Source organism: Physcomitrium patens, chromosome 18, assembly GCF_059467195.1.
Source record: "Physcomitrium patens ecotype Gransden chromosome 18, ASM5946719v1, whole genome shotgun sequence".
Lineage (NCBI taxonomy): Eukaryota > Viridiplantae > Streptophyta > Bryopsida > Funariales > Funariaceae > Physcomitrium > Physcomitrium patens.
In genome coordinates, this window is record NC_143427.1 from 13,729,736 (window position 1) to 13,801,824 (window position 72,089).

The window sequence follows — 72,089 nt, forward strand, 5'->3', positions numbered from 1 at the left end:
AAAGAAAGGAACCTGCTTGTTATTGCGATATTTCACTGTTGAGCCGCACGGTTCCTATTGTGGTTGGACATCCTCGTTTTCCTGAACAAACGCGCCCTTAGTCCTGACAGTGTGTTGATTTTGCTTCTGGGGGCAGTTTCCAACTTTGTGGCCTTCTTCACCGTAATACAAGCATAGACCTTCCTCCATACATCGCTTTTTTTTTTTTTCTAGAGTAAAAGATTTGACACGTACTGCATCAATTTACATGTCTTCTACCTCTGAATGTGAATTCACGCTGCTTGCTGACATAGTTGAGACATGGCGAATCATATGTTGTCTTGAACGTTGGTCTTGGCGGCGTTGGAATAGGCGGTTATCGCACTTTACAGCGTGGCTAATAGCTTCATTGAGCGTTTGCGGATCAGAAAGAATTAATAGCAAATCCTTCACATCGTCTCTTAAATCTCAATAGAATTGACTCATCAACGCTTCTTCATCCCAATTGATGTCACATGCTAATTGCCTGAAATCCGATGCATAGATTGATGTAGAGTGCATCCCTTGTCGTAGTAACTAGATCTTTGTTATAGCCCATCGAACCTTGTCGTGTTCAAGAAATGCTTCCACAATCGCCTCCAAAAAGGTTTCAAAGTTGTTTAGTATGGACGATCGTTTTTCAAACAAAGGAACAAATCATGATAGAGCTTGTTCTGTAAGTAAGGTTCCAACAAGCTCAATATGTAACTCCTCCGTTGGATAGCATTCGGGCTGTAAAATTGTTATCAACCTAATTTAGTGTATGAATCCTGGAAACTTGGAATGGGTACCATTGAACTTATCCGGAAGGCTAACTCAGGGCTCTTTATGTAGTAGAACCAGCGGTGCTTATCGAACATGAGGCAAAGTTGCTTCTCCAAGTGCAAAAGTTTGAGGTTGGTGCAACCTAGATTGTGCCATCCCAGATGCTCCATCATTATGAAGCCTTGCCACGACTCCTTCAATCTCTGCAGTTCTTTGCAATAATGTTGTCATGTTGTAACACGTTTATATGATGAAAATATAAATGAAGAAGATTTATTAATATTTAGTCACCTTGGGTGTTAGAAGCGGTGGCCAATTCCAATGCAAATACTGAGAGGCCAGGTTCAGTCACCCCGTTACAGCCAGCCGAGGCATACTAAAATACTCCATTTGATTCCAATAACGGGAGTCAGCAGAAAGGAAAAGGACCAATTCAACGACGGGTGAGCATGGTTCGAAGAGCCAATTGGATCCAATTTCAGAAGACCTCTAATCCAAGTCCTATTATGGGCCTGTTACCCAATATGAGACCTAACTTGGTCGGGCAACCCAATGTGGTCTAATTATGGGGCTCCGATTCTGTTTCAGGCTGTTCTGTTCTTTGTGCCGTTCCGGGAACATCCTTTCGGTAAAAGGATCTCTTAAAGATAAAAATGGGGGAGAAAGCTCCGTCGACTATTCCAATTCGGGGAGTCCAAGGCGAAAGAATAGGATCTTCTCAGGGTAAAAGGAGAGGATAGGTTAAAAAATGAAAAGGGGCGAGAATTGGGATTTTAAGGGTGGGAGAGCTAACTTCATGCTTTCGAGGGAAAAGACAGAGAGTTGAGGGGTTTTTTTTCTTCATAGGGTTTTGGGAAGAATGAGGCAATCATTGCTAAAAGTTAGTGTTGTATTAGTGAACTGGATTTTTCCGTAAGAGAGGAAAGGCTGGTACTCTTGATTGTTCATGAAATGGGAGATACTTCTGTAGTTGAAATTCAGAGTTGTCGAAAAGGTTGAGTATGTTGAATGCATGCGTGGTTGTGTTAATCTGATTGTATGGATAGAGGATATCTGCCAACAGTTTAAAGAGGTTTTGGGAGTTGGCAAATTTGGGTTTGTTTAAGGTTTCTATGATAACTGGGGACCTACCGACAGGGATAAGAGGAATATCGGCGAGTGGCAAAGAGACATCGATGCGGATTACAGCATAGCTTCACAATTTGTAAGCGGAGTTGAACTGAAACTTCTTGAACATTCAAAAGGGCTTGCAGAGACACTAGCGATAGATGTTTGACAATAAGTCGGAAGGACAGATTGAGGATCACAGCTTGCCATAGTTCACGGTCTAGGATTAAGATAATTAACAATAAAGATAAAATAAAAAACATAAATAAAATAAAATAAAATAAAAATAACAAAAGAGATTGAAATTATATAGGATCTCTAGATGTTTTATATTGGAATTAAGCTTTTACATTGCAATCCGATATAGATTGTATTTGGGTAGTCAAGAACACGATAGATTGCTTGAGTACTAACAAAACACAATACTACCTCCTACAGCCAAACGCCCGATGCATTCTCAAGCAAGATAGCATGTAATACGACAATTTAGCAAGGATATTCATGATAGCATCCAACTTGCACTCCAAACTTTCCGTCATATTAATGTCTTGGCCTTCGGCCATTCTAAGAGAAGGACAGAAATGACTCTAACAAGAAGATAATATTGGTTTAGAGGAGGGTACTCCGCAACCTCTAAAATGCCTTAAGAGCTTCAAGAAAAGGGGTAATCCACTCTCTCTAAGAAGAATAAGACTCCAATATTGTAACAAAAGAAGTATCAATTTAGAGGAGGGTAATCCGCAACCTCTAAAATGCTAGTACACTTCCAAGCAGAGGGATAATCCACACTCTAACGAGGAAGAAACTAGCTATGATATCTGAAGTGAGTGAAGTCTCGACAAACTGACATGGACACAGAAATAGAGGCTTGAGATCTAATAAGAAGTTCAAGAAGAACTGGCAAGAAATAGATTAATCAGATGAATACAAGAACAATATCAGAGAGGTGAGTTAGAGCTCCAAGAGATGTGTTTTCGAGACTGAAGAACTCTTCAGCCTCGATTCCAATACATACTCCTATTTAAGAAGCTTTTCAAGCAACTTCTACCAACCAGGAAGCTTCAAGAAGGTTCCGGAGACTTGCTTCTAAAAGGTTCTAGAAACTTGTCTCTAGAAGGTTCTAAGGACTATGTTCCTAGCAAAGATTCTAGAAGATTCTAGAGAAGCTTTGTAGTTTGTAGAAGCTATTTGAGAAGTTTTCAACCTTGTGAAAGCTGCTTGAGAAGCTTTTTAACTCATAAAAGTTGCTTGAGAAGCTTCTTAACTCATAAAAGTTGCTTGAGAAGCTTCTTAACTCATAAAAGTTGCTTGAGAAGCTTCTTAACTTGTAGCATATATAGTAGCCGAGACTGTGGAAATCCTCAGTCTTGACAACACACCTCTTGGAGCTCTAGCTCACCTCTCTAATGTTATTCTTATACTCATCTGATTAAACTAGTTGTTGTTGATTCTTGTTGAGCTTCTTGTTTAGATTTACAGTCAGTATTCTAAATTCGTGACAGTTTGTTGAGACTACACTCACCTTTCATATTAGAGCTAGTTCCTTCTTGTTAGAGTGTGGATTATCCCTCTACTTGAAGAAGCTAGCATTTTAGAGGTTGTGGATATCCTTCCTCTAATCTGATATTTCTTCTATTATAACATTGGAGTCTTATCTTTCTTGAAGAGAGTGGATTATCCCTCTTCTTGAAGGTTTTAAGGCGTTTTAGAGGTTGCGGAGTACCCTCCTCTAAATCAATACTGCCTTCTTGTAGAGTCATTTCTTTCCTTCTCTTAGAATGGTCGGAAGTCAAGGTATTAGTATGATTGAAAGTTCGGAGTCCAAGTTGGATGCCATTATGAGTGCTCTTGCTATGTTATCATAAAGAATTATAGAGATTGATGGAATCATTGCAAGATTTCATAATGATGGATTATCCGGGATGGCACAATTGAGGATTCACCAACCTCAAGCTTCACTACTAAGAGAAGCAACTTTGCCTCTAATTCAACAAGGATCATGGGTCTTACAACGAAAAGATTCCCAAATTAGCCTTCCAAACAAGTTTGATGGTACGCGTTCCAAGTTTGACGTTTTGTCAATCAAATTAGATTGATAACAACTTTATAGCACGAATGCTATCCAACGAAGGAGTCACGTTGTCGTACTGTAATTACTTACAGTATGTAAAAATTAGTGAAAACATATAATATGTTTATAAGTCTTAATGTGAGTTAGAATAGTTAGTATGTTAATTTAAAATGAATTGAAATAAGAAAAATTATTTGGAAGTTAATCTAGTTTGATCATAGAGTTTATATTATATAGGATTTAGATAGTTAGTATAAAGATTAAGGGAAGGGAGGAGTTAAAAGATGAAAATATAACTAGAAGGAGGCTTATTGGGAAGGATGAAAGTAAGGCATGGTTGGATGAAGGCAAGGGGTGAAGAACTTCATCCCTATTGGTCGAATACCATGCCCAATGGGCTTTGAGGAGGCTGCCCGAGGCCATATTAGGAATTAGGGTTCCTCTTTCGAGGCCATTCGAGCTTTTGAGGCTAGGGTCAGAAGGTTTAAGGTTTTGGGTATAATTTGGGTGAAGATTTTGTGTGATTTCGAGTTTTTATGGAAAAGATATGAATGATCAAAGAGAAGGTGTCAATTTCGTACCTACTGTCACTTCTTTCGGGCATCACATACGAATACGGAAAGCAACAGAAGATCGGCGACTGGATTTGGAGGGAGCAGTTTCTCGGCTACACATTCTATTTATTGTATAGTGAATTCTAAGATTGGGTGAAGGAGTTATGAGGCATTGAAGACAGCACTTGTAATTAGAAGGCAGTAAGTATATCGTTTTGTTGCTAGTTATGGGTGAAGCCATATCTTGAGTTTCTGGACGAATTTTTGGCTCAAAATTTCCACAAGTGTGTGTAATTGGGTTAAGAAGCTTTAGATCAAAGTTTCATAGTATTTGAATAATTATTTTGTGAGATATGAAGGAAGTTGTACACGGGTGTAAAAAAGCTAGGGTTTGAAGCTACAGTTAGGGTTTTTAAGATATCACAAGATCTAAGACGAATTTACCGTTGAATTTTGGTGTGGTAGTTGCTAAAGATATATGAGTACTCCATGTAACATTTGGAGTTGTTTAGACGGTTAGATCGTAAGTTATGAGCTGTTGAACTTCGGAAAAAATTCCTCATAAGGATATATAAGTTTTTTATAACACCTTATCAAGTATTTTGGTGTTCTTTGGATTTTAAGGCTTGTATATTGATGTAATTGCTTCAAAGGGGAGGAGTTTATATATATAAAATTTTTACCCTTATATTTCAAACTTGATTGAGTATTTAGTGACAGCCAGAAGCACAGCGCTTTCTTGAGGCAAACTCTCTCTACCCCGACATATTTGGTGCTTCCACTGAGAGAGCCTTAAGGCACTAAAATTCTCAATAAGTTAGAATGGGGGATCAAGTTCCAGGGTTTGGATTACCAAGTGGAGTAGGTGCTCATGATTTATTCAGGGCATTTGCTCAATTTATGGAAAAAGGCAACAGGTACATGGGAAGGATAAGAATACCACCAAAGCTTTACAAGAAGTGGTGGATAAGGTTGGGAGGTTTGATGGAAGGAACATCACTAAATTCCTCAGGGTTTATACATGTGAAATGGAAGTGCATCAGGTTTCAGAAGTAAAGATGATTTCTACCTTTGATTTGGCAGTGGTACCAAAAATCAGAGAGAGGGTGCAAGAGTGTCACGGACACAAAATACAGACTTCAAATCTAACAAGAAGTTCAAGAAGAAGTGGCAGAACTAGATTAAACAGATGAGTACAAGAACAACACCAGAAAGGTGAGCTAGAACTCCAAGAGATGTGTTGTCAAGATTGAAGAACTCTTCAGCCTCGATCCCTATATATACTCCTACTTAGGAAGCTTCTCGAGCTACTTCTATTAACTAGGAAGCTTCTAAAAGGTTCCAGAGGCTTCTTTTCTAGAAGGTTCTAGAAACTTCTCGAGCTACTTCTATTAACTAAGAAGCTTCTAGAAAGTTCTAGGGGATTCCTTTCTAGAAGCTTCTAGAAACTTCTCTTCTAGAAGGTTCCAGAGACTTCCTTTCTAGAAGCTTCTAGAAACTTCTCTCCAAAAGGTTCCAGAGGCTTCTCTTCTAAAAGGTTCCAGAGGCTTGTTTTCTAGAAGGTTCTAGAAACTTCTCTCTAGAAAGTTCTAAGGAATATGTCCCTAACATCATCCCCTCCTTTAGCTTCGAGGTCTCTGAGAAGCAATGTTGTTGATCAGTACCAACGCAAGAAAATGAAGATCTGTCGCATAACTTCTGCTATGAACTTCAACTGTTGTTCACGAGGCAAGTGGTTCATCGACCCTTGAAGCCAACGGTAGTGGCCCACGCCTTCGACTTCTGACCAAGCATGAACTTCCGTGTCCTCATTGTGAAATTGTCCTGCAAATACGCCTTCTGGTTGACCATCGTAAGCAGGCTCGATCTCAAATACGATCACCAGTGATCGGTTACTCGGTATCCTCCGTCGTCATCGTGGTACATGTAGTTCTTTATCTCGGGGTCGCCTTCGTGAGCTACTCGGTTGCGATACTCTGACTGGCATAGTATCTATCTCTTGGCTATCCATATCAAAAGACCAAACTACGATCTATCTTGGAGAAAATAAGTACATCAACTATGAATTTTTCTGGTGCTCTCCCCTTTTCTTATATTTTTGGGAGAACAAGCTTCAAAAAGAAGCTATCATCGAATTGATTTAGGTTTATCGGGATGTCGTTGATGAAACTCCTGTACCTTTTCTGGCGCATTCGCAAGATTTTCAGCTGGCTCCCACGTTCGCTCATTAATGTCATAGCCGCACCAATGAATAAGATATTCTAACTTTCCCTACTTTCGTCGTGAATCCAATACCTTTTCAACCTCGTATTCTTCGTGGTTCTCGATTACAATACTAGGTGGCGGACATTGCACTCTTCCAGGAAAAGATGACTCTCGATAAGGTTCCAATAGAGAAACATGAAAGACTGGATGTACCTTCATAGAAGCCGGTAACTCCAGCTGGTATGCCACTGGATTAATTTGCTTCTGGATGATAAATGGTCCCAATCTTCGATAGTCCAACTTATCACATGATCGCTTGGTCTTGATATTTCGTCGAAGAAGTCAGGCTTTGTCTCCAACTTTGAAAGTAGGTGCTGGATTCTAAAATCTATCTTTAGACGTCTTATAGGATTCTTGAGCGGATTGTAATTGAAGCTTCAACATAGTTTGAAGCTCTGATAGTTGCTTCGCAAATCCTTCAGCTGCTGGATTGTTATTTGTTGACGGACTCAATAAATCAAGCTTCGGATGATATCCATAATTGGAAAAGAATGGTGTTTGTTGAGTCGACGCATGGAGGGTGTTGTTATATGTAAACTCGGCTAGCGGTAGATATGCAGTCCAATCGTCTTGCTGATAGTTGATGCTGCATCGTAAGTACTGTTCCAAGACTTGGTTCACCCGTTCCGTTTGGCCATCAGTTTGAGGATGAAAAGCTGAAGAAAGCTTGATATCCACCTTCAATATCCCAAAGAGAGATCTCCAAAACTTTGACACGAACTGGGTACCTCGATCTGATATGATATCATCTGGTAGTCCATGATATCGATACACATTATCGAGAAAGAGTCTTGCTGTGACTTCACTAGATGATGTCTTCTTACAAGGAACAAAGTGTGCCATCTTCGTAAGCCGATCTACCACGACAAAGATGCTGTCAAATGAGTTTGATGATGGCAAGTCCGTGATGAAGTCCATAGAAATTGAAGACCATGGTCGACGTGGAATTGGCAATGGCTGTAGAAATCCATAAGGGCGATGCCGAGGATTCTTAGATCTTGAACAGATGTCACAAGAGAGGACAAAATCTTTCACATCCTTCTACATTTGGGGCCACCAAAAATCTCAGGAAATAAGCTCCAAGGTCTTGTTGAATCCAAAATGTCCCGCAGCTGAAAAATCATGGCGAGATTGAAGAACTTGGAGTCGTGCTAGTCCTTTTGGAATGTACAATCGCTCTTCAAAGTATAAAAGATCTCCCTCCACCTTGAACTTGTCGTCATTGGTACATTACTTGATATCAATGGCTACTGAATCTTTAATGGTCATAGCACGTACCTGGTTTAGGAAGTCAGCATCAAATGATACAATAGTAGCACAAAGTTGAAATCTCTCTGACTTCAATAACGTTGTACATTGTTGATCAAACGCTGCTTTTCCAACCTTTGGTGCAAGATACGATCTCCTTGATAAAGCATCGGATAGTCCTTGCTGTCTTCCAGGTCGATAAGTGATAAAAAAATCGAATCTAGATAGCGACATATTCCACTGAGCTTGACGCCGATTTAAAACTCGAGCCGTCATAAAATACTCCAAATTCTTGTGATCCGTATATACGGTTACTAGATGTGCAGCTCCTTCAAGAAAGTGACGCCATTCTTCGAAAGAATCCACTATAGCAAGAAGTTCCTTATCGTGGATCTCATAATTGATTTCAGCAGCAGAGAACTTCCGAGAATAGAATGCAACTGGATAGAGCTTCTTATCTTCACTCATTTGTAAAAGCACAGCTCCCAAAGCAAAATCTGAAGCATCAGTTTCTAAATAAAAGGCCTTTGTAAAGTCTGGATGTACCAAAATTGGAGCTGTAGTAAATGCTATCTTCAAATCTTGAAACGCCTTCTCCGCCAAAGGTCCCCATTCCAACTTATCCTTGCATGTTAATCGAGTGAGAGGAGCAGCAACTTGAGAATAATTCTTGATGAAGATCCGATAGAAGTTAGCAAAACCAAGAAAGCATTGTACATCTCTAACCGTCTTCGGAACCTCCCAAGACATGATTGCTTCTACTTTCTTGGGGTCCATCTTCAAACCTTCTATAGTCGCAATGAATCCCAAAAATTCCATCTCCGTTTGGTGAAATAAACACTTTTCTAATTTGGCATATAGTCCTCGCTTGCGTAGTTTCTCCAAGACCAAACGAACATGCTCCTCATGCTCTTCCTCGTTTTTAGAGAATATTAGAATATCGTCCAAATAGATGACAACAAAATCGTCGAGGTGTTCTCGAAAGATGTCATTCATCATATGTTGGAAAACCACTGGAGCATTGGTAAGACCAAAAGGCATGACATTATATTCGAAATGACCATACCTTGTACGGAATGCTGTCTTCCACTCATCTCCTTCCTTGATTCGTACGAGATTATAAGCTCCCCTTAAATCAATTTTTGTAAAGATCTTCGCACGTCCAAGTTATTCTAAGAGACTAGAAATCAAGGGTAATGGGTAACGATTTTTCTTTGTTACCTTGTTGAGGCCTCGATAGTCCACACACATCCGTAATGATCCATCTTTCTTCTTCACAAATAAGATGGGTGCTCCAGCTGATGATTTTGAATGACGAATGAAGTTCTTGGCTAGATTCTCGTCGATGTACTTTCGCAACTCTGCCAAAGTTGTTTGCGATAGATTGTAGATTGGGCCAAAAGGTGGTTGTGCTCCTTCTTGCAAGTCTATGGCACAATCATATGGTCGGTGTTCCGGTAGTGTGTCGGCGTTCTTCTTTTGAAACACGTCTTCAAAATCCTTATATTGCTCTGGTATACTTGCTGTTGAGATCTTCTCCTCGGTAGTTGGAGCCGCATAAATGAAAAATGGAGTGCCTTCCTTAGATGATCTTATAAACGCTCTTGCTTCAATGAATAAGGATTTCTTTTTTCGAGGTTTTTTATTAGGTTTTTTCTTAAGTGGTTTTGTGAGAAAAGTCATCTTCCGCAACCTCCAATCTATCAATGGATTATGTTTTTTCAACCAAGAAAGACCAAGAATAATAGGATTTGATGGGGTTCTAATAATATTAAAAATAATATGACTACTATGGTCTTTAAACGTTACTTCTATAGGTTTTGATTCATGGGTGATGCTACCAGACAATAAAGGTCGCCCATCTATGACCTCAACATGAACAGGTTTTGATTTTTGTACTAAAGGGATCTTATGACGCTTTGCAAATTCTTCGTCTAAAAAACAAGCAGATGCTCCTGAGTCTAGTAGTGCTAAGGTTCTCAGTTTTTGAGGGCCGATAAACAGAGGGATTGTAAAACAAAGTGCAGGTTGGGCAGAAAGAAAGGAACCTGATTGTTGTTGGGATATTTCATTGTCCAGCCGCACGGTTCCTACTGTGGCTGGGCATCCTCGTTTTCCTGAACAAATACTCCCCTAGTCTTGACTATGCCTCGATTTTGCTTTTTGAGGCAGTTTCTGACTTTGTGGCCTTCTCCACCGCAATACAAGCATAAATTTTCCTCCATACGTCGCTTTTTTTCTTCTATAGTAAGAGATTTGATACGTACCGCATCAATTTGCATGTCTTCCACCTCTGAATGCGAATTCACACCGCTTGTCGACATAGTTGGAGCATGGCGAATTGTATGTTGTCTTGAGCGTTGGTCTTGGCGACGTTGGAATAGGCGATTATCGCACTTCACAGCTTGGCTAATGGCTTCATTGAGCGTTCGTGGATCAGGAAGAGTTAACAGCAAATCCTTCACATCATCTCTTAAACCCCAATAGAATTGATTCATCAACGCTTCTTCATCCCAATTGATGTCGCATACTAATTGCCTGAAATCCGAAGCATAGACTGATGTAGAACGCATCCCTTGTCGTAGCGACTGGATCTTTGTTGTAGCCCATCGAACCTTATCGTGTTCACCAAATGCTTCCGCAAATGCTTCCAAAAAGGTTTCGAAGTTGTTTAATATGGATGATCATTTCTAAAACAAAGGAGCAAACCATGATAGAGCTTGTCCCGTAAGTAAGGTTCCAACAAGCCCAACACGTGACTCCTCCGTTGGATATCATTCGGGTTGTAAAACTATTATCAACCTGATTTGATTAACGAATCCTCGAAACTTGGAACGTGTTCCATCAAACTTATCTGGAAGGCTAACTCGAGGCTCCTTATGTTGTAGAACTAGTGGTTCTTGTCGAACCTGAGGTAAAGTTGTTTCTCCAAGTGCCGAAATTTGAGGCTAGTGTAGTTTAGATTGTGCTATCCCAGATACTCCATTATTATGAAGCCTTGCCACCACTCCTTCAATCTCTGTAGTTCTTTGTAATAACGTAGCGAGGGCATTCATAATAGCATCTAAGTTAGACTCCGAACTTTCTGTCATACTAATGTCTTGACCTCCGGCCATTCTAAAAGAAAGACAAAAATGACCCAATAAGAGGCAATATTGGTTTGTAGGAGGATAATCCACAACCTATAAAATGCCTTAAGAATTTCAAGAAGAGGGGTAATCCACTCTCTCCAAGAAGAATAAGACTCCAATATTGTAACAGAAGAAGTATCAGTTTAGAGGAGGGTAATCCGCAACCTCTAAAAAATGCTAGTATACCTTCAAGTAGAGGGGTAATCCACACTCTACTAAGAAAGAACTAGCTCTGATATCTCAAGTTAGTGTAGTCTTGACAAACTGTCACAGACACAAAATACAGACTTGAAATCTAACAAGAAGTTCAAGAAGAAGTGGCAGAACTAGATTAAATAGATGAATACAAGAACAACACCAGAAAGGTGAGCTAGAACTCCAAGAGATGTGTTGTCAAGACTGAAGAACTCTTCATCCTCGATCCCTATATATACTCCTACTTAGGAAGCTTCTCGAGCTACTTCTATTAACTAGGAAGCTTCTAGAAGGTTCCAGAGGCTTCTTTTCTAGAAGTTTCTAGAAACTTCACGAGCTACTTCTATTAACTAGGAAGCTTCTAGAAAGTTCCAGGGGATTCCTTTCTAGAAGGTTCCAGAGACTTCCTTTCTAGAAGCTTCTAGAAACTTCTCTCTAAAAGGTTCCAGAGGCTTCTCTTCTAGAAGGTTCCAGAGACTTGTTTTCTAGAAGGTTCTAGAAACTTCTCTCTAGAAAGTTCTAAGGAATATGTCTCTAACAAAGAGTTGCATACTGAGACTATATCATGGAAGAAATTTGAAGAACTCTTGAAAGATGAGTTTTTTGAGGAGGATTCAGAAAGAATGACAAAACAAACTTTTTTGGATTGGATTGAGCAAAGGCCAGGGAATCAAATGGCTCCTAATGAATTAATCAGGGAATTTGAGGCTAAGTTTGGACAGTTACCACGACAAGAGAGGCAGCTTTTGGAAACAAAGAAGACTGGATTGTTTTTACAAGTAGCTGATGAACATTTGGAGGATAAGCTACTCTTTTATCTAGCAGACAAGACATGTGAGAGTGGTTTTACTAATGATTGGAAGCTAGTAAAAGAGACAGTGGGGCTTTTGGCTAGGCAACAAAAGATTAAGACTCGTGGATTATTACCAAGGTTGGAGCCAATACATGCATCTCAAAATCTAATGCCACGTCAAAACGGAATCAAGACTGTTAAGGATAGTACTCTTGAAGACCTAATTAAGGGCATATAGGACTTGAAGGTGGAAATGACTGAATTGAAGAAATCCCAGATGGCAAGCTCATCAAAGACAATTGAAGGCTCAAAGGAATTTATAGAAAGATGTATGTGGTGTGACAATCCAAACCATAAGCGTGGTGAGTGTGATAGCTATAAGGCTGCAATCAAGGATGGTATTGTGTATTTCAAAGAGGGCAGGATAAGACTCACAGGGTCAGATGAGCCTCTAAAGACTAATTTTGGGAAGGGTGGCATGAAAAAATTAGTAGAGGAGCAAACATCAAAGAATAGTGTCATAAAAGGGGAAGGAGCTGAGTCTTATTCTATTACAGTTGAACAAAAGGGAGTTAAGGCTGTTTCTTTGCCAACTAAAGGAGTCATGATGAGGGGAGCTGAAGCTATCAGAAAAAAAACTGGGTGGAATGATCCAGTTGATGCTATTAGCATTAAAGCATATTTGTGTGGAGACAAGCATGATGATGATATGCATGATACTATGGTTGAGGAAAAAAGAGGTAGAACTATTCATGAAGAGGATGTTATTGAGCCTGAAAACAAGAGGAGGTCTCCAAGAAATAAAGAAGCTTCTAAGGAGCAAAAAACTGAGAAGGTATCTTCTTCTACTCATCCTGGTAGTGCACCATTACCAAAAGAGTGGTGGGAGAAGGGCAAAGAAAAGGAGAAAGAAGATACAAGCAAACCTAAAGGAAAAACTCGTCCTTATAAACTTCAATCTGAGATTGAATCATCTACAGATATGAAGAGTATTTTAGAGGAGAAGATCTTGAATGCAAAGATTGAATTCACTCTAAGAGAGGCTCTAGGCATAGCCAAGAAGGATTTTCATGAATTAATCATCAATGTGATAAAGAGGAAGAGGCAAATGACAGCAGAAGCTATTATGATAGAGGCATTGGATACTCGGGTAATTGTGGATGAAGAAGAAGAGATAGGACAGGTATTTGCATAATTTGCAATGCCTGAAACTAGAAATAAGGTTGATATGGAAAACAAGGTTTCATTTAAACATGTTGAAGGTAAAAGAGAGCATCAAGTGGAATGCACACCTTTGGGATTTACAGGGATAAGGAAGGATGCACAAGAAGCAAGTGTTAATACTTGCTCCAAATGTGAAAATGAGGGAATAGAGAGTAGTAGTTATTCAGTTCCTTATTGGGCTAGAGCTACTACAGAAATATATGTGAGATTGGGGGACTTTAAAGATCTAATTTTGGCCCTGGTTGATCATGGATCTGAAATCAACATCATGTCAAGGAAGATATATGAGAAGAATAAGTGGCCAATTGATATCAACCATGGTTGGATAATCAGAGCTGCAAACAATCAACAAGGTGATTTACATGGAGCTTGTCCAGCTGTAAAGACTAGAATTGGAGATGTAGAAGTAGAGCAAAATTTCTTTGTGCAAAACTCTACTACATATCCGGTAATACTTGGTCAACCTTATATTACAGCTGCTAGAATGGAGACTAGAGTCTTGAATGATGGTTCACATTATGCCAGAATTCGGAGTTGGGATGGGAGAAAAGCTGTGCAATTTATTACTGTGAAACCTATCCATGAGAGACACAAAGAACAATTAAGAACGATGCCCTTGGAGCCAGGAAATAACTTTGTGGATTTTTAAAAAGCACCCTTGTAAGATGGGGGCACATGGGTACAAATGATTCATCTACAAACCCCAGTGTAGATAGTATGAGTTTTGAATTTTTGAACTTATCTAGTAATGGATTTGTGAGTGTTCAAAAGGTTAAAGATTTAGATTCTATAAATAAAAAAAGAGTAAAGAAACAAGAGAAGAACTTAAAAAGAGTGGGTTTAGTTTCAAGTGATGAAGCCATAGTTGGAGTAATAGAAGAAATAGGTTTGGAAGATGATTTGGTAAAGGTTTTGGAGAATCTGGTTATAAACATAGATAGAGATGCTATAGTAGAAATATATTCAAGAAGGACTTATGAAGGATTAGAAAGGATGGTAGCAAATAGTGGACTTGCTACAAACTATGGGTTGAAGCATGAGGCTAGAGTACAAACTAAATATAAAACTGTGGCAAGAAAGGTAAAGCCTGTAGCTACACAATTACCAGTTGATAATATGGAGCATATTAAACAAGCAGTTATGGAGCCAAGTCTAAGAGAGAGGCGTCAAATTAGACATCAATTTACACAAGAATCATTAGCTAAGTTGAAGATTGGAGGGGGTGACTTCTTAACATCAACGGAGGAAGATATGTTTCAAGAAATGCTTATTAGACATGGTAAGGTATTTGCCTTAACTCCTGATGAAATCGGATGTGTGGATCCTAGTATTATAGTACCTATGGTAATCTTTACAATGCCACATGTTCCATGGGATTTAAAGCCTATACTTGTGCCTAGAGCTTTACTTCCAAAATTGATAGAATTATTAAAAGAGAAGGTGAAGATGGGTATTTTGGAACCTTCAATTGCTCCCTATTCTAATAGATGGTTCACAATACCCAAGAAGTCAGGGGCATTAAGGTTTCTTCAGGATATGCAACCTGCAAACAGTGTGACTATTCGAAATATGGGATCAGGTCCCATAGTAGATGAAGTGGCTGAACAATTTGCAGGTCATGCCATTTATTCTATTGGAGACTTATATTCTGGATATGACCAATTTCAATTGGCTAAAGAGAATAGAGATTTAACTACCATGAAGACTCCTTTGGGTTTAATGAGGATGTGTACGCTACCTCAAGGTGCAACCAACTCAGTGGCTCATATGCAAAATGCTATGAACCAAATATTAAAAGAATTTGTGCCTGAGAAAATCATTCCATTTCTAGATGATATACCTATAAAAGGACATAAAGAAGAAGACAAGGATGAGACTATGGAGGTTGAAGGTTGTAGAAAGTTTGTGAAGAAACATATTGAAGATGTGGCTCAGATATTGGAGAGATTGGAGTCAGTTAATCTCACGTTATCTTTGGAGAAATCAAGCTTTGGAGTTGATGAGATTCTAGTGGTGGGGCACATGTGTGGCAGGTATGGTAGGAAACCAAACCTTGATAAGATTGATGCTATATCTAGAATTAAGGCTTGTAAAAATGTTACAGAAGCCAGAAGGTTTTTAGAAGCATGTGTATTCTATCACATTTGGGTGCCACACTTTGCCCATATCTCAGAGCCACTATATAAGTTATTAAGGAAGGGTAAGAAATTTTTATGGGAAGAAGAACAAGAAACAGCTATGGAAAATCTAAAAAAAATGTTGAGTTCACCACCTGTGCTTAAACAAGTGGATTATCAATGTGAAAGACCAGTAGTTGTAACAGTGGATACAAGCCCTATAGCAATTGGATGGGCTATTGGACAAAATGATGTAGAAGGAAGAAGATTTGCTATAAGGTTTGGAGCTAGGGTTCTTACAAAGAGACAAAGGGCTTATCCACAAGTTAAAAGAGAATTTTGGGGAGCGCTTACAGCATTTAAGGCTGAGAGGAATTATTTGATTGGAGCAAGTATGGTTTTGGAAACAGATTGTTTGCCATTACTTGGAATGATAATTAACTGTACTACTCCAGATATTTCCATGCTAAGATGGATAGCCTATATAAGGATATTAAACCCTGTTTTGGTACATATTACTGGTAAAGAGAACTTGGTAGCAGATATGTTGTCCAGAGCTAGATATACATTTGAAGAAGAGATGATGGCATATGAAAGAGGTGAAGATGAAGAAGAGAAGAATTATGGAAGTTCATTTGCTACTGGTGGAATGGATTTTGGTGACAAGGTTCAAAATTTCTATGAAGGTACGTATGAATGCAAGTTGAAGGATATTGGAATTTATTTAAGCACAATGAAAAAACAAGAAGGGTGGATGGACAAAACCTTCCAAGATATTAGACACCAATCCTATGGTTATATACTCAGGGATAGATTTCTATGGAAGAGGCCAAAAAGAGGTGACAAAATTCCATTGAGAGTTATAGGAGATCTTGAAACTAAAATTAAGGTTTTAAGAGAATATCATGATACACTTTGGGCAGGACATAGAGGAGTTTGGGCGACATATACTAAGATCAAAGAAAGGTATTGGTGGAAGGATTTATACAAAGATGTAGAAGACTTTGTGAGTTCATGCACAGAGTGCCAACTACAATCTAAGGTTAGGTATAGAGATGGATTACATCCTACTTATCCACCTTCTATACATTTTCAATGGGTAATTGATTTGGTAGCTATGCCTTCAGGATTATGGGGTATGAAATATTTGGTTTTAGCAAGAGAAGAGTTATCAAACTATGTTGAAGGAAGGGCTTTGAGAACCAAGACCACGGAAGCAATATGCAGGATTATATTAGAAGACATCTTCAACAGATATGGCTATATTAGGAGGATGAGAGCTGATAGAGGAGAATTGGATGCCATAGAAGCAAGAGATTTTTTCAAAAGGTACGGAGTTCAATTGAAGTTGATTACTTCTTATAATCCTGAAGCCAATGGAAAGAGTGAAAGAGGTCATCCTCCAATCATTTATGCATTGGTTAAGGCATGTAAGGATAAATCAATTCAAAGGCCTAAACTGCTTCCATTTGCTTTATGGGCTGATAGAACTACTCATAGTACTGTCACTGGTTATATGCCTATAGAATTAATGCTAGGACAAAAATCTATAATGTCTGCTGAAGCAACCTATCCTACATGGATGTTTTTGTCTGGGAAAGATAACATTAATAGAGAAAGGTTATTAGAGCTTCGAATCCAACAGTTAAGAAGATTACCTGAGGACCTACAAATTGTAGCTAAGAGGTTAAAGGAAGCAAGATTGAAAAATAAAGAGAGGTTTGATAAGACTCATAGGTTAAGGCCTAAACCTATAGAGATTGGAGATTGGATTCTAGTTTATGATAGCAGCCTTGAGCATCAACATAGTATTGTAAAGAAATTTGCAAAAAAATGGTTTGGACCATATGTGGTGGTTATAGTCCATGATAATGCCACATATACCTTACGTGAGTTAGATAGAGCTATCATTAGAATTCCAATAGCATGGAAGAGGGTGAAGGCTTTCAAAAGAAGAGATGGGCGGTTTCAAATAGAAGATCTTGAAGAATTCTTACCTCAATATTTGGACCAAGAACATGAAGAAGAAGACTCTATGAGTGATTCCAAGAAGTCTCAAGAGGATGAAGAAGAGTAGTATGTGGCACATACCGGAGGATGTGCAGGTTTGGAGGGGGTGGATGTCATACTGTAATTACTTACAGTATGTAAAAATTAGTGAAAACATGTAATATGTTTATAAGTCTTAATGTGAGTTAGAATAGTTAGTATGTTAATTTAAAATGAATTGAAATAAGAAAAATTATTTGGAAGTTAATCTAGTTTGATCATAGAGTTTATATTATATAGGATTTAGATAGTTAGTATAAAGATTAAGGGAAGGGAGGAATTAAAAGATGAAAATATAACTAGAAGGAGGCTTATTGGGAAGGATGAAAGTAAGGCATGGTTGGATGAAGGCAAGGGGTGAAGAACTTCATCCCTATTGGTCGAATACCATGCCCAATGGGCTTTGAGGAGGCTGCCCGAGGCCATATTAGGAATTAGGGTTCCTCTTTCGAGGCCATTCGAGCTTTTGAGGCTAGGGTCAGAAGGTTTAAGGTTTTGGGTATAATTTGGGTGAAGATTTTGTGTGATTTCGAGTTTTTATGGAAAAGATATGAATGATCAAAGAGAAGGTGTCAATTTCGTACCTACTGTCACTTCTTTCGGGCATCACATACGAATACGGAAAGCAACAGAAGATCGGCGACTGGATTTGGAGGGAGCAGTTTCTCGGCTACACATTCTATTTATTGAATAGTGAATTCTAAGATTGGGTGAAGGAGTTATGAGGCATTGAAGACAGCACTTATAATTAGAAGGCAGTAAGTATATCGTTTTGTTGCTAGTTATGGGTGAAGCCATATCTTGAGTTTCTGGACGAATTTTTGGCTCAAAATTTCCACAAGTGTGTGTAATTGGGTTAAGAAGCTTTAGATCAAAGTTTCATAGTATTTGAATAATTATTTTGTGAGATATGAAGGAAGTTGTACACGGGTGTAAAAAAGCTAGGGTTTGAAGCTACAATTAGGGTTTTCAAGATATCACAAGATCTAAGACGAATTTACCGTTGAATTTTGGTGTGGTAGTTGCTAAAGATATATGAGTACTCCATGTAACATTTGGAGTTGTTTAGACGGTTAGATCGTAAGTTATGAGCTGTTGAACTTCGGAAAAAATTCCTCATAAGGATATATAAGTTTTTTATAACACCTTATCAAGTATTTTGGTGTTCTTTGGATTTTAAGGCTTGTATATTGATGTAATTGCTTCAAAGGGGAGGAGTTTATATATATAAAAATTTTACCCTTATATTTCAAACTTGATTGAGTATTTAGTGACAGCCAGAAGCACAGCACTTTCTTGAGGCAAATCTCTCTACCCCGACAACGTATTATATTTGTTAGAACTTTGCTCACGAGGCAAGCTCTATCATGGTTTGCTCATTTGTTTGAGAAAAGATTGTCAATTTTGAACGACTTCGAAACTTTTTTAGATGCGTTTGTGGAAGCATTTGGCAAACATGACAAGGCACGATGGGCTACAACAAAGATCCAGTTAGTACGACAAGGGGCACGCTCCGCGTCAGTCTATGCATAAATTTCAGACAATTAGCATGCGACATCAATTGGGATGAAGAAGCATTGATGAATCAATTTTATTAGAGATTAAGGAAAGACGTGAAGGACTTATTATTATCTCTTTTTGATCCGCAAATGCTCAACAAAGCCATTAACTAAGCTCTGAAGTGAAATAACTGCTTGTTCCAACGTCACCAAGATCAATGTTCAAGACAACATACGGCTCATCACACTCCAATTGTGTCAGTAAGCACCCTGAATTCAAATTTAGAGATAAAAGACATCCAAATTGATGCAATACGTATCAAAACCTAATAATAGGAGAAAAAAATAGCATATGGAGGAAGGACTAGGTTTGTTTTGCGGTGAACTACAGAAGTGAGTTAGAGAGGCGAGTTAGAGCTCCAAGAGGTCTGTTGTCAAGACAAAGGATTCCCTCAGTCTCGGCTCCTACATATGCTATAAGCTAGGAAGCTTCTCAAGCAGCTTCCACGAGGTTGAAAACTTCTCAAATAGCTTCTACAAACTACAAAGCTTCTCTAGAACCTTCTACAATCTTCTACAACTTCCTAGTGTATGTTCTTTACAGTTATATGTTTCCAATTGTTATAATACCACTCTTAAAACAAATTCTATTGTCTCTATTTCTATAAAAAAATATATTGGAGAAGTTAACAAGATACAAGATTGGTACAAAAAAGAAAGTTGTTTTTAAAGTTTCAAAAGATTCTTTAGATTCTTTGTTCTATGTAAGATTGTCTTTATATGTAAAACATGTAAGAAGAGCCATAACTAGAGAATTTTTTTTAATGAAGATATAATATTAATAGATATTTTCTAAAAACATTGAACATCCATTACTATTTTGAAACAATTTCAATCTATAATAATTTGAACCTATTCAAAATAAATTATCAACAAATTATTAAAAATAATACATCCTAAGAATTTTTCTTGACACAACAAACATAAAGTTTATTTTCTTTTTAATTCTTAAATTAGACTAGAATATTCTCAAAATAATAGTAAACAATATTGTTCAAATTGCAAAAAAGCTCTTTCTTGAGGAACAATTTAATAATCACATAAACAAATATTTAGAACAATATTTGTGTTTACTTTCTGAAAAATATCTTAATAATCTTACTATAGACTCAAAAATGCCAGTTGTAGTCTTTTCAATCAAAAAGTATATAAAATCTTATAAATATTTATATTAGTTGTACATCTGTTTTTATTTTTTAAAATATAACATCCATGAAAACCAAAATAAAGAATCAAGCAAGTCCTTTCAATTAAAAAAACAAGATTTAGTATAAATTGCAATGTCTCTTTTATCTTTATTTGTGATTATTGTATATTTGTGGTGCCAAACAAAGAAAAAAAACAACAACCAAAAAATTTAATTCAAAATCTTGCATTTGCCAAATAACTTATGAGGCATTAAGCTTATTACAATAAAATCATATATATTGAATTTAAATATTTATTAGATATAATAAAAATTTACTTGTACAAATGTCTTCTAAAAGTTCATATAAATTTTTAATATTTTTAATTTTTATCACTAAGTAAGTTTCTTAAAATACAACAAAAAAATGGAGTGATATACTTACTTTTAAAACAAATTAAGAATAGTAAATTAACACTCTTATCAAATTTTCAAGGATATGAATCACAAAGAACCAAATGATCAATACATTCTTGTGTCACTTGAAGAGAGTAGATATTCACTCAAAGATGGTATAATATTAAAACTAAAATAACCATTGTTAAAGATAAGAAGACTAAAGACTCTTAAAACAAGAATAAGAACAAAAAATGTATTATTGAAGGTGAAGAAGGCCTTCTTCTTGCCTCCATATATACTATCAAACTAGAAGCTATGTGGCAACATTCTATAAGACCTCCAATACATGTCTAACTTGAAAAATAAGTTTCTTATATATGCATCATATGGCCAACTTGTACCACAAGTCATCAATATGTATGCAACATGTGGCCAACTTGGCCAAGTTTTCAATCTACTAATCACCTACAAATATGTAAAAAGTCGAATTTGTATCTATAAAGCTTTAAAAAGCTTTTTCACAATATATTATCTAATTTATTTACTTCTATTTATTTCTATTTATTTCTATTTAATTCATTTAATTTAGATAAATATGTATATTTGTGATAGTGAAACATGTAGATAGATGATATCTTTTTTGAGAAATATTGAGAAAGTTAATCAAACATAGATTAAATCTTTAGATTCTTATAAAAACTTTATGTGGCTATTCAAACTTATTCCATAAGTTTTTTACTTTTAGAAAGCCAAATCAGAAGCAACCTACAAATTGACACTTGTACAACAAGTCTTGTGGTCTTTAAGAAGCTTCTATAAGGCATTCTTTATAACTAGTATATATGAAGACAAGAATGAAGCTATTATCAATCTTATCAATACCTTTCTTATATTCTAATATTGATTTAAGCCTTTCTAGTTTCTTTGTAATTAATAACATTATTTCTAATTTTTATCTATCTTATATGTATCATTTTTTCTTCTTATTTTTTTGTTTCTTCAACAATACATGAATGCATTGTCTTTTGAGTTTTGTCTAGATTCATATCCTTGACAATTTGATAAGATTAATACTCATATTATCAAATCTTGATAATTTTTGATAAAAGATTGAAAGGAATATAAATCTTTAGATATCAAAATAGAAATGAATTGAAAACATGTTCATGGATTTTGACATAGAAAAAGAAATCTTAGTTAGTATTTGTTTTATAATTTATTTTAAATTATCTTCAACATAATATTTTATTTTTTTGTTTTTAATTTATAGAAAGTATGTCTAGTCATCTATAATAAGTGCCACAAATAATTTTATATATGCAATGGCATGTATTAGACTAAATATCTTATATGATGTAAATTTAATTAGAAAATACATGACAAATCTAAAAATAAAATATCAAAAGGTAGTGAAACACATACTTTGCTTTCTAATAGACATTATATATGCTTGCATCTTGTTTAATGTAAAATGTGAAAGTAAAAAAACCATCACATGATTTGCTCATATCTTGACAACGGTTGATAGACCCTAAAATACAAAGGTATCTAGTTGAGTTTACTATAGTTCATTTAACAACTACAGCACATTGGTCATGCATTCCGTATTCTATACCCTATCACAAAGTTTTCATAAGCAAAGACAAGAGAGGGGAGTCATCAGAAGGTGCGGGGGCAGGAGCCAGGTAACATGGAGCAGAGCAGCTTGGAACCGAAGTGGAGAGGAGAAAAGAAGAGTTTAATTTGGTCTCCATCATCTAACGGAGACGATGCGACGCAAAAATGCATTTGTCTAATCCCAGGTTCGAACTGGGGACCTCTAGTGTGTGAGACTAGCGTGATAACCGACTACACCAACCAGACCAGTATGCCAAACATCTCGAGCGACCCTTCTTGACAATCATTATGGAAGTTTATTACTTATTTAATATCCAAAAATATCTACTAGCAAACAATGACCTGCAGTGTTTCCCTGGAAGTAAGATTCTAGTTTCATAGTGTAACACAAAGTTATCGTCTAAACGCTGTTTATGCGTATGGCCACGCTACCTCCTGCTGGGGTCTTCATCAGCGGATCGATGTTCATTTTCTCAGCGCCTTACCTTTCCTATGACAGAATTCACATCAGTTTCGGCAGTGGCAATACGCCTTTGCTACAAGCAGAAGTGGTGGAGATGTGCTCTTTTTGCTTCAATTTTGTGTTTACGATACGTGATCAAGTGAGTTTCTGCTAGGTCACCTTGTTCTTGGAAGGGTGAAGTGCATTCCTTGTCGTGTGGACTTTCATCCTGCAAGCAGCTAAGGGCATGGATTGTGCTCATGCATGTAGTCTCATTTCGCCCGCAAAGTTTGGGGTCACTGTGCACCTTGTGGTTTGTTTAGTGGAGGGTCTGCTGTGGATTGCTGTAGAACAATGCTTTACGAGCATTCACTGTACCCACTGCGCTACCAGCAGCATTGATCCAAGAGTTAGAGTTGAGCGCCTTGGAGGAGGGGATGGGCCACCATCATGAACGTCAACAACAGATCCTGTTGATCTTGCAAATTTGTGCACTGCACCGATCATTCAAGCTTGGTCATCTGATCTAGCATGGCAGTTGCCTGTATTTGCCATGCACCATTCATCTGCCACGATGTCCACGAATGGTTTTAAAATGTGATTCCTCCGTCTCGTTTGAGTGCAGATTTCTCAACCCTCTGTTATCTTAACAATCACGGAGAGGGATTAACCGGAATACTTTAAGAACTTCGAGGCGCACCTTTCGAAGCACGGTGACGAGGAATTGGAAACCTTCATGCTTTACCCCTATTGGAGAGTAAATCTACTTCCAATCCGTACAAAACCTTTCAGTAGATCTCTCTCGGGAGCTAAATCATGCACAACCTTGAAAGTTCTTTCCCTTCTCTTACTTTCGAAACAAATGCGTCGCCCACAATGTATGGGGACCACGCGGTACATTTACCATTCGAAGGTGCGCCCTGTCAACAAACAAAGCGTTGGGCTCATTGGAGGTGAGATTGTGCACAGCTTTCAATGCAAGCTGTTACTACGCAGATGTGAATTCTTGCCCGTGAGTCAGCACTACAACGTACGTCATCGTAGTCCGATCGCACGCGGCCGATAGGCTGTGACGATTAGCCGTTTAGCAACACGATCCTCGATGCTGCGTCACCTTGTTTGGAATCTCATTTCAGGACGTCGGCATCGCAATGGCTAGAATAAGGCACCCTGAACACATTGCCGTCTACATTTCGGAACAGCACTGGGCGCTTGTCCAAACAGCGTTCACGCTGCTACCAGTGGTTCGAAAACCCTATAGACAAACTACCGAAGTAGCGTCTACTTCGTTGCTACCAGTGATCGCGTCAATGTGCTCAGGTCACTCCACACCTCACGGTTGGCGTATTGAAGCCTTCCTACTCACGATCGACACACTCCACCCTCCGAAACAGAGATTGCTTTACCACTTAGCCCCTTTTCCATTTCCACCCTGACACTCGATTGTCAAGACAAATTCGTTAATTCGTACGGCGCGTGAGACAATCGATCTGCCTGCAAGTGACTACTGCTTCAGGCCAACCAGGTCTGCCGGCACCGGGCTCTCAGAATTTCGGACACGTCACCGCTGAGATTACCCGCTTCCCAATTCTCACATGCAGTGCAGAACATTGGTGGGGTTTCAAAGTGCATACACCTACTGCACCGCATGTCATTGCGAATATCTTCGCTCACAAGTAACATCACAAACACACGTAGCGTTCACCCGGAACAGCGACCGGGGACCAGGACCTCCACCGCCATTCCCTTCTTGGCAGCAAGGGCTTCCAAGTACCACCACTGCGTCCAAGCCGCATTGGAGCGGGCAGCATTGGTTGCAACCTCTGACACATTTGCAGTATGTAAATGCGGTCATAGCCGTGAGAATAAAATGGGCAAAGTCCTGCTACGCTTCTCCTGGAGAAGAATCGTAACGGAACCACCGAGTACACAGAAGAATCATCAAGCCTGCTCGATGCAATGGAGCACACGATGACCTTGCTCCTGAGGGAGAGCAGAACTGCTAGAACCGCTTCACAGACTCGCAATTCATACGATAACAATCAGCTTTTACTGCTGAACTAGCTGTCGACAATGGTTGAAACCCCAACTACTAATGCGTGAACAGACCATCAATCAAAACGGAAGCTCGTAAGAGCTCCCAATATCTCTGCAGCCGAGGGGCAGGGGAGAGGGCTCAGAAGTTCTTGACGTGAACCTATCCTCTGCTACAAAGACACAAACGCCAGCCTTATTTTGACCAGAGAACTGAAAAGCGTTCCACACAAACGCTCCCACATCCCCGCTGTCACAATGCTGACACTGTGCACAAGTTAATCCAAGCAAATTCTAGCCTAACAACACCATGCGAGCTGGCGGTGATGGTCATCTGCAAGATGAACTTCATCAGATCGTGCAGGCACGGTCTAGAATATCGGTGATGTCAGCATCAAACTGCGCGACCTGGACTCAATTGCCGCCGAACAGGTAACCCAAAGATGACCCTCCACCGGGAGCAGCATGAACCTTGGTCGAAGGTCGGTCCTGCAGACAGAAACACAGAGTCACGTGTCAGCATGCGGCATCAACAAAACACTGGTGCACTGACAATCACGCACGCACAAAGCCGACATACACGCGCTTCGCAACCAAGGCTAACTATCCTTCGTCAGCAAATCTCGCGACAATAAAGCAATAGCACATCAGAGCACAATTCTGATATGCACCTGCTTCGGTCAAGAGATGAGACTGGGAGCTTACATCACGTCAGACACCTCACAAACACGGAAGACTACCACCACACAAAGTTAGCACCACACCATGTGTCGGCATCACGATCGCGACTGAATGCAGGTCACGCTCGACACACAGGGTGCGAGGCACCACCACTGGGGAAGAGGAAACCGTCGCAGTTCGCGTGCAGCGCGGTTCCTCTGCCTGGGGCGATAAAACACAGCAGCAAGTCCTGGCGACGATTGCACTCTCCCAACCCAACGAGAACTACACTCAACAATCGCAGCCCCGAAAGAACGCCACACCAGACCATGATTTCGCAACGAGATACACTTGGACAAATGGGTGTCCGAGTTGAGGAACACTCACAGTGATGAAGTTGCCGGTATTCTGCCCGTCGGCGCGGTGGTAGTTGTTCGAGTTCCGGCCCAGCTTGGGAGCGCCCTTGTCACCCGCGTCGTCCGCTTTACCCACGGGCGCGGCCTTCTCCTCTGGGACATTGCTCCTCGCCAACCCGGCCGGTCGCTGCTCCACTGGAGCCTGGGGCTCCGGGGCGGGCGCCTTCGCTACGGCCTTGGGAGGGCCGGCATCGGATCCGAACAGGTACCCGAGGGAGCTCTGCCCTCCTCCGCTGCTTCCACCACGCACCATTGTCTCCGCCTCTCTACTCCAATCTGCTCCGCCACACAACAACAACACCAACACCAACACAACGTCCCGTAAGAAAATCGCAGCCTCCAACCTATGCCACCCCCATCGCACACGCTCACACCCCAGCTGATCCACACATCACCACGCGTCCTCGCGCGCTACGCCATTCACGGATCTCGCAAGCTCTCCATCCCACCACTCAACATCGCTCCAAACCCCACATCCACACTTCCACACGCAACCCATCCCTCTCCCCCTCTCTCCCTCCCTCCCTTCGCCACCACCACCGCTACAACCAATCAACCAACCAACCAATGCCGCCCCGCGAACCGCACCACTCACCCCGCCCCCTACTCCCCCCGCTCTTCCCCCACATTTTGTCCCTAGCGCATGAACAATATGCAAAGAAAGTAGTAAAACTCAGAAGGACATAAACTTGTTAGAGCCGGAAACAGGACAAAGAATTTTGGAGACAGACCTGTCGCGTTCACTGCGACGCGATGGAGGAGATACGCACCTAGCTGTGGCAGCGTGCAGTGTCCAAAGGACACGGCCAAAGAATTCGAAGAGGCGGCGAGAAGCTGAGTGCTGAGGAGGGAGACGATGGCAGAGAGAGTGAGAGAGATAGAGAGGTGGAGAGATGGTGCAGCAGCAGCGGTGGTATGGAGCAGACACACAGTGTGCTTGAAGCGAAGGCGGGGGATGAGGACAGTGGCAGTGGGATATTTTCGTTGGGGGGGATGGGTAGGGCCTCCCTCACAAGCTACCTTCGTGGGGTGGGGAGTAACGCGTCCCCTGTCCCTCCCCTTTTGAGCCTCATTTGAATTGGCCTTCGTATGTGTGGGCTCTTTGAATTGGATGAGCGGGGTCACTCACACCGCCTTGACTGGTGGTCCCTTTCTGATGCCCTGGATTGTTTGATGTTGGTGCCTATTCCCTAAAGAATTGGGTCTGTTTTGCCTAAATCCTTAGTTTTTACTTATTACCTATTTAGCGTTTGTTTGACTTCTGCTTTAATATCTAATGTGGAAAAGTTCGAATTCTGTTGTTTGCATTGAGAACATTGATGTATTGTTGAATCACATAGTTCCATTGTCTCGGTTTTTATGTTTCCCAAGCACATGGGTGATTGATTAGTGAAGTCTGAATGTTTGTGTTGGGGTTTAATGATGCATATTAACATGATTTTTAAATGAATAATGCAGTGTTTTTCATTAAGATATTATTATTCTTTTGTCATTATTTCTTAACACTTTTATTTTTTATTTTATTTTTGTAGCATTTTTGCATTTTTATGGGAATTATAATAAAAAATTAAATGATATGATGGAATTACACCCCACATCAACAAAAGTTCTACAAAATGTCAAAATTCCCTACTTAATTAGTGATGATGAATTGAGTAACTGTAGTAGCAGCAGTTATTTCAAAGATAATTGAGATTTTATAGTATGTAAAAGATTACAATTAAACTGTATTAAGAAATCAAATTGAAATCTACATTATTTAATTTAATTTAATTTAAGTAATATTCTTAATAATTATATGTACATTGTTTTGATAAATGATTTGGTCTATGATAATAATAATAATTATTATTATTATTCTTAATATTATATATGTATGTGTATTTTGAGGTATTATAATAAATAATGTATTAAATTATTTATGAATAATAATGTGTTTGGTAGAATACAACAATTAACTTTTGAAAGACAATATTCATAAAGATGAAAATAATACATAAATTTAAGATGTAAAAAGAAAACATCAATATTGAAGTACGGTGTAAAAGTTCATAAGATAATTTGATACAAAGGCTTGATTGAGGACAAATATATATATATATATATATATATATATGTATTCATGAATAGATGTCCACCTTTTAGGCAACAAATTGTTTTTAATTTTAGATGAGAATTGGTGGTGAAAAAAACTGGGAAATCTAAACACTACTGATTCTATCCATTTAAACATAGTTTCTAAATATACAATAGATTATCCAAGAAAATGCATTAAACAAATATTATATCACAAAGATGTTTGTATTGTATAAAAGCTTATATGTATGCAAGCAAAATGTAAAATTAATGTTGTTTCATAATATTATACTTTTTTGAATCACTGTATTTTGTAGTGCATTTTTCATAATTTTAGTATACATTTTATTATTACAAAAAATACATTATATATATACATATATTTTGAGTTATTTTAATTTTTTTGAATTGACATAAATTTTATAATCTACCACATTTAAGTCAAGAGATATTTGGAGTACATTCATAGAAAGATTACAAAAAAAAGATGGGTTTTGCATTGAAGTCAAAATGTTTTTGAAATCTCGAAATTAAATTGTAAAAACACACACACACACATTGACATACATACATACATACATACACACACACACACACACACACCTACATATATATATATATATATATATACATACTCACACACACATTTACACATGTGTATGTTTTCAATGAATACCATGCGTAATTAAAGGATCAATCGATTTTAAATATCTATGTATATATATATATATATAAATCTTTTTTTTTCAAATTTGAATTATCCATAGCAAGCAACAGGCGATAAGCCTCGTTGGTGGGGGATAGGAGATGGAGCCCTAATCCTAGCCAACAAGGCCCTGCCACCCCGCTGCAAATCGGTCAAGGCATGTGCAACGAGGAACCAATGCCAGAGCCAATCAAGGTGGATGAGTCTGTGGGCTTAAGGATGAATTATTCAATAGATGAACATCATCCGTCCCCACCGGGTACAAAGCGCAGGACCCTCTTTTCCCTTGCCCGAGGAATATGCAGCCACGTCCTCGGTCAGTCTCAAAATTCTTTTTCTGTGCCCGCGGGCCCCTGACGGATGCCTTTACAGTGGATCCTACGAACGTCCACGATCTATTATTAACTTTTTATTCATATGGATGTTGCTTTGATAAAGATCATCCTCATCCTTCCAGCGTATTGCAATTGGGTGGAGTTTTTGGGGATCCTTTGAAGTTATTGGGAACTTGAGCTATACTAAGGGAACGTGGCTACCGCTTCCAGGAGGAGAGGGTGGGGCGACGTCACCGGGGCAATGGGATCAGAACCCGTTCAGTGATGACGTTCTTTTCGTGGCCCTTCAGGACATGAGGATCAATAATCAGCACATGATCGCACTGTTGTCGTTTGGATGAATCTAGGATGAGTGTACGTTAGTTCAGTGGACCGAGAACCATGAACTGTTTGGTCCCTTCGGAGCTTTGTTTATTAATTGCATGGTTACAAACAATTGGAATTTCGAAATTTATTCACGTTCAGAAATATCTTTTCAAACATATATCAACTCCTTTCAAAATCATATACATATATATATATATATAACATGAGTCATTTTGGTGGTAGCATTGTAGTACCTAAATTCTACACAAATTTTGGTTATCATGTAATTTTTGGTTTTAAACCATTAATAGCAATCATGAAGCCCAGTTCATTATTTTTAATAAAACATCTTTTTTATTATATCTCTCAAATTATACTAAAGTGCTTACAAGTAGTGAATATTCTTTGAATAACAAGTTTTGCAAATTGGAGATAGAGCCAAACATAGTTCAATACAATGTTATACCAAGTATGTACATATACAAAGAAGACTAACATAGACTGCACAAATAGATCTTCAAAACACCAAAACTACATTTTGTCTTGTTTAATATACATGTTTCAAAAGAACCACTCTTTCTACTTTTGTACAATGCATTTTTGGTTCCTAAATTGAGAAAGCAATTAAGATTGCATATTTTTCTTGTCAAATTTTCTAAAATTTTGAGTTAATTTAGTATTTTTGAATAGGAACTATATCAACAAATATTTCTTTTGAAATCTAAAATTTACATTTTATTACATCATTTTTAAATATAAAAAAATAGTAGTATTAATATAATCCTAAGTAAACCTAAAAGAAGCTGATAATGATTTTTAACAAAGACATCTAAAGTTAATTTTTTTGATTGATAGGATCTTTTATCAAATTATAATAAACCAATATTCTAAAGGATATAATATAAAATCTTATGTGATATATTATTTTGAAATTAAACTTAATTATTTATTCTATTTAGTAAAATTTGAAAAAAAATATCTTATCTACATGTTGTCATAATAAAATATTGCAACCTTCTTAGAAATCTTTAATAAAGTTTAATATAAAATTTATAATACATGAAATAAAATAAATATAAATAATAATATTTTTAAATATAAGACAATACTGACTAGATCTAAGAATTTACTAAATTTATCCATCCATCAAAACCATCATGAAAAAAAATAACCACTAGATTTATTTCTCGACTATTAGATCTATAATTAATGAAAATCAACTATATTCATTATGATTACTATTTTTTTTCACGATAGTTGATGTTGTGAGGTAGACAAAGGTGAGAGCTTGTAGAAGTACAAGTATCATGGACATACATTGGCATTCTAGTAAATACTTATATGATTAGATAGGAATAGGTAAAAGTAGATAAAAATATGTTAATTTCATAAGAGCTTTTAGAGAAGCTTCCTAGAAGCTTTATAGATGCTTCTTGACTTTACATGAGTTTGTAGTTGATTGATAGATTAGAAACTCGGTCAACAAGTTAACCATGTGTTGGTAGCTTACAGAGAAGTCTAACTATATGGCGCACATATAGAAAACTTACCTTGCAAGTTAAGATACATGTCTTGCAAAGTCAACACATTTTGGAGGTCTTATAGGACATCACCTTGTAACTCCTAATTAAGAGTATATATGGAGGCAAGAGTGAAACCTTCTTTACTCTTGTCAATACCTTTCTAGTCCCTAGTCTTGTTCTAAGACTTTCTAAACTTCTTGTTTTTGGCAATAGTTATTCTAGTTGAATATTATATCATCTTTGAGTGACTTTCTAGCTCCTTTAATGATACATTAGTGTATTAAGAATTTTCTTTCTTTAAGATTTATGTCCTTGATAGTTTGACAAGAGTGCTAATATATTATTTTTGTCTTGTTTTAGAAGTGAGTCAATTACTCTGCTTCTACTATTGTATTTTGAAGGTTGCGAACTACCCAACTTTAAATAAAAAATCTTATTTTTTAATAATGATATTTTCTTTAAAGACAATGGAACACTCTTTTTTATATATTTTTTTTTATTAGAGGTTGTAGACTACACTTCTCTAATTTAATTTTTTGAATTTATTTGAGTTATCAACAGAAGAAAAGATTATGGATGCTACTCTTAATACAAGTGAGAATAGATTGATAACTATTACAGATCTTCATAAGCTTATCAATACTCTAAGAATAAAAATGTCATGTATTTCTAATATGAATCATAGAGGTACTATATCTATACATATGAAAAAAGTTCAGAGTTTGCGATAAGAAGTTGTCTAGTTGAAGGAAGCAAGTAGGTTGACCTTATAACCAAATCCAAGGAATTTTGCTTCTATAAGTATGATTGATAGGGACAAGAATGAGTATGCTTGAGAAGTTTGATGGAACAAGATCAAAATTTTGAGGATTTTTGCAATAAGTCAAGCTCTATCTAAAGTTGCATCATTTTTAATACCCTCGTAGTTTCATTCAAGTCGGATTCATAGGTGTACTTCTATCAGGAAGTGCTCTCTCTTGGTTTGTATTTTTAATAGAAAAAGATTTGAAACTTTTTTATGATTTGAATTCATTTCTAAAAGTATTTACGACCATATTAAGAGAAAGTGATCAAGATAGAATAGCAGAGACCAAACTCTTATCTTTACAGCAAAGATGACGGTTAGCTACCATATATGCTGTTGAATTTGAAAACCTCACTTGCGACATGGACTAGAATGACAAAGTCCTTATCAATAAATTTCGATATGGGTTGAAGAATAATGTCAAAGACTTATTATTGGCAATGCAAAAGATAAAATCTTTAGAACAATTTATTGCTCAAGCCATTGCATGTGACAATTGATTATTTGAAAGACATCATGAACAAAGATATGGCTGGAGAAGAACAAATCAAATAATAACTGCAGCTTCTAAGTTTTCAAAAACTTATTTATCAAAGCTAGAAATAATACAAATTAATATGGTACATTTTAAATCCCTCACATAGCAAGAAAAGAGTCAACAATGTCAAAAGGGCTTGTGCTTATATTGTGGAGAAGCTAAACATAATGCTCAAGATTATTCAAAGAAATGACGCAATTACAAAATGAGAAGCACGATTGCCAAAGAAGACAATGTATAAAAAAACGAGTTGCTCTAGCTACAATAAGGACCGTACAACTAGAATCATGTGCAACATCTAATAAAGGTCCTATTCTTTTTTCAGATCCCTCACCTTGTTTTACAATAGAAGTTTGTTTAGAACCAAAAAATCATAAAGTCTTAGCCTTGTTGGATTTAAGAGTCTCAATTTGTTTTTATAGATGAAGAATTTATCAAAAAACATAATACATTCTTAGTTAAGAAAATCAAATGTATACATGTAGAAGTTATAGATAGACATTCATTATCTTTTGAGCATGTTACATATAAATCTATTTTTGTAGAAGTAGCAACTAGTGGTCATAATAGTTTAGTAATATTTAATATGATTAAAGCTCCTTCTAATCCAATCATTTAAGGATTATCATGGTTAAAAAGATATAACCCTCAAATAGACTAGATTTGTTGCAATCTTGATTTCTTCCATAGTTTAGTCCATATTCCTACTAGGCAAATAGAAATCCATAAGTTTAGTATATCCAAACCCTTATTAGTAAGTGCAAGAGCTTTCATGCATATCGCAAATGAAGGGCCATCTTTTGCTATATACACCACATCCATAGTTGATGGTGAGAAGATATTAAGTGATATTCTTAATAAGTATCAAGATTTCCATGATGTTTTTGAAAAAAAGAATAAAAATATTCTTCTAAAGTATCGTCCATATGATTGTACCATTGATCTTTAATGACGAAATCTACCTTGATTTAGACCAATCTATAGCTTATCACAAAATGAGTTGGTTGCATTCAAAGAGTACATTGATGAGATCTTGGCTAAGAACTTTATACACCATTCTAAATCTCCAACCGACACTCCTATCTTATTTGTGGAAAAAAAAAGATGGATCTCTACGGATGTGTGTGGATTATTGAAGATTTAATAAGATCATTGTCAAGAATAGGTATTCTCTAACTTTGATTTTAAGACTTCTTGATCAACTCAATCAAAAAAAGATCTATACAAAAATATAACATTTTGAATATAATGTCATGCCTTTTGGACTTACAAATGTATCAACTACTTTTCAACGTCTAATGAATGATATCTTTTGTGAGTTTCTTGTTGATTTTATTGTCTATTATTTGGATAATATTTTAATTTATCTTGAGAATACAAAAGAGCATGAAGTTTATATTCGTTGTGTATTACAAAAACTAAGAGATGCAAGATTATACGTGAAGATGGAAAAGAGTGTATTCCACACTATTTAAGTTGACTTTTTGAGATACAACATTTCCAATGAAGGCCTTATGATGGATCCAAAGAAGGTCCAAACTATCATAGATTGGAAGATATCAAGAATATGAAGAGATGTGTAATACTTTTTGAGCTTTGTCGATTATTATCAAATTTTTATCAAGAACATTTCTCAAGTTACAGCTCCTCTTATAAATTTGAATTGTAAAGATAAATTTGAGTGGAATAAAGAAGATAAAGCATTGTTTGATGCTTTAAAGAAGGAATTTACTTCTGCACCAATTTTATATCACGTTGACTTTTCTTACGTATTATTTACAAAATAGATGCATTAGAAATTATTTTAGATATAATATTGTTATAAATGAGAACTCATGACAAACTCCATCTAATAGTTTTCTATTTCAAAGAAAATTTAGTAACCAAGATTAATTAAAAGATCCACAATAAAGAACTTCTTGTAATTGTTGATTCATTTTAAGAACGATATCATTATCTAGAAGGCGCTTTAAGTCCAGTCACAATATATACAAATCATTAAAACCTCAAGTATTTGATATTGACATGTATTTTAAATCATTGTCAAGTTTGTTGGAGCATGTCATTATTAAGATTTGATTTCAAGATGAGATATCAATCTAGAAAACAACAAGGTTTATCAGATGTTTTTCACAGATGCTCTTATCTTATACCAAAAGAAGCAGACATATCTTTCAATCAACAAAGAATAATCCTCTTGAAGCTAGAACATTTTCATCTTCAAGCAGTGAAATCAATATTGACTATTGATTCAACGTTTGTTAGACAAATTCAATCAAGTATGTCCTCTCTTCCTCTTCTTTATGATATCAAAAATCTTTCTTCTAAGTCTCATGATGTTTCAAAGTTCTAATTCAAGAACAACCTAATCTATTTCAAAAGATACCTATATGTTCTAAAACAATAAGCATGTTTAAGTATTCTTCAAGTACATCATGACTTTCCAATTATAAGATATTTTGGATACAACAAGACTTCAGAGCTTATATCTAGAGATTTTTAGTGGCCACAAATAGAGAAGACTATAAAAGACTTTGTCTAGTCATATGATATTTGTTCAAGATCAAAAACTCCTTATAATCGACCATACGGATTTTTCCAACCATTGCCAATACTCAAACAACCATAGTCTTTTATTTCTATGGATTTTATTACAAATCTTTCAAGTTTAAGTTCATATGACTCTATATTTGTAATTAAATATTGGTTCACCAAAATGGCACATTTTGTACCATGTATAAAATGTATCATAAGTGAAGAAACAACTAAGCTTTTCATTGACAATATCTATCGCCATCATGGATTGCCAAAGGATTTTATATTAGATAAGAAGACTCAATTTATATGCAAATTTTGGAAAATCCTGTTCAAGTTTCTAAATATGGATATAGAGAGAGATTTACATGTCAACACCTTTCTAGTCCTTAGTCTTATTTCAAGACTTTCTAGTCTTCTTATTTTTGACAATAGCCATTCTATTTCAATATTATGTCATCTATGAGTAACCTTCTAGCTCCTTTCAGTGATATATGAATATATTAAAGATTTTCTTTCCTCAAGATTTATGTCCTTGACAACAAGTAAAAGAATAATATTATAACATACATGAAATTTTTGAAGAAATGGGCTCTAAGTGAAAAATCAAAATAAAATATAGTATAAGATGTGAATTTATTTTCTAGAAAACATGAAAAGATTTGTGTATCCATGTAGTTAAATATAGTCTCATAGTTTTGATATTTGTTTCTTTTAATCATTCCTTTTATTATGCTTGTTATAATATTATAAGAAGGTCGTATAATAGTTTATCTTTAAAATATTTTGGGCACAAACATGTTTCAAATGAATTGATGTTAGATATTAACACTATTATGCTAAGAAAAAATTATAGTTTTTAAAGTATTTGTGACTTCTTCTAAAAATATTTGCATTAATTACACTCAACATTCATTTTGGAATTTTTTCTTTTCTTGTTTGGAATGCCTTTTTTTTTTATTGTTCAATAAATCAAGCATTTTTTAGATTTTTATTTATTTATAATAGAATATGAGACTCCTTGCTAAGATAACTATTGTAGAAAGATAGTTGTAGATTCATTTAATTCTCAACATGGCCTTTGTACAACTAGATTGTGCCTTGTATCATTTGTTTAATTGAGACATTTTTTATGTATTGTTGATATTTATTTTTTCTTCTTTGCGGATAATATTGCATGCAAAGCATATTGACTATAAATTATTTATTGGCTATTTATTTTAAGTAATATTATATATAGCTTAGAATGAGATTCTATAAATATTTTTATTTTTTATTGATTTTTTTTTGGTTCTTGTTTCTTATAAAGTGTTTTCATGCATTTTCTTGATAGTTAATTGTAAATAACAACTTATTTAACAATCATAGATTCGATGCAATTGAATTGGTGTTTTATATGTGAGCATTTTTTGAAATTATTTATAAATTAGATGAAGTTAAGATGTTATAGATCTATTTTCAAAGTTGATATTGGTTTTTTTTTGGATTAAAATGGTCATTAATTAAGATATATTTAACATGCTTTTGGTGCAATAAAGATTAGTGTAACTATAGAAGACTAAGATTCAACTCCTATCAACTCTTTTCACAACCATTCTTTCTACTATTATCTATCAACAAAAATCAAAATTATTTGATTCATTAGTACTATAAATTGAAATCTAATTTAAATTAGATTGGTAAAATAGTATATCAAGTTTTAATTATATCCAAATAAAATTTATAAATTACTATTATAAATTTAATTATATTTGCAATCTACTTAAAAGTAATTATAAATAAAAAGTAATTCAAGTGAGACAAGTGTGTATATTATATCTAAGTCTTTTCCAATTTCGGTGCATGCATATATTTTTTATTCCTTTATAGTTTCAAATTACAAAGAAGAATGTTAAATAGATGCTTTTATATATGTACCGAATTATTTCAAATAATTTATTGCTATATACAATATATCCTTTAGATAATTGATTGTTGGATTTTTTAACCTTATAGTCATTGAAGAAAGCTCCAAAAGATGTCACAAATTTTTTCTTATTAGTGAGGTGGTAGCACCTCAAATGTACAATAGATAATATTAAAAAAGAAAGACAAGATCTTTAAAAGAAGAAAATTGGTTTCAAATCAATGATGTTGCCATCAAAATCAGATTATTTACCAAATGATACCAATAATAAAAAATTTCAACCATCAAAATACCACCATAATGTAGTATACTTTAGATTTCATCTTAACATGAGAACCTCTATGTATTTGTCAACATGTATATATAAGAAAAATTATTAACAACTAGTAGAAATTATGTACATTTGAATTAATTCAACATGAGGTTTAGAGCACATATAGACACATATTTCACAATATTTGTGAAAAAACAAATATTATGTTGATGACATATACAAATTTGTTTTGAATTCTATTGTTCTCTGATTTGTCTTATTGTATTTTCAAAAAAAGAAAGAAACAAATTGGTATTTCTCAAAGATCTCTAATACATACTTTTATATACAACTTCAATACCAAATGTTAATCCTTAACTTATCACATAATTATTCTTCCAAAATAAAGATTGATATTTATCCAAATTTAAACAAAACATGTCTTATGTTGTAATCCATATATTTTGTACATATTCGATAGCCACATGGGCAATTTTAGAAGTATATTTGGTGCAAAGACTAGACCATTTTATATCGTAAAGTTTCTTTGAAGTAGTACTCATCACATTGGTTCAATGTGCAAGGAAGAATATCCAACTTGATTCTAATTTGATTGCAAAACATTTCTTATAATTGGCTGATATATATATATATATATATATATATGTATATGCCAAATGTAATATAAGACAATTGAGGTAAGAAAGATAATTTCAATGGCATTTATTAATACAAAATTCCACTCAACATTAATATTGATAGCTCAAATATTTTCATATAATTGAATTAATTGGATTAATTTCTACCAAAAGAAGGGCTCCATTTTTTCTTGGAAAAAAAAATTATAATAATAAAAGAAATTATAAAACTTGTAATTCCTATAATATGCAATATGAGAATTCTAAACCAATTTTTTTTATATGTATAATTCATAATAATGGAAAATAAATATCTATTTATAAATTCAATCCATTTGGATTATGCAAAATAAATAAAAAAATAAAAAACTTTCTTGCCTTCTTTGTATTGATACATAAATTGATAATTAACATTATAAAATGTTTTTATAAGATAAATAATGAAAAAAAAACTATTAAGGCATTATGACATACTTGTTGATGTTGATTGCTAATAATAAAAGAAATTACACAACTTTTAGAATCTTCTTTACATATTACAATCACTTTATTTTTTGGCAATATTCTTATGGTAAGTATCTGGATTATTATTCTTTTTTCTGATAGTTAAAGTTGTAGAGCAATGGAATGACCTATAATTAATACTAAAGATCTATAATTTTTGTATTGTCAAATGCCATTATATACAACCTTGCAAATAACTTGCATACAACTAAAACAGGCACCTAGTTAATTAGCTTGTTATATTTTATTAACAAATAATTTTTTTTTTGCCTTCTATAAATTTGCTCTCTTTCACATTTGAAAATTGTGTAATGCTTGTCATTTGCAAATTGTATATCTTTGAGCATATGCAAACCTATCTATACTTTTTTTTATGTTTACAAAAGATTCAAAAGATCTCTTTGGTTGATGAGACATGTATAGCATTTTTTATTTTTTTCAAAATGTAAATAACCTTAGAATAGATAGTTTTCTCTCTCCTTCTTTAAACACTAGATACAATATCATTTTTTTATTTTTTAGTCCACAATGTAGGGTGAAAAAAAAAGAAAATTGAGTGTACAAGAATTTATAGTCATGACAAGGGAGGGCAAAGGAAAGGAACCATTTCTTGTAGCCGTTGATTATTAATTATTGTAACTGGTGAAATCTTTGTAATTGTATAAATTCAATTTTAAAAAAAACATGATTCTATCAATCTAAATGCAAACAGTAGTTATGATGATGAAGATGAGTTCAAAAATTTATGTACTAATTTGTGATGATGGATAGGTTGATTTAATAAAAGCATAAGTTGATTAAATATTCTCCTAAGTATTGAAGTGAGAATAATTACAAAATCATTTGTCATAATAAAATTAAATGGTTGAAGAAGGAATTTTGGTAGACATAGATACTCATATTTATTTACAATTGTAACATCAATCATGGATTTTTTATTTAAATTTTATTATATAATATTTTTTTGCTACATTGACAATAAGAATAGACATCTGTTAATTAAAATAAACACAATATAAATTGCAACTGTTTCTTTCGTATTAATATACAATCATACATAATACATACTTATAGAATTTTTTCAATGACATACCACATTTTTTGAAAGATATATAGAGTGTTGATTTTTATATTCTTTAATATTACAAAATAGTGTTATATTTACTATTAATGAACAAAGTAAAATTTAAATTGAATTAGCTTCTACAAAAGCAGGAACACAATTACAAATGCGGTTATACAAGTGTTAATATACGATGCCATATGGACAACATTTTGATGCTATATTAGAAATCCCAGAGCACTTCTTTTTTCTCACATACCTAAGGTTTTGTATGTTAATGGAAGAGCGGGGAGGTGGATGGAGAACGGATGCGGATTACGGATGAAAAACGAATGTAAAGGAAGGAGATGGATGGATGTGGGATGGACAGGGATGCATAATAAGGAAGAGCGGATGCTTATTGAGGAAGTGAGATGAATGTGGATGAAGGGGCGTAGATGAAGGATGGATGTGGATGAAGGCAAGGAGTGGATGAAAACTCTTCGAAACTGCGGGGGCCCAGCTCTTGGAACTCCGGCGAAGTGATCCTTGAGTATTAAACAGTAGTCAACTCTACTGACTGATTTGCAACCTGTGCTACTTTAATCCTCGCGTCACTTCACATACTGAGGTCTGAAGAGTTGCAATCCAATGGGACATCTAACCTTTCCTTTGCGGCTCTTTGCCATTAAATTGGACTAAACTAAGTTTCCGGTTTAATGTTTCAGGTTTCAACCTCTTCTTGGTCTTAAGGATTCAAGTACGCTTTGATGCGCGTCCCATCTTTGCGTATGGCTGTCAGGGTCATTCCAGGTTATCGGCGATTTTTAGTTGTGTATGACCACAAGCTTCCATCACGGGACCCTTCAATCGGCTTCAAATCACCACTCAGGCTAAGCCATGAGCTCTGTGGTGTTTACATATATTCTCTCTGTTGAATTTTGCATCAATTCTCTCATTACCACTGCGCCATCTCTGAACGCTTCTAGAGAAATTTTAGTTCCCTCGTGAACGCTCTTGCTCGGTTGTGGTTGCGACGTCGCACGTTAATTTTGCAGCTGTCTCATCTTTCTGCTTTAAGACCCACCGCAATGATATCTTTGTAGTCCAGAAATTGATCTTTTTTCTTCGAAATTACATCAACCAACACATGAAACACATGCGTTGTGCTTGAATGTGACTGTGCAAGGCGTTATTTGACCCTGCAACATAAAAGCGATTATAAAATAGCTGAGCGGGTCCAGTTTCATGGGATTCACCTCTCTGACATAGGAATCACCAGCTACAGGTATGACCGTGCCGAATATTGGGCTCTGATCCAAGTTCATGGTGCCGTGCTTTCTACGAGGAATCCCAATATATTTGCCTGGTCATACCACCCACTTCGTTGTGGATTGGGGTTGGTGTTCTCTTCCCTGTCAGCGATTATGTTTGTCTAAATAGGAATGCCAATCACGATTCTTCCGAAGAGTTTTCCACTTCAATATTCTGAGAACCCCTCTATCAGGCTCTGTTGCTTGCTCGTGTTCATAGATCGTGGCACCATCACTAATCCTCAATATCCTCAAACCATAAAGCAACAGCTTCATGTTAGCCGTTCACTTAGAACTGAACCAACGCACGAGTCGAAGAGGTTTGGTATCACATCACTGACAAATCCTAACAGCGGCTTCTGTACACACATTGAGGGGACATGGAAGATCGATACTTCCCGAACACATTGAGCGATTACGTCGCCCCGTTGCTAGGCGGCAACGGGAACCCACACTCGCAATGCGAACCAGGCAGAACTCCAGAAGGATCCTTCTCTGAGCCCAGTGTTGTGCTCAAGGCTGCCATTGCCTTGAGAGATGAGGTACGCTCCTTCCTACTTCAATTTCATCGACATATATTTCTTCGCCTCGGCTTGCTTGTCCATGATTTACTATACAGTAGCCTTTGACAGCGTCTTTTGAAGCGCATTTCTTAACCTCCAACAGTTGCACTCTAATTGAGACCAAAATTCGATGGTATTGTGCTCGCTCGGCTCTAAGAAGACGGGATTGCATTACTCCAGGTTCTTGAGGCGACGTGGATTCGACATGGGCCACGAGTTTCAGACCCAACCATGTACGTAGGTATGCTTGGAACAGCGTTTTTGTGCTTCAAGGTACACCAAACCACTGGGAGCATAGAAGACCTTGACATATGCTGCAACATCGTCGATAGCTGTGCGGTTGCGGCAGAATCCATGAAACAGTATGGGTTTCGCTAACATGCCGTCAAGATTGCGCGGGCCCGTTGAATTTTTGTTTTGTAGAAACTCTTTTTTCATACCAGTAATTAGGATTTCGTCTCTTGATGACCTCCAAATTGACAGAGGAGCAGCTGCAGCAAGCAGTCTTGTTACCACAATATTCGGTGTGATCTGTTTAGATTAGGGTACAGAATGAGTTCCGTTTTGATTGTGTGGGGTAGCTTGGACCTTTCTTTGTGTTGGAGATTCTAATTCTCCTGATGGTATAATGAAACAGGTACGTTACATTTTTATGCGGACAATCTGGCATTTATGCTCTGGGGGCAGCAGCTGCCAAATGCAAAGGAGATCAGAAACGGCTTGATTGGTATCTTAGCCTTTTCAATGCGGTACATATTTTTTGACACACAGGTTTGAATATTCAGAAGTTCGCAGCAAACTCTATAGCCGTGTTGCTTGTGATCACCTTGTGATCTCGAAGGTTTTAGAGTATAAGCTCTGATGGGTCTTTCATTATGTGGCCGCAGAACTTTCATCGGCCTTGTGCAGCAGAGTGTAATATCTGGACACTTCGTCATTTTGCAGATTGCGGAACAGAGTGTTCTTGCAGTGGGGCCGGCAGAGGGTGGGCTGGGCATGCCCTATGAGCTCATGTATGGACGAGCTGGGTTTCTCTGGGCTGCACTTTTCGTGAACAAATATGTTGGGGAAGAAACCATCCCCTGGAGTGTTACAGTTAGTCTCCAACTCGCTTTTCTCTGCGCCACTCTTATTCCTCCTGTAAAGAATGCAATGAGGAAATGTATGCAAGCTTCGTCGGCTAGAATGAGGTCATCACAGCATTGCTATTAGTTCTCAGTTTCAGTGGCCCCATGCATCACACAACCATAGGAAGACTAAGTCTCACAGGAGCTTTGACATCCACGTTCAGGGCCCAGTGGTGGACGCGGTGATGGCGGCAGGAAGAGCTGGAGCGTCACACACACAGTGTCCTCTGATGTATCAGTGGCAAGGCACTCGGTACTGGGGAGCTGCGCATGGTTTGGCTGGAATCATGCACGTTCTGATGCACTTCCCACTCAACCACGAGGACATGAAGGATGTGAAAGGAACTCTTCGTTATATGATCAAGGGTCGGTTTTCTAGCGGCAACTACCCATCAAGTGAAGGCAGCACAAGAGATAGACTGGTTCATTGGTGCTACGGAGCTCCGGGGATGGCACTAACTCTTTGCAAAGCCGCTCAGGTACGATACTCATCTTCCTTTTTGCCCAATTCTAAGGTGGGTTGTGTTGCATAAGTTGCACTAACATTTCCATCAACAAGGGGGGGTTTAAAAGACAATCCTTGGTCATGCCTGCAGGTTTATCCCGAGTGTAAGGATTTCAAGCTAGCTGCAATAGAAGCAGGTGAGGTGGTGTGGAAGCGAGGTTTGTTGCGACGGCTAGGACTATGCCATGGTATTAGTGGTAACGCCTACGTGTTTTTGGCTTTGTATCGATTGTGTGGAGAGAAGAAACATCTATTCCGAGCTCACCAATTTGGCAAATTCCTGCACAAGAATGCAAAGCAATTGATCAGGAATGGGGAGATGCATGGCGGTGACCATGGATACTCTTTGTATGAAGGGTGGGCAGGGACTGCTTGCCTATGGTTGGACTTGGCCGGAGCTGATGCTTCCCGGTTTCCTGGTTATGAGTTTTGACTAGCGACTAGGGTTTTGTGTACATTTGCATGTATGAATGTGTATATGAATCATATGCTCTTCAAGGCGATAGTTACAGGTTAGAGAAATTCATAGTTGTAGTGAAGAGTTTTTTTTTTTTTTTTTTTTTTTTTTTTTTTTAAATGCAAAAGAGATTGAGTATGTTTCTTAACACATCAAACTTATTATTTATTTTTATTTTATTTGTTACTCTTCATAAAGTTGTAAATCGCAGATTTGGTGAATTTTGTGATGGGATTTTAAAATTCAATATTATTAGGAATAATGGGATGGCATGGCTCAACTTAATTTACAGGAAATGATTGGTGTGTAAGTTGGTTATCTTAAATAATGTATATATATATACAAGTATTTTTCCTCCTAAAATTATGATATATTAAACTATCTATCTAAACAAGATATTGGTTCAATGCAAAAAATTGATCTAATATCTAAATAAAGAATCCAAGTACAAGAAATAGAAATAAAATAATTAAAATTTCTACATATATATATAATTTAATAAATATATTTAGATATATTCAAATATTAATAAAAAAGTTGTGAATCTATTGTTAGTATACTCAGCCAATTTAATATTCTTTCAAAGTAAAATCTATCATTATAATTAATATTAATAATAACTTATTATATCTAGTAATATTTATTTTTAAATATTTTAATATTATCATATAGCATTTATATTAATTTAAAATATTTTTATAATACTACTCAAATATTATTTAATTACTAAAAGAATCTAATATTGCATAGTTTGAATAAATCTATTACAACTTAAAATCAATAATTCTTTAATTAATATTTATATTATCTTAGTAGTATTAATTTTTTATAAATTGCTAAGTTAGATAACCAAAACTTTGAGATTTATTGATTGTATTGAATACATGTTGATTAGGATAAAAAATAACTATATAATTTAAATTGTAATGTGATTAAATAAAACCATAAAGGCAATTTCTAATGCTCCTTAACTAGTAATTAGATAGTTGTTAATCAAAACAATAACTAAATTTTAATGGCTATATTAAAGACATGATCCTAAAAAAAATTGAAAAATAATACCCTCATATATCATTGAAGAAGGCAGAAATTAAGGAAAATAAAGATTTATATAAGACAAAAAAATAACTAAAATAGTTGTTGCCAAATACAAAGAAGCTTGGGAGTCATGAAGTAAGATTAAAATGTAAAAAATGCATTGATAAGATTGAAGATGACCTCACTTTGGTCTCTATATATACTAGCTTCTTAAAAAGCATTATGGAAGCTTTCTAAGAACTACGAGATTTTTGGTCCAAGCATCAAGTTGTATGTTGCTTGTAATGCAAGTTTTTAAAGATTATAAATATAAATGCCAAGTTTTAATAGCTATGTTGCATATCTATAGAAATCTAAAGATGTAATCTACATCTACAAAATATTTTTAAAGGTTTTTAAGGAAGATATAATCTACTTAATATGTTTTGTATATTTCTACATATTACTATTTACTTCTATTTTGTAATTATTTTTTAAGCAATATATATATATATATATATATATATATATATATATTATAGTAGATTATTTTTTCTAATTTATTATATTTTACAAAGCAATATTATTGAATGAATTTTATTGGTTTTATAGATCATAAATGATATTTTTCTTGTTACTAAAACTTTCTAATAGTTGGTCATATAATATTCATTTTAATTTTAATTTTTTTTATTTTGATGCATTTAAACAAGTTATTTAGTAGATATAGTTGAATTTTGTGATAGCATAATACATAAAGATAAATTCTCTAAATCCTATTCAATTTCAATAAAATGACTATATTTTTACATCTTATTTTAAAATAATCTACTAAAATTGAATATTTTGCATTAAAAAAACAACTTCACATTCTTTGGTATTTTTGGAATAGAGTTTTTTTATTTTTTTATTTTTTTTTTATTTTTTTTAATAAAAAGAACTACTGCATAATGCTATATTAATTATGATATGTTATTATATATATATATATATATATATATATATTTTGGTGTTTGTAAAACGAAAAAGAGAAAAATACATATTTTACAACGAAGTTTCGATACAAATACACATGAATACATGGCCTTGTGGCTAGTCAAGCAGTTGAAAATCCACGAATCATGCATGAGACCAATGAACCCAGAAGACAAGCCTGGAGGGGGGTTCCAATGGCATGGGCACGCAGGGGAGCGCCCTCCTACCGGGGTCCCAATGCAACCAGGGGGCACCTTATCCGCAGCTGTCCACCACAGACCCAACCTGCGGCTGTCCCCGACCCATCCCACGAAGTCATCTGTTCATCTATCCATCCCCACGGATGAATGAGCGAGGGGGAGCCGATTGGCAGCAGGGGGGGTGAGCACCGCAAGTTCATCACCCGGCCTCATCACCGTGCATTCATCCGCCCTGGCAGCCCAGTGGGGCGTCGTCGCGCAATCCTCTCAGCACACACGCTCCTCCCCTCGCCTCCTATCCATGCCACCAAGTTTTATAGTTGCCCAAGCGTCACGCATTTCGCCTACTCACTTCCAAGCGCAGCATTCTCTCTCGAGGAATTATCTCGGGACGACTCCCTTGTTAGTTTGTGTTCTGCCTCCTGTTCATCTCTCCAGGCTGCAATGGCTGCCGTCGGTATGACCATGTCGCTCAGGAGCAGCACCACCCTCAAGGGTGAATTCTGTGGCGCGGCTGTGAGGCAGAGCGTCGCCGCCCCCAAGGCTGCCAATGTGGCGTTCGCCGTGCGCGCTGGACAGTATGACGATGAGCTTGTTAAGACCGCGGTATGTGAACTTCTTTTGTTTTTTGTTTTTTGTTGGTCGATGAGTTAGTTTCTGGTTCGTTTGATCGCGTCTCGGAGGTGTTAGCGAGGTGAGTGTGGTGCGGGAGAGATGGGTCACGGGCATGGGGGAATGGAGGCTAGAAACATGTTGAGTAGGAGGAATCGTGATGGGTTCTTGGAGAATGGGAGAATTGGCTTTGACACGAATTGGGTTCGCGATGTAGAACACCATTGCCACCAAGGGTAAGGGTATCTTGGCCATGGACGAGTCCAATGCCACCTGCGGCAAGCGTCTGGAGTCGATCGGTTTGGAGAACACGGAAGCCAACCGTCAGGCGTACAGGCAATTGTTGGTGACCACCCCCGATCTTGGTGACTACATCTCTGGAGCCATCCTCTTCGAGGAGACCTTGTACCAGTCCACCACCGATGGCAGGACCATGGTTGACTGCTTGAACGCTAACGGAATTCTACCCGGTATTAAGGTCGACAAGGGTCTTGTACCTTTGACTGGATCCAACAATGAGTCCTGGTGCCAAGGTTTGGACGGATTGGCCTCAAGGACTGCTGCGTACTACAAGCAAGGTGCCCGATTCGCGAAGTGGTAAGCATTAGTCCCGATTCTCGCGGCCGCATTCTTACAGTGATGGGAAGGAAGTTTTAAAGGTACGCTCCTGACGTTTAATTGGTTTGTTTCTCAGGAGGACCGTAGTGAGCATTCCCAACGGACCTTCTGAGTTGGCCGTCACCGAAGCCGCCTGGGGGCTCGCCCGCTATGCATCCATCTGCCAGGACAATGGCTTATCACCAATTGTGGAACCCGAGATTCTTTTGGACGGTGAGCACGGTATTGACAGGACCCTGGAGGTTGCATCTAAGGTGTGGTCCAAGGTATTCTACTTCTTGGCCGAGAACAACGTGCTTTTCGAAGGTATCCTCCTGAAGCCCAGCATGGTCACCCCCGGTGCGGAATGCAAGGACAGGGCCACCCCCGAGCAGGTCGCTGAGTACACTTTGAACATGCTGAAGAGGCGTGTGCCACCAGCCGTCCCCGGAATCATGGTGAGATAAACATTTCCTGAACACTTCAATTCACAGCCTTGTCCATGACCCAGAACGCATAGAAACCGAAGCTGGATTTTCTTTCCCTCGCTGAATTCTCCTTTCATGTCTTTCAGTTCTTGTCTGGAGGACAATCCGAGGTTGAGGCCACCCTCAACTTGAACGCCATGAACCAGAGCCCCAACCCCTGGCATGTGTCTTTCTCCTACGCCCGTGCTCTCCAGAACTCCGTCTTGAAGACATGGAAGGGACAGCCGGAGAATGTCGAGGCTGCCCAGAAGGCTCTTCTCGTCCGCGCCAAGGCCAACTCCTTGGCTCAGTTGGGCAAGTACTCCGCCGAAGGCGAAGCCGAGGAGGCGAAGCAGGGAATGTTCGTCAAGGGCTACACCTACTAAGCAGTCCCAGACGAACCCACTCTGATTTTGTAGAATGCAGTTACAAGGCTAATGCGCCTGTTTGTAGATGAATGTAAGGATGTTAAAATTAACTACCAATTTGGTGTTTTCTTAAATCATCTGTCATATTTTCTTCGTACAGACGGGCGTCGAATCAGTGAATCTGTCGATCAGTAAGCAAAGTTCCATTCTCTTCAGAATCGTCTTGCTCTTCTCTTCCTAAAGACACTTGTTCCTGTTGGAAGTAAAATGCAAGCTATCTTTATTTTTTCACCTAAGATAAACCTTTGAACGCCTGAACGTCGATAACCTTGTGAACGTGCTGCAGGTGCATGTACAATGTTACACTTTAGTGTAGTGCAGTCGAATGCTATCAAACTGGAGAGCGTTTCTTACAATTTATTTGATCCGATTGAATAATGTCGCTTTTACTGTGAAGGCGTTTGTCAGGTTTCTGGATGATGAAAATAACTATGTTTTTCATTACTACTTCACTCCAGAACAATACAGTTTCTTGTGTCTGTTTCCGCTAGACTGAGCAATCGAAAATGTGCCGTACATGACAATTTTGCGAGCCTCTAATCTTTCCTGTTGAGAAAAATACCACATCAGTACATACTGAGTTTCATGTCTCGTATCATACCCTCCTAGCACTTTTATATTATCTTAAACTTAACTGCATTACGATTAGAAGTACCTTAGGATCACTGTTATCTGTCTGCTCTTATACATGAATCACTACCTGGAACAGATACTCGTTAACATAGAAACTCCATAGGAAAATGTGATGAACTCTTTTAACTGCATCCGATTTTTCTAAATTTATAATGAAAAATGCTCGAACATTGAGCAATGGATGAGAAACACTTTGTGCGGATGTGAGGTCGAGCTTCATGGGTTTCTGTTTGGAACTTCTGTTTTACTTGGAATAACTTGTGCTTTCAGTTTCATCATTCATGCCTTTTCTTTTGATTTTTCATATTATATTCAATTTTTATTATTTATTAAATACTTGTGAAAAATGAGGGATAGAAAAATTTGTAGACCTTGCACTTGAAATTTTAAAGGCTATAGACTTTCCTCTTGATTTTTATCTTGTCATTATCACATTAAATTCTATTACGGAACTTAGATTATTATTATTTATTATTTGATTGTTGTAAAATTTTATAAGTCCAGAAGACCTATTTCTCTTGTATTGGATATTGTGTTTTAATGTAATTTTCTCCAAGATAACTTCTCACTACAATGCCTCTCAATGTACCAAATTTCCCCATCAAGAATAGCAGTTCGTGTGTTCAATTTATGTGGAGGGTCTTCAAAATCAGAGTAGTGCTTCCAACTTGAGAGTGACACTTTGTTTTTTCCTGATTAAGAGGTGAAACAAAAGTTCACCATTTTTCTATTGTCTTTTGAAACCAAATTGTTGAGTTCCAAAAATGTGGTAAGAGTAATATTATCATAAAACGTAATTGACTTTCACTCTGGTGGTTATAGATTAGTTTATTTTCTCTCTCTCTCTCTCTCTCTCTATATATATATATATGTGTATATACATATAAACTAGAGAAATATAGATTACTTTAGTGGAGGTACCTTGTTTAATAAGTTTGACTCTATGAAAGTTATATTTCATGCAATCCCTTTATGTGAATTTTAAATCCTAAAATATCAGCAAAATATCCTTAAAATACTAATTAGGTTCTAAAAATATTTTGTTCTATTGGAGTTGCATTCAAGTGATGAAAAGTAGCAGTATTAAAAGCACAATTTAAAACTTTGAGAGTGATATCTATCAAGTTGGACAAAGTATCTTCTTATATTAAGGATGGTAAAAAAATAATAACAATCTAAACTTATAAGGTGTAAAAGTATTTTGGTTTAAAAATTACAGAATAAAAATATGCCAATGACAAAAAAAGGTTTTTATTTTGATTTTTATTTAAAAATGAATCATGTATATTGTTTATTGTTCACATATTTTATGTTTGAAACAATAATTTATACAACGTCTCTTATATAAAAATGATCTATTTTACATAGATAAGAGTTACCTCGCCATATAATTGAATATTAAAAATCATGGTTGATCAATAAAATAACTTAATATTTTAACTTTTTTATATTCTAATTTCTTGTAATTTTATTTTTAAAAATTTATTATATTTTATTTCATGCTATTTTTGTATTATTTTTATTTTTTAAAAATATTTATTCTAATTTTATTTTATATATTTAATTTCTTAATTTTATATATAAAATATAATTTTTTAAAATTCATCTTAATTTTATTTAAAGATCCCATGATGAAACTAGTATATTAGATGATTATCTTCTAATTTATAGTAGAATTAAGATTTATCTTATTGAATAATTTTTATTTTTATTTTTTATAGTTAATTTTTATTGATACTTTTGGTAATATAATATTTTGATTAAACTAAATAATGATTTTATTTTAGCTTTTTTATAATAGTTTACTTTAATTTTAGTCTAAATATATAGATGTTTTGTCAAGTAAATAATAAAATATCTAATTTTCTTCTCTTTTTATTAGAAATAAAATTTCTTATATTCTAATATTTTATTTTAATAAAAAAATATTATGATAAAGAAAGAGAAGTAAAAAAAATATCTTTTTTACACACAAATATATAGACTATAGTTGATTTTATTGCTAAAATTTAAAATTAATTTAATATTGTAAATAAATAACTATCATAAAATTTATATATATATATAACATGAATTAGTTTTTAAAATTTAAATATACATGTCTTTTATTTAAAATTTACATTGAATTTAGATTTTTCTATTAAAAATTATATTTATTTTAAATTCATTATATTATTTATTTATTTTTTATATGAATATTAAATTATATTATGCTAATTATTTAATTTAATTTTTAATTTCATAATTTATTATTTAAAAATTAGTATATTATAAAATTTTATCTTAAAACATGTAAGTTGACTTTAAAGTTAAAAGTAATTTTACAATTACATAAGAATAATTATATTATAGTCATTATTTTATAAGAATTTATTATATATTCTATTTATCTTATAAAATTTTATTTGATTGAATGTTTTCAATAGGAAGTTGAAAACTCAACTAATTTCTTATTATGTATTAAACGCTAATAGTTTAAACCTTTTAGGATCTATAGAATTAGTATTAAATATGGCATATCAACAGTAGTTACACCATATATTGTGTATGTTGCAACATCATCTTCTTATTTGGCACAAGAATCTAAGATCTCTATAGACTCCATTGTCATATAGTTTATTGCATGAAGAGCCTTAAGATTTCAAGAAGAAGCTTGAAGGAAGGGATGGATTTGAGAATTATATGTACAATTAAAAGAATACAATCTAAAACAAGAATATTGTGTTGATTTTACACATGGTGGACTAGAAAAAGATTACATAAAGAAACCAAAATTTCAAATGAATCTTAAAATTGACAATGAGAAAGTCTAAAAAATAATTTCATTGGGAAATAGAATAAAATTTTATATAAATCCAACTACATTCTTATCTTATGTGTACTTAGTGTGTAAACTTGGATTGTATGTATTTCTAATTAGTGTGATAGGACATGGCTCTTTGGCTACTTTTTTGATTGTAAAATTACTATATATAGTTGTGTTTGCTATAGTTGTCTATAGACCTATTTTAAAGTTGTATTTATGAAAGAATAAATACTATTTAATTGTAATATAAATAGTGTGATATATACTATTTAAAATATTATATTATTAAAGTATTTCTAATTAAGATGATATCTATTATAAATATAGTATTTATATCTTTATTAGAATTTTTCAAATAGTATAATACATACTAATTATGAACAAAAGTACAACTTAATGACACATATTATCATAATAAAATAAGCAGGAAAAATCTAATTAGATATCCCTTTTATTACTTTGACATTTAATACTATGTATCTTGTGCATATTGCAAAAAATAACTAGGTTTGATTTTATATGAAAATTTTTAATTTTTTTTATTTTACATTGATAAATGATAAAGATATAAAACATATATTTTTTTTATGTTTTTATTAATTAAGATATTATTTTGATATTATTATAGTATAAAATTATACTATTAGTTAAATCCAAATTATTATTAAGAATAATAAATTTGACATCTTGTATAAGATTTTAGATTCTTTTGAATATAAATATGTATTAATTATTTTAGAAAAAAAAGGTTAATTTTTGGTATATATTTTACTCTTTAGAAATATTTTAATAACTTTTTTCTTTCTCTAAGATTAAAGAATAATGGCTAGATGGTAGTAGATCCTAATTTTATCTAGGTTCAGGAATCCAAATCACTTTTTGTTTAAAGTGACATACATATAAAGAGCTATAAGCTCAATGTGTCTTTGTTGCTTTGGATCAAGACTTAGAAAAATAAAATGCTTTAGATATTTTCTCACAATTTTTTTAAGATACTAATATTTCTAATTTATACATATATTATATTGATGAGGTCCCTCATTTATCTATAAATTAAGATGTTGGTAGTACATGAGTTATATCTTTAACAAATTAGTGATTAAAGCTCATGCTTGTATATAATGGTGCTTCATTGGTGAAAAAAAAAACCACAAAGTTTGATAATTGGATATTGGAATTAGAGCCACATCTTATTGATGCCAAAGCATAAAGAGTACATCATTTTATTTGCTTGTATTGCAATTTTTTTGCATTCAATCTTAAAGACCTTGAAGATTATTGAAGTAAACCTATTCACATCCAATTGGAGATGATTATGCAATCTTTTGATAATCTTATAAGTTTAGTACCTCAAAGAAAGCTTGTATCTATGTTTATTATGAAGAATTATTGGCTGAAGGCTTAATTGAGATTTATAATGGCAAGTATGCTTGTACTATAGTAATGCCTTCAAAGAAAGATGTTTTTGGCAATTAGACAAAAAAATAGATATATAGAGACTATTGTCTAGTCAATTATAAGATCAATTCTAATTAGTATCCAATACCAATGCCAAAAGAATTATTTGTAATAGGATTCTTTTGAATCTTTAGTTCTTTGAATTTACGATTTGGATATTACTAGTTACTATTATTTGTTCAAGACCAAATGAATACAATATTTCGGAGAGTTTTTCTAGATGACAAAGATCAATTCTATCATTAAAAATTCTTCTTATTTAGTCTTAAGAATGCACTAAGTGAATTTCAAAGGGTGATAAATTAAATATTGTTTGACTTATTATATTCCAAATGCTACATTGATGATGTTATCATTTTTAGTAGTAACTTATAAGATCATGTGAAATATTTAAAACCATTTTTTGAATAATTATAGTAATGAGGATTATGCTTCTATCATAATAAGTATCAATTCTTTCATAATTGATTATTATAGTTGAATCACATAATTATTCTATAAGATTTTGGCATACAACAAATAGAAATAGACGTATTATAGAAAAACTTGGCACAAAATAATGTTTTATCACTTTGGACTTTTTTTGGATTGATAAATTACTATCAAAGATTTATTTAGAACTTCAACATGATTACTAAGTCTTTAACTATTTTTACATATAAGAATCAACCATAGACTTGGAATTGTAAGTAATAACATGCATTTGATGCCTTGAAACAAAGTTGGATTCAACTCTAGTACTTCAATGTCTTAATGCCATTAGACATTTTCAATTACATAAAGATAAGAGTGTGATAAGATTGAGAGCAGTGTTGACTTAAAAAGATGATGTGAGATAGGAAGATGTCATTGCATTTGCTTTTAGAAATAATAAATGTATAAAGTCCAACTACTCATTTTATGAAGGAGAATTTTTGGTAGTATTTTGGACTATTGCTCACTTTTGATTTTATTTATATAAGCAATAATTTATATTAGTAGTTGACCATCAATCTTTAAAGTAGTTTATGGAATTAAACAAGCTTATTAGCAAGCTTGCTAGATGGATTTTTTTTGCTTTAAGAATACAACTTTGAAGTTGTGCATTGGATATGCATTATCAATTTGGACGCTAATGGACTTTCTTGTAATCTAAGTCCTTTAGAAGAAGACTTAATTAAAGCTCAATAGCATGGAAATTATGATAGAGGGATAATTTCTAAATTGCATATAGTTACATAATTGACTTTGATGTCAAGTTCTACAATCATGGTTTCAAATCAAAATTTAAATGAAAAATCTTAAAAGATTAAAAAATTTAGCAATATATAGAAGGATCTTGGTGTTTTATATAAGCTTCAATAAGAAACATTTGCTTCAACTATCTCTATCTTAAAAAGAAATAAGATTAATTACCAAATAAAAAGATATTATTGAAAGAATAATTTGTTATTTTGTGTGTGTCCTAATGGATGAGGTACATAGTTTTAAAGCCACAATAAAGAGCTTCTTTGGTACGGAATATACATAAGAAGCTTTGATATTTTGGAATAAGCAAGATATATTTTATGTTATATAACTAATATTAAAAGATTAATATGTATCAATAAGTAGTGACATATGTTTTTTAATATGAAGTAAATGATTGGATTAGATCAAGCTTTAATACCATATGATATCAATCTATTATAGGTTTAGATTATTGTTGATCTTTAAATTTTATAAGATTACTTATTGTCACCTCAAATTGAACTAAATACATGTTTGTGATTGTAGAATATTTTAGTAAGTAGATTGAACTTGTGGCATTACTACAAAATTCTTTAGAATTAGCAATCATAGCTTTTTTTGATTGTATACTGAGACATTTTGGAGCATCTTCTAAAGTCTTAATGGATCAAAAAAGAGATTTTTTTGAGGCATTTAAGGCATTATGTACTAAAGCATTGATAAATCATCATACTACATCTAGAAATAATCTTGTTGAAGATAATTTGGCTCAATGAATAATTTAGACTATAAAGAGTAGTTTATAAAAGAATTGGAACTATCATGATTGATACTTCATATTGCCATAGATTATGATGAATTATTACCTTAATATCAAGGACATGTATCTCAAAGAAAAAAATCTCAAGATACTCTTATATTACTTAAAAATATTAGAATATTACTTAAAAATAGTAATATATTGAACTAGATTGACTATTGCCAAAGACAAAAAAATTAGAAAGTCTTAAAATATGACTAAAGACTAAAAAGATATTAATAAGAGTGAAAAAGACTTTACTCTTGCCTCTATATATATTATCCAATGAAGAGTTATGTAACAACATCCTAAAAGTCCTTAAACAACTATTTAATTTTTAATACATGTATTTTAACTTACAAAATAAGTTTCCTATATACATGCCTCATTCTTAGCTTATATTGAAAGTTATCTACAAGTGCAACATATGGCTAATTTATTGGCCAAGTTTCTAACCTATCAATCAACTATAAACATGTATAAAATCAAATATGTGTCTATACAGCTTCTAAGAAGCTATACCACAAGATAATATCAAATTTACCTCTATTTACCTTCTAACTAGTACTTCTTATCTAGATAAATATGTATGTTTGTGACATTGCTTCTCTTTCTAGAAATGAAGAATAGTCATCATATATTGTGACAAATTGTATTGCTACATAATCTAATCTTATTTCTCTTTGGAAGTGGTAGATAACTCCACTCAGTTATCAATAATGTTTCATTCTAGGATATAAAGACTATCCTATTATTTGATCATTGTTGAGGCCTTTTTAACTTCTTTTAAAAGAAATATTTATAAGACCATTAAAAATTGTTCCTATCTCTAATAAAATCATTGGACATCAAGAATTTCTTCCAATTTTGTGATATCAAATACATTGCATCTTGCCATCTATTTGAAGAAGCACTTATTATTCTTGAGAGTCTTCATTTCAATTATGTTGTCTTGAAGGCTAAAATAATCATAATATTTCATTTGATAAGTCAGCAAATAATAGCTCTTGAGTTGAATCTATCAGTTGTTAGTTCTTCATCTCTTTAGTACTACAAATACACAAAATTACAAATAAAGATAGAAAATAAAATTTAATTTTTTTGAATTGAATTTCTTTTATAGTAAAGATTTGCTATTCTTTTATCTTGGTTTTGATAGATGTTGTTGATAAAAATTATCAACCTTTTTTATTGTATTTGCAAGATTTTTAGTTGGCATCTATATGCATGCATTAATATCAAATCTATTATTGTAGTATAAAAAGTCTTGCTTGAAAATAAATTGAGCACCTACTTGTAGAAGTTAAAAAAAATTACAATAACAAAATCTAATAATTGTAATAAAATCATGTAAAAGTTTTAATTAAGGCTTAATAAATATAATTAAATATTGACCAAGTTCAATTAAAATTTTAAATAAATTATAAAAGAAATAAAAAGAAATTTTAAGTAAATTCTAATTGAATTGTAATCAAATCTTAGAAAAATCTTACACAAATCCTAATTAAATTCCAAATAAATCCTAATCAAATCTTAGATAAATCCTAGTCAAATTCTAATCAAATTCTACTCAAATCCAAAACAAATCCTAAATCTTAGCCAAATTTTAAGAAATCCTAATTAACCTTACTCAAATCCTAAATCCTAACTAAATTCTAATAAATTTTTAGATCATAAATCAATCATATTTAATCTTTAATAAAATTCTAAATCTTAAACAAAATTCTTAACTATCCTATAGTAGATTAATAATTTAATAATTAATGATTAAACTATTTTCATATTATGTATATTTTTACTTAAGAATACATTAAGTATCTAGCTGTAGAAAATAAGTAGAAATTTAAGAACAATCCTATTAACTCTAATAGAATCTTAAATAACCTTAAGTAGACATTAATAATCTTGATCAAATTTTGAAGAATTCAAAATAAATTTACAAGAAGTTATAAAAGAAATACAAAAAAGTTCCAAACTAATTTCAAAGAAAATAATAAGAAATCTTAAAGAAATATAAAAATATTTCTTTAAAAAAATAAAAATAATCTTAAAGAAATATTAGAAATATAAACCTTAAAAAAATAGTAAAGAATTCTAAATAAATATTAAAAATAAAAATCTTAATGTAATCTGAATTAAAACTTTAATTGAATCTTAATCAAATATTAGGTCAAATCTTAATTAAAATCCTAATCGAATCTTAACCAAATCCTATATAAAATCTTAATAAAATCCTAATAAAATCCTAAATCCTAAAAAAATCCTAAACAATCTTTAGTCAAGTTTTAAACCAAACTCTAAGCAAATCCTAATCCTAATCAAATCCTAGACCAAATTCTAAGTTCCAATCAAATTGTAAAAAAATCTTAAATCAAATCCTATAGTAAATTGGAACCTCAATAATTAATAATTAAATCATTGATATGAATTCAAAATTTGTATACTTCTTAATATTTTAGTTAAAAAATTTGAAATCAATTGCACTTAATAATTGAGAGAAATGCAAGATAATCCAATCAAGTGTAAGGTGACTTCTTACTCCAATCTAAATACTAAACTTCTAGTGCCAATATTTCTTTCTTGAACTATTGAATTTCTTCCAAATTTTACTTAAAATGTTGTAATTTAAGTCTAATATTTATATAAATATTTTTTACTTCAATCCAATTCACACATTGTTGAAGATCTTAGAAATACTTATTAATCTTTAAACTTTAATTTCTAAGACCTCAATCCACAAAAACCTTCACATACTTCGATCTAACTTTTTAATTGACCTCAAAATTTGCATACACATTAATAACTAACATACCAAAGCATTGCCTAAAATTCACTTATATATATATCACAAAACTTAAAAAATCCTTAAATTTGCAAACGAATTTTTAATTTTCAAAATCTAAATCAATTGAGAAAATTTTTAAGTTTGAAAATCCTTCAAAAACTTAATATTGATTCAATTGACATAAAAGCAATTCTCAAAAATTTCTTCTTAAGTGTGCTCTTAAATTCCATTTTTTAATCTATCAAAAAACTCCAAAGTCATTTTAGGGGCATGGTTTTGTATATGGGGGTCTAATTTTGACCCAAGTTGACAACCAATCCTTTCTAGGTACCAATTCTTGGTTTTTAAGGTGAATTTTGGTAAAATCTATTCTTAACTCTTTCTTACGTATGTCCATATTATTTTTTTATTTTATTTACTTTGATTTGGCTTATTTATGCCTCTACAAAGTAAATAGAAGTTCCTTCTATAAAAAAGCAGCATTAAGATGAAATCTTTTACTACCTTTCTATCATTTATATTTATTTTTCTACTACTTCTTTTTACTAAGCTTTTCAATAATACATCCATATTTTTATTTTTCACTATATAGGCATATTACCACATGACATCCTTGATTTTGACTCAAACTTTGCATATCTTGAGACAAATAAGTTAGCAAAAAGAACATAAATTTTGAAGGAGATCGTACATACGAAATAGAAGATAAATCCTAAAATCTCTTTAGATATTGGCTGGCATCCTTCTCTAATCTTGATGCTGATTTTTTAGAGCCAAAATTTCTTAATTTCATTATTAAATACCTTTCAAAATTCATGTATATATTGAAAATAAAATCTACTACCTACATATACAAATTTCATTTCAATTGAATTAGTAAATTACTAAAAATATTAGAAACTCTTAGTAACATTCAAAACTCTATTTTTGATATTTCAATCCACTTGAACTTTAATAAAATTTAATTTAACCATTTGATCACACTCAAATTTATATCATGCAATAAAAATGATTATAATCACAATGTACAAACTTTCACTTGTAGATCTACTATCAAACTTATTAATTTCTTTCAAATGTAAATTCTTTATTAATTTCACAAAACCAAATTCACCATAAATAATCTTAACTTTGTAAATTACTTAAAAAGTCATTACAAAATAAATTACTCAAAATCCATGCTTAAAAAAATCTTACAAAGTTTTCTTTCAAATACTCTTCTCCAATTTGTAAAAGAATCTTAAAATCATTGCATGTGTATGGTTTTATATCTTAAGATCTAATTTCAATCCTAATTAGTAACAAATTCTTTTTGAATATTAATTCTTATTTTCTTAAAATAATATTTGCAAAAATTAAATACTCACTCTCTTATACATATGCTTATATACTTTATTTTTCTAATCTACCTTAATTTTCTTTATTTATGGTCCTACAAAGTAAGTAGAAGCATATTTTGTAAAAAAGTAAGATTTGTACTCTTAGTTGTATTATCTTTTGACTATTATCTATATTTTAAAGATAATTTTCTACAATATTTTAAAATAAGTTCTTTTATAATATGATATTTTTTTTACTCTTTCTCTTATTAGCTATATTACATCATGGCACCATGCCAATAAATAAGATATTTCAACCTATTTTGTCGCTCTCTTGAGTCTAAGACTCCTTCTACCTTGAATTCTTTGTTATTATCTACTTCTATTAGAAGAAGTGGCATTGGTCTTCTTTTAGAGATATTTACTATCTTATATGGCTCAGAAAGAAATATATGGAATATAAAATGAATCTTCATAGATTCTAATAGATATAATTAATAAGTAATTAGATTGATTTATTTATAAATAGAAAATGGTCGAAGTCTATGATAATCCAACTTCTCATAAAGATGGCTAATCTTGATATTGTAATAAAATAATCATATTTTATTGCCAATGTAGAATTGAGGTTGTTTCTTGTGATAGGCATCTATATTGATCTTTCATCATTCTTGAGCTTTTTTTAGTTGTGCCTTCATTGTTGTATATAGCTTAAATAAACTATTTTCTAAATCTTCTATTGCAAGCTTATTAACTTTTGAGAAGTCAAAACCATTAAGTTATAGATGATAACAATAATAAAAAAAAGATATTTATTATATAGAAGAATATATTATATTATTATAAGTAAATTTTATAAATAATAAAAGAATTTTCCAATCATCTTGTTGATAGTTGATAGTAGATAGTAGACTTCAAATATTACTCTAAAACTTGATTCATATGCTTTTTTGTCTATTGATTTGAAGGTCAAAACCCAAATACAGTTTTATATCCACCTCTAGAATCTTAAAAAAGATTTTTTAAAATCTTGATATAAATTGAGTCTCCTTATCTGATATAATATTCTTATACAATCCATAATAGTAATAGATGTTGTCAAAAAAAAACTTAGTTATTTCTTTATTAATAATAGATTATATATATAATATAAAATATATTATTTTGGTAAAATAATCTACTATTACAAATATAAAATCATAAAAACCTAAGACTAAAAGATCCATAATAAAATCCATAGAAACAAAAGATCATAATTATTTTGAAATAGATAATGTCTAAAGAAGTCCATAAAATCAATGATAAGGAGTTTTTGATCTTAAGCAAATGTCACATGATTGTCTAAAGTCTTTGATTTCCTTCCACATTTGAAACCACCAAAAATATTTCAATATTAGTTCTAGGGTCTTGTTATATTTAAAATGTCTAATTACTAAAAAATTATGATGAACTTAAAGAATACATAATTATACTTTGTCTTCTAGAATATATAAAAATTTCTTAAAATAGAATAGATTATTTATAAATTTAAATCTAAAAGTCTCATAAGACTTTAAAAAATTATTTTTCATATTATAAATAATAAGACCAAATGGCATACTTGATTGAACTTATTTGAAAAAATGTTGAATTAATAATTAATTTTGATTTCATTGCTCAAATATGAAAATTCTCCAACTTTAAGAAAATATTCTTTATTGATCAAGAGATACATCTTTTTTTTAAAGTGTAAGATAAGAAATTTTTAAAAAGGCATTTGACAAATTTTGTTGTTTTTTGGATTAATAAGTGATTTTGAAATCAAATCTTAATAAAAACATGCTCCAATGGGCTTGGCAATAATTCAAAACACATACTAACATGAAGTACTTTAGATTCTTATAATTTGTATGTATAGTGATTAGATTAGAAGTGCCTTCTAGATAATGATGCTATTCTTAAAATGAATCTATAATTACAAAAATTTCTTTGTTGTAGATCTCATAGCTAATCTTAGTTGAAAGTTTTTTAGAATAAAAATCTATAAGATAGAACTTATGATTTGCTCCTATTTATAACAATATTATATCTATAGCAAAGTTTGATGTATTTATTTTTATAAAAATGTCTTAAAAAATTTGATGCAATATAAGATTGGTGTAAAAATAAATATTTTCTTTAAAGCTTCAAAAGATGCTTTAGCTTCTTTTTTCTATTCAAATTTGTCTTTATATATCAGATGTATAAAAAGAGCTCTAACTTGAAAAAAAATCTTGATGAAGATTTGGTAATAATTAACAAATTCTATAAAATATTGTATGTCTTTAATGATTTTTGAGATCTTCCAATCAATGATAGTTTAAACATTCTTAGGATCCATCATAAAGGTATCTTTTAAAATGATGTATCTTAAGAAATCAACTTAAGTATTGTGAAATACACACTTTTCTAACTTGGCATATAATCTTGCATCTTTTAGTTTTTGTAGTATACAACAAACATAAAATTTATACTCTTCTATATTCTTAGAGTAGATTAAAATGACATTTAAATAATAGACAATAAAATCATCAAGAAATTTATAAAAGACATCATTCATTAGATATTGGAATACAATTAATATATTTGTAAGGCCAAAAGGTACGACATTATATTTATAATATCCATACTTGGTTCAAAACAAAGTCTCTCATTCATCTCTTTTTTTGATGTATACCAAGTTATATGCTTCTCATAGATCTATTATTGTATTTATTTTTTCTTTATTGAATTTATTAAAAAAATTCTAAAATCAAAAGTAAAAGATACCTATTTTTGATAGTAATCTTGTTGAGTCCTTGATAGTCTACACATATTTACATAGATTTATCTTTATTTATTTATTTATTTATTTATTTTTTTCACAAAAAAAAGAGAGCTCCTACTAGAATTTTAAAATGGCATATAAAATTTTTAGCAAAGTTTTAGATCAATTTTTTTATAAATATAGCTTATTGATTTTACAATAAAATTTAGATTGGTCCTAATGGTAGTTGATCTCTATCTTGAAGATTAATGGAATAATCATAAGGATAGTACTTTGGTAGAATATTTGCAGTTTTTTTTTAAAAAAACATCTTAATAAGCTTGATATTGGCTTAGAATGCTACTTGAATTTTTTTTTCTATAAAAGATAAGTGTGGCGTATATAGCAAAAGTTGACATTTTTTTTGTTGCATGCATGAAAGCTCTTGTAACTACTAACAAATATTTGATTGTATTGAATTTATAGGTTTATATTTGACCAATAAGATCCTAGATTAAACTATAAGAAAAATTAGGATTACAAGAAGTCCAATCTATTTAAAGATTGTACTTCTTTGGCAATAGCAATCCTAAAATAATTATGTTGAATGAAAATCTAATATATAGTAGTTGAAAATGATCCTTCTTGTAAAGATATAAGTTTGATCTTTGGTATCTTATTTTAATCTTTGTTTTCAAAAAAGGCCATAAATACTTCAAAAAATGAATTTAGATCATAAAAAAGACATGAATTATTTTCTATCAAAGATGTAAGCTAAAAAAATTCACTTCTAGAGAGAAGTGCACTCATGAAATGAACTTGAGTAAATCCATTAAGGTATTTAAAAAGATAAAATTTTAGATAGAGCTTTACTTGTTATAAAAATCTTCAAAATTTTGATCATATTCCATCAAACTTCTTGAGCATACTTATCTTGGCATCTTTTATATTTGAAATAACAAGACTTCTTGAATTTAGTTGTAAGCTTGATTTACTTGCTTCTCTAAATTGTATAACTTTTTGGCATAGAATTTGAACTTTATTGTTGAAAACTTCTATAAGCACCAAAATACTACTACTTTAATTGATATTAGAGATACAAGAGATTTCTATCTTTTGAATATTAACAAGATCATAAAGATTTATAATAGTAGAAATTTATTTTTATTTTTGTTAAGAATAATATTCATAATTTATCTTTCTACAGACAACTCAAATAAATATAAAAGTCAAATTAGAGGAGAATAATCAACAATCTCTAATATCAAATAAATTTTTTTATAAAAAGTGGTATTCTAATTTCTTTAAAAAAATCAATATTAAAAAATTAAAAGTGAGTTTAAAGGTAGATAGTTTGTAATCTTCAAAATACAATAATAAAAGTAATGTAATCCATTCACTTCTAATACAAAACAATGATAAAAAATTAACATTCTTGTCAAATTATCAAAGACATGAATTTCAAAGAAAAAAATCTCACTATACTCTTGTGTCATTTGAAAAGATTAAAAAATCACTCAAAGATGGTAATATATTAAACTAGAATGATTATTACAAAAGATAATAGTTCTAAAAAGTCTTAAAATAAAACTAAGAACTAGAAATTTATTAATAAGAGTGAAGAAGGATTCACTCTATGCTTTTATACATGCTATTCCAAATAATCTTTCAATCCATTTTTTTTATAAATACCTAAAAATCCTCTCATCTTTTAATATCCCTAATCTATATAATTTTCTTTCAATATTATATATGTATCTTTATATATATATATATATATATATATATTCTTTTCTTTTTAAATCTTCAACTTTCTTATACATAATACTTTCATTTTCAAAAATTCTAACAAAACTTGTATCAAAGGCACCTATATCTTGTAAAAATATCTCCTCTTTTGTACATCTATAATCTCGCTTTATAGTTGTACTTCTCCAAAATCCTAAAATCCTTTAACAACTCTTGACAATGGCTTCTCCCTCAATCTATCTCAATTTTGTTCATGATTACAAGGTACGGTTAGAAATTGTACAACTTTCTTTCTATCTTTACTATATATCCATGCATAAGCTAAACCATCATCAAAAAATTTTATTTCCATCCATGTTGCCATAATATAAGGTTGTCTTAAAATCATTGGATATGATGTCGTATCTTAAACAAAAAAATGTTGTTCTATTGCAACATCTTCAATTTGGATTTTAATATCTATACAAGCTCCATATAATTTACTTTGTGTGTTATTAGTTGCTGATGTTGTCCATTCATGCTTCATATCAATTGGCCATCTTTGCTTCTTATAAAGATCCTCAAACATAAGTTTTATCTTAAATCATAATCAACTAAAGTAACAATTAATTCTTCTATATCTCCCATCTTTACCAATACCTTTGTAGTAGCCTTTACTCAATACTTTTGAATATAATGGCTTGAAACTTCCATTTTTTTATCACTATAATTTTCAAAACATACTTATTGATTATAAATATTCCTTTCATTTGTTAATTGCTTGTAATCATTATCAATTTTTTTTTCATCCTTGCATATTCTTACATTAATAATATGACTCATTCCAACTTCATTCATTAATTATCTCTCCCTTTTAATATTTTCAATAATAACATCATAAAATTTCTTCTTTGCAATTCCTAAAATCTCCTTTAATGTGAATTCTACCTGAGCATTTAATACACATTCTTCCAATATCTCCTTCAAATCTGTTGCTGCTTCAATATTAGAGAGTAATTTATAAGCTATTGATTTATATTTATCTTTTGTCTTCTTTGCTTTTTCTTCTAATATTATTAAAGTATCTTTTGTAGGTAATCTTTGTAAAGCCGATTCCTAAGCTTTGTCTCTTTAAGTCTGCTTCTTAGAAGAATTTTCTTCTTATATATTGTCAAAATTTCTTCTTCTCTTTTCTTCTATCAAGGCTTCATATTGGCTCATAGCAATATATGCACGAACCAAAAGAGCTTCTACAAGATCTTTTTGACTTATTATACCTTGTATTATAGCTGCAGTTCTCAATAATGCTTTTCAAGGTGTCTTTTCTTTTTGTATCATAAAAATGGCTAAAGTCCAAAATCCACTTGTCTCAATTCTTCTATCAAAGTCATCATCTATTCTAACACCATAACTTGCACTTTCTTGTGTTGCTACTCCATATGCTACTAAATAGTCTTGAATCAATGCTCTCATACTTTCCTTGCCAAAATTGGTTTGAAAGAGGTATCATATATACTTTAATGTGACCTTTCGATCTTTCCAAAAAATAATTCCTTGTTGCACTATATTATCAAATACATTACAATCCTTCCTAGCATAAAAAACATCGTCACACCAAATGCATCTTGATATATACCTTTGTTAAGGAATAGCTTTCAAATTGGTTGATAAGTCTTTTCTTTAAATCTTGCCAATTTGATTTGAAGTTTCTGCATACTACATATAATTTCTTCAACTTTCATATCTTCTTTCTTAGATGTAAATACTAGAGATTGAATAATAGGCATTATTGGTCGTATTGTATGCACTTGAGTTTTAGGTGCTTATATTATTCTGAAAATATTAACCCTATTTTTCTTCTTCCTTCTTTTTGTAAGTAAACACACAACATTTTCAACATTTCTCCACTTGTGAGTTATTGAATTGACTCACTTTGATATTTAATATAAAAAATACACTTATTATGCTTAAAATCACAAATTTAGAAAAAAATAGAAAATAGATTGCTAATAGCACACATGGAATCTGGGATAGAATTGAGTAAGAAAAATCTTACAAAAAACATCTGTTTTTAGTTAGCTAAAATTAGATGAAGGACTAAGGGAAATAGTCTTAATATCAAAAAGAAAAAAAACTTTATTTTATTAATATTTCTTAAAGCACATATATATATATATATATATATAGGTATATTGATTATATTAAAAAATAAATTAATAGATAAACAAATAAATAAATTAATAAATTGATGTGCTGTGCTGTGCTGTGCTATTTTTTTTTTTTTTTTTTTTTTTTTACTACGTTGCGGACGATCCAACTAGGCAACAGGGCTCGACGTGTGAGGATTGGCGATGGTGTCAAAGACCTTCCATTTGTTGCTGGATGAGTGGACGTCGATGTTATTCAAATTTTCTTTGTGCCCTGTGCCCATTATTTGATTATCAACGGGAAGTTGGAATTCAGAAGTTGGTCTTAATTATTTTTTGGTTTTTTGTTCTCTGTTCCTGATCTGTATGGATGCATCATCGGTAGAAATGACCGTGACACTGGCGATATTCCAAAGGAAAAAATGTAGTTTTGCGGCATTGTGTAATGTGGCGGGTTCCTGTACTTGGATATTTCCTTGCATATGTGGTTGATGCGGTGGGAGATCAAAGCTCGATGCAACAGTGCTCCAGCGATCATATCTGGTTGTTTTGTTTTTTCTTCTATGGAAGGAAGGAGCTGACAATCTAGTGGCAGTAAAGAGGTCCAACGACGGGTTGGGTGGTTGTTCCGTTTTTATTTTTCTAAATATTGAACACTCTGAGATCTAGAGTTGGAGAAGTTTTTTTTATTTTTATTTTTATTTTTTTCCCTCGAGTTGGAACAACATGGGTAAAGCCATTTCTTTTATTTGTGAATCGACAATTGTATCGACGGAGGAGCGAGTGGAGGTTCTAGTGTGTGCGGTTGGTATCAGTGGCAACGTCAACGGTCAGATCTGGCGTGTGGTGGCTACTGCCTTTATTGACAACTTTTTGTTCCTTTTTTCCTTTCTCGGCTCTGATCGGGAGAGCCTATGTTGCATTGGATTGATTTTTAAATGGCAACATGAGTGGTTGTTTGGCGCGTGGAGAGGTGCTGGTTTTGAGAGTCGGTGTCTATGAAAGTTAACTCAACGTGGCATACAATGGCGGTGGTTCTTAGGTGCCTTCAAATAGCATTTTCATCCTATTCTCGAGTTGGGTTGACTACAGTTCAGATTGTGGTGGCATCAGTGATCGGCAAATTGTAGGCTCTTTTAATTATTCTCAAATCCGCTTCACAGACACAAAATTTGAGAGCATTTTCAAATACTTTTTGCTTCTCTGATGAAGGTTCATGGGTGCATTGCGTAGGGAGGCTAGGGGACGTGCCATTGAGATATTTAGTGGGAAGATTATCATGGAACATTCAAGGTCGTGGTTCCTACAAGCAGAATGCGTGGGTACCACGTTTTGGAAAGACCTTGGACTGAGGGCTTCTGTGGATCGGAGAAGGAGCATGGTGAATTGTAGGCACTTGGTCATTATGGAGCTTGAATTCGCATTGTGCCTTGCTACACCTAGATGTGAGGGGTAGATTGTGAGCGGGCTAATCGAGCATTGTGAGGTTCAAGGCGGCAAGAAGTTTTGAGTTCTTTTGTTTTTGCTGGGCATTGGCAACGGGAGGGCCGCCTCAAGCCATCTCGACGGTAGAACTGGAATCAAGTGCAACAGGCTACAGCAAATCTCTCTACTTGGTGAGAAGTTTATTTTAGCTCATATTTTGGTGCGTTTGTTAGGAGGGAGATCTTAAAAGTCTATGGATTGTTTTAAAGGCAATTATTTACTTATTGTAAACTTCTAAATTGTTTTATCTTAGACTAGTGTAGTCTCTTGGTATTATTTTGGATTGTTATTGTGTGGAAAATTGAATTGAAGAGGGAGCCTGAAGAATTTTAGAGTAAAGTAGAAAGTTACCTAGTTAAGGATTTAGAATTATTTTAAGGATTAGAATTAAATTAGGATTAGATAAGGATCTTCATCAAAGGTGGATCTCTTCTTCAAAATTGGTTATTACTTTTCTTCTTTGTCAATTCCTTGTTGATGGCTCTTCTCTAGTAGTTGAAGCTATTTAATCACCCTCTCTACTCCTCATATCTTTTCTTTTCATCTAATTATAAATTCTTTGTTGGTAGCAATTTTTTAGTGGTAGAGGGATTTAATCACCCTCTCTACCTACTATATCTCTCCTATTCACAGATGTAGTATAAGAAGATTTTTTCATCAACATTTCAAGAAAAATATTTGGAAGAGAAAAATATAAAAAAGAACAGATAGAAGTAGAAGAAAAAAAAAAGAAGAAAGAAAAAGATACAAATTTAAGGCTATATTCTAAGGTAATTTTTCTTAGAATGATCAATTAATCTAACATAGGTTGTAGATTGACGAGCAAAGGAGATTGAAGAAGAAACTTGACATTGGAAAAATAAGAAATTAAGTAAGTTTCTTAGCATTTGTGAATTATTTCAATTATTTAGAATTTGAGTGCATACATGTGGAGCAAAGAGTAAGGATTTGGACAATAGAATCTAAAAAGAAGAAGCAAAAGAAGTACTTCTTTATTCCCTCTTTTTAGGACTTGGGAGTATTGGGTCAAAATAGAATCTACACTTGTGACTCTATCTTTTTAATCTAATCTATAATCAATTAAAAAGATTATTTAGAATTTTTTGGTATTGATTTGTTGACAAGTGATATAGTGGTTGACAATACAACTAAGTGAGTTCTCTTTCAAGTTAGATTGATGCATGTAAAGAATCCTTTTTGTTTAATATTTTTTTTGTTAACTACGTAGTAGATATTTTTTTAACTACATTGGTATATAGGATTAAAAAAAAGGAGAATTTAAGCTCTCCACTAGCAATGGAATGAATTTGCATTGAATGTTGTTTAGAATCATGCTCATATAAGGTCGTTTCATATAATAATCTAAGAAAAAAAAAGTCTTGCTTAAAGTGATACTTAAATAAGTATTATTTTTTTAGGTTATTTTTGCTATATTATCTTTCTTCATCAAAAAGAATATTTAAAAAGGAATATAGGTTGATGAACACAAGATAATAAAAATTTAAATTTCACAAGTTATTTTTTTAGCTTATTTAATTATTTTAGTGTTTAATTTTTAGAAAAGACATTGTGATTGTAGAAATTTAATGCACCACTCTACTAGGTCCTATAAATCCATATTACTACAATCCTTAGAAAATCTAGAGTCTATAAGAATTATTAGACTTTTCTTACCATATATGAGCATAATTAAAAGCTCCAATGATTAGTTACTGTTCTTTTTGTAATTTTTAACATATTTTTACTAATTTTAATACTAATATAACTAATTAATAGATCCAAATTAGTTTTTTTTAGTTAATTATGACTTTAATCATATTTTTAGGTTTTTAATTAGATGGATACTTCTAATTAGTAGATTGATTAATAATTTTAAAATTCAAAAGAAAAAAATAATAAATTTAAAAGGTCTGTGATTTTTTTTTCTTGAATTAATTTAAATCTTTTTTTAGTAATAAAACTACAATTTTAGTAGAATTTCTCTTCTAATTCTTAGGAATTATATCTTAAATTAATCCACAATCTTAATTTTCAATCCAAAAGCTAATTTCTAATTTAACTATGGTTAAAAAGTCCCTTAAACCTAATTGCTCTATCTTCTTAATTAATTTTGAGATTTCTAAGCTTAAATTTTATTTTATAATTTAATTGGATTACAAATATAAAGTCTAATTGTTAAATTAATGATGATCTTAAAAGATGGAGACAAGCTAGTAATTTGGTGGAGTTTCCTCTCATAGTGATTTTAATCACTACTTGAAGTTGAAAAAAAGAAAAAATTGGAAATAATCACAAATTTAAGGCTAATTTGCAATTAGATTTTGGATTTGCCAAGAGTTTATGCTTAAGGGAGTTTAAATTGAAGAAGAATGATTATGAAGGCTTTGATGGCAAGAACCCTTCCTGATTTCGAAGTAGGCTAATTAGAATTAGAATTGTAGTTGAAATTTATAACTAAATTAACAAATTAATTGATTCTTATGATTTAGAACTCAAATTTGGGTTTGTGAATAGTCGCTCCTAGGGTAAAAATATGTTCTAGAGACATTGGTGGTGTTAGTTTCACCAAAAAGGTGTTAGTTTTTGAGTTCTAGGCATTTTCAGCCTTGAAATCGGGTTTGGGCTGAGAGTTATTGAGGATCCTTGATCTTGGTTAGGGATTTTTTAATTTTGATGGTGGAGATGTGTCCGCCACTTTTGGGCCTACTCCCACTTGATTAAGAGGGCTTGGGTGACCGAGCTTTCTCTCTCTCTCCATCTTCTTATGGCAAAGCCATGGCAAAATATTCCACCATCTTGTGAATGCAAATCTTCTTATTTAAACTTATATAGCCTCGATTTTAACTCGCTCACTCTATCCCTTTTTTATTTTCTTTTTGTAAAACTTTATAAGAAAATTCTACTCACATTTAGCTTTGTAATGGCATAAGACAAGCCTGATTTGAAGCTGTGACAAATTTTTGGCGAGTTTTCAAGATGGCAGGGGTCTACTACCTTGGCAATATAGGAGTGTCAACTTAAGAAATTTATAACTCGGTAATCTTTGATTCAACTTTGATGTGAATTGTTGAAATGAATGTACTCTAAATCTTAGTTTATTAAATACATTTAAATCACTAATTTCTAATCTATATCAAATTTTTAATGAATTTTTAAATGCAAAAAAATCTGCTGCCTTGGTAGTGTTGAATAACTAGCTTTGAAAAAATTTATCTTAGTACTTACTTACATTTTTTTCTGGAATTTGTTGAGAGAAGAACTCTATTAAGTTTATTTTTAGGAAAAATTATACTTGTCAATTTTAAATTATTAACTGATTTTAAGTGAATTTTTGAGTAGAAAGGGGTCTGCTACCTAGGTAGCTCAAGTTGCCTTGCTTTGAAAACATACATCTTGGATTTCAAACATTGGATGACCATAAAATTTAGTAGATAGGAGCAGCTCTAAGTCAAACTCAACCACAAAAAATTTCAAGAGCATAAGAGCTATGTGGAATTGTTAGCAAATTTTTGAACTACAAGGGATCTGTTGCCCTCAACTTGACATACTCTAAGTAAGTTTTTTTTTCCCTAATCACCTTCTAATCACATCCCTTAGCACCTAAATTGCTATATTATCACCCATTCGTCTTATTATCATTAATCAATGTTATTTATAATTTCCAAGAACTTTTACTTCACTTAGAAATTAATCTTAAATTCTTATCTTTTCATCCATTCTTACCCTTAAGGATAAAATAAAATAAAAAAATAAAAATTAATTTGATATTTTAATTTTTTCCTATTTATTTTAATCTTAACCTTTTAACTTTTATTTTTAACCTTAAACTTTAAACTTTTATTTTTAACCTTAATCTTTTACTTTTGTTACTTTTAAACTTTCACTTAACTTTTAATTATTAATTCTAACTTAAATTTTAATTTAATTTTTTTTAATTTTAATTTTTTAATCTTTCAAATTTCATCTTTTATCTTAAAAAAATCTTAACATCATGTTAGTACTGAACTTAAATATTTAAGGCTGTTTATTACTGAATTTTTTATTCTAGATGAAGTTTTGTCATAAAAACTTCATCTGTAGATAACTTCCTATATAGAACTCTAATTTACATGGTTAATACCACCTTGGAAAGCCCTAAACTAGCAGTCTAGTATGGTATTCATTGTTTTTATTTTATTTTATTCTAATTCATAATTTTCAGAGTTTAAGTTTGATAGAATAAATCTTAGAAGGCACTTAACTAAATGAACTAAAAATGCTAAAAATTAAATCATAAAAAAGTGTAACTAACTTGTTGTATTGTTGGATTAATCTTGATTATTACCTCATTTTGGTTTTCCTATCTTATAGATGATTTGCATCTCTACATTAATTAATATTGGACTCTAATATAAATTATGATCTAATTAAATTAAATTTAAGTAGGGAGAAAAATCCACTCACATTATACATTAGGATTTTGATTCCTAGACTCAATTTAAATATTCTTAGAAATCTATTTTAAGAATTTGAAGACCTTTTTTTTAAAGATCTTAAAGAAAATTTAGAAGAATTATTTTCAAATTCTTTGATAGATAATACGAATAATTTGGATCAAGAGGATGTTGAATTACATCAATTGTAAGAATCAATAGATGCAAATAGAGAAAAATAAGAAGAATCACTTCCCATACTAATTAATTCCTTTATTTAACTAAAAGATTTACCTATTTGAGTTTCAGAGGGACTTCGTGCTACACCTATGCCTTCTAACCTTCCTATCTTCAAAGGTATAAGAAATGAAGATAATTTGTCCTATATAGAATATTTTATAAAAACACTCAATACATTGTCATGTTGTAATACGACTATATGGCAAAAGATGATAATATGGATCTTATTTTAGAAGACCCAAGTTGAAAGAAAAAGTAGAAAAATATGGATAGAAGATAGGAAGGTAGTAAAACTTTTAGTAGTAATGCTGCCCTATCATAAAAAATAGCTTCTACTTACTTTGTAGGGCCAAAAATAAGGCAAAATAAGGTAGATTGGAAAAATAAATGATATAGACATCTTTAGGAAGAAGTTAAGAGTAAATTCTAGTAAAAATTACTTAGAAAAACTAGATGTTGATACCCGGAGAGGACCAGTTATGAACCAGGGTCGAAATCAGACCTTGAGGCACAAAACCGAGTCTCAACAACGACTCTAGGATCCTTTGATAGATCGGAGAGATAGATTTGATAGAAGATTGGACAAGGTTTTTATGAGCATTGGTTTTGGATGATTTGGATCTGTATCGAATTTGTAAGAGCTTTGCAAAGTCAAGGTTTGTTTCGGATGACTTGGATTTTATGATATAAAATAGGATTTATATTTTGGATGATTTCAAGTATTTTGTTATAGATCTATAAATAAATTTTTTTAGGTTAATGGTTATAGTTGGATTCAATATATATTATAAATTTGATCTCGATCTAACGGTTGAATTGAGGATTATTGAGGTTTAAGTGAGTCAAGGTCTCAAAAAGTAGAATTTTAGGTCCAATGAGGGTTTTTAAGATTTCTTGCAATCTACTAGTTGGATTGGAGTAAAATTTATGTAAGAGGATATTAGACTTGTTTTTCTATGTGTATAAGAATTTTGAAATCAATCGAACGGTGAAAAGGAGAGATATTGGCTCTGAGAGATTGGCATCAAGGTTAGAGAAGGAGGCCAGCCAATACTCGAGCACATTTTTGAGGTTATCGTCTATATG

At 33.0% G+C, this 72,089-nt stretch overlaps 3 protein-coding genes and 1 non-coding gene across 6 annotated transcripts; 2 read left to right on the top strand and 2 right to left on the bottom strand.

The window, feature by feature from the left end:
- Positions 1-22,410: 22,410 nt before the first annotated feature.
- TRNAV-CAC (transfer RNA valine (anticodon CAC)) lies at positions 22,411-22,484 on the bottom strand. The gene has a single exon. It is a non-coding gene; the product is annotated as a tRNA-Val (tRNA).
- Positions 22,485-24,517: 2,033 nt separating this feature from the next.
- LOC112295367 (protein SPIRAL1-like 1) lies at positions 24,518-26,728 on the bottom strand. Of its 2 annotated transcripts, none has more exons than XM_024546866.3 (3): positions 26,561-26,728; positions 25,762-26,066; positions 24,518-25,203 (listed from the first exon to the last, which is right to left on the bottom strand). In XM_024546866.3, the coding sequence occupies exons 2-3, from the start codon at positions 26,041-26,043 to the stop codon at positions 25,129-25,131; spliced, it is 357 nt and encodes a 118-aa protein (XP_024402634.1). In that variant the 5' UTR covers positions 26,044-26,066; positions 26,561-26,728; the 3' UTR covers positions 24,518-25,128. The 2 variants fall into 2 exon arrangements, with proteins under 2 accessions (XP_024402634.1, XP_024402635.1); XM_024546867.3 differs by having other exon boundaries at positions 26,522-26,728.
- Positions 26,729-39,540: 12,812 nt separating this feature from the next.
- Positions 39,541-43,119, top strand: LOC112294955 (lanC-like protein GCL1). 2 transcript variants are annotated; one of them, XM_024545974.3, is made up of 6 exons: positions 39,541-40,812; positions 41,014-41,195; positions 41,471-41,582; positions 41,779-41,928; positions 42,125-42,439; positions 42,557-43,119. In XM_024545974.3, the coding sequence occupies exons 1-6, from the start codon at positions 40,651-40,653 to the stop codon at positions 42,896-42,898; spliced, it is 1,263 nt and encodes a 420-aa protein (XP_024401742.1). In that variant the 5' UTR covers positions 39,541-40,650; the 3' UTR covers positions 42,899-43,119. The 2 variants fall into 2 exon arrangements, with proteins under 2 accessions (XP_024401742.1, XP_024401743.1); XM_024545975.3 differs by having other exon boundaries at positions 40,672-40,812; positions 40,994-41,195.
- Positions 43,120-45,467: 2,348 nt separating this feature from the next.
- Positions 45,468-47,315, top strand: LOC112295340 (fructose-bisphosphate aldolase 1, chloroplastic). The gene is made up of 4 exons (XM_024546777.3): positions 45,468-45,720; positions 45,944-46,323; positions 46,421-46,781; positions 46,898-47,315. The coding sequence occupies exons 1-4, from the start codon at positions 45,559-45,561 to the stop codon at positions 47,174-47,176; spliced, it is 1,182 nt and encodes a 393-aa protein (XP_024402545.2). The 5' UTR covers positions 45,468-45,558; the 3' UTR covers positions 47,177-47,315.
- The last annotated feature ends 24,774 nt before the right edge of the window (positions 47,316-72,089 follow it).

What these genes read in the sequence shown, in the direction of transcription:
- LOC112294955 (XM_024545974.3), top strand. Translation starts at nt 40,651, where the DNA reads ATGGAAGATCGATACTTCCCGAACACATTGAGCGATTACGTCGCCCCG. An exon ending in ATCTTAGCCTTTTCAATGCG is followed by an intron (nt 41,583 to 41,778) that starts GTACATATTTTT and finishes GTCATTTTGCAG; the next exon opens with ATTGCGGAACAGAGTGTTCT. An exon ending in CCATCCCCTGGAGTGTTACA is followed by an intron (nt 41,929 to 42,124) that starts GTTAGTCTCCAA and finishes ATCCACGTTCAG; the next exon opens with GGCCCAGTGGTGGACGCGGT.
- LOC112295340 (XM_024546777.3), top strand. Translation starts at nt 45,559, where the DNA reads ATGGCTGCCGTCGGTATGACCATGTCGCTCAGGAGCAGCACCACCCTC. An exon ending in ATGAGCTTGTTAAGACCGCG is followed by an intron (nt 45,721 to 45,943) that starts GTATGTGAACTT and finishes TTCGCGATGTAG; the next exon opens with AACACCATTGCCACCAAGGG. An exon ending in CAGCCGTCCCCGGAATCATG is followed by an intron (nt 46,782 to 46,897) that starts GTGAGATAAACA and finishes CATGTCTTTCAG; the next exon opens with TTCTTGTCTGGAGGACAATC.
- LOC112295367 (XM_024546866.3), bottom strand. Translation starts at nt 26,043, where the DNA reads ATGGTGCGTGGTGGAAGCAGCGGAGGAGGGCAGAGCTCCCTCGGGTAC. An exon ending in ATACCGGCAACTTCATCACT is followed by an intron (nt 25,204 to 25,761) that starts GTGAGTGTTCCT and finishes TTCTGTCTGCAG; the next exon opens with GACCGACCTTCGACCAAGGT.